General features: G+C 41.6%; 3 protein-coding genes and 1 long non-coding RNA gene across 13 annotated transcripts in view; 1 reads left to right on the top strand and 3 right to left on the bottom strand.

Moving 5' to 3' along the window:
• Positions 1–3,648: 3,648 nt before the first annotated feature.
• LOC117185684 (aldehyde dehydrogenase, dimeric NADP-preferring-like) lies at positions 3,649–33,767 on the bottom strand. 9 transcript variants are annotated; one of them, XM_033397109.1, is made up of 14 exons: positions 33,745–33,767; positions 33,576–33,667; positions 33,481–33,519; positions 11,505–11,599; positions 11,156–11,214; positions 7,201–7,381; positions 6,902–7,123; positions 6,676–6,839; positions 6,382–6,612; positions 6,120–6,317; positions 5,847–5,962; positions 4,573–4,708; positions 4,359–4,509; positions 3,649–3,805 (listed from the first exon to the last, which is right to left on the bottom strand). In XM_033397109.1, exons 1-14 carry the CDS (start codon positions 33,750–33,752, stop codon positions 3,788–3,790), a joined length of 1,710 nt encoding a protein of 569 aa, XP_033253000.1. In that variant the 5' UTR covers positions 33,753–33,767; the 3' UTR covers positions 3,649–3,787. The 9 variants fall into 9 exon arrangements, with proteins under 9 accessions (XP_033253000.1, XP_033253001.1, XP_033252996.1 ...); XM_033397110.1 differs by lacking the exon at positions 5,847–5,962 and adding an exon at positions 5,193–5,308; XM_033397105.1 differs by lacking the exon at positions 3,649–3,805 and adding an exon at positions 3,813–4,149 and having other exon boundaries at positions 4,350–4,509.
• Positions 26,570–27,310, top strand: LOC117192436. The gene is made up of 2 exons (XM_033397114.1): positions 26,570–26,694; positions 26,751–27,310. Exon 2 carries the CDS (start codon positions 26,887–26,889, stop codon positions 27,232–27,234), a length of 348 nt encoding a protein of 115 aa, XP_033253005.1. The 5' UTR covers positions 26,570–26,694; positions 26,751–26,886; the 3' UTR covers positions 27,235–27,310.
• LOC117192437 lies at positions 27,246–28,482 on the bottom strand. The gene is made up of 2 exons (XR_004474342.1): positions 28,304–28,482; positions 27,246–28,250 (listed from the first exon to the last, which is right to left on the bottom strand). It is a non-coding gene; the product is annotated as an uncharacterized LOC117192437 (long non-coding RNA).
• Positions 33,768–59,097: 25,330 nt separating the features above from the next.
• Positions 59,098–60,948, bottom strand: part of LOC108158097 (protein wech) — a 5,959-nt gene continuing 4,108 nt past the window's right edge. For both annotated transcript variants that reach the window (XM_017290263.2, XM_033397125.1), the window contains 3 exons: positions 60,526–60,948; positions 60,308–60,460; positions 59,098–60,218 (listed from right to left, as the gene is read on the bottom strand). The exon at positions 60,526–60,948 is cut by the window's right edge and continues 1,597 nt beyond it. In XM_017290263.2, coding sequence (XP_017145752.2) covers positions 60,048–60,218; positions 60,308–60,460; positions 60,526–60,948 — 747 coding nt within the window. In that variant the 3' untranslated portion in view covers positions 59,098–60,047. The remainder of the gene's footprint in view (positions 60,219–60,307; positions 60,461–60,525) is intronic.

Genomic DNA, 60,948 nt, shown 5'->3' with positions numbered 1-60,948 from the left:
AGGCGCACCTCGACTTCCGCGGCGGTCAGCTTATCGATTTTATTCCCCGCGAAGGATTCGCCAAGCCTGTGCAATCGATCGTATAATGACTGACTTTTACGCTTATACAGATTCAGTCTGGAATCAGCCACCACAATATTTCCGCCCGCGCCTGTATTCGGATCGTTGTCCATGTTAACCGTTGTGCAATTCGACACAACAACGGAAAATGAAATACCGCTTAAGCGACGGTGTATAGACGCGAGAGCGAGAATGCAAGACACGAAAAGTCAAGAACCGTGGCTGCAGCTGCGCAGATAATGAGAGATTCGACGCTTAAAGTACCGGAATTTGTCTATAAATATTCCAGCCGCACTCTCACTGAATTTGCACTTTAAACTGTTTTTCAACGTGCACCCAAATGTAGTTAAACTACCCAACAACAAAATATTGTATAAATAATAAGTGTTTTAACGGAACGCGATTAAGCAATGGTTTTATATCACGTCGGGGGGTCACCAGTGTTTGAGATGCCAAGCTTTTTTGGCACCTATGTGTTTCAAAAATGAAAAGAGATTTCGGGTTAAACTTTATAATTCGTATTTAATCTTGGTGGCTTAGCGGAAGCCGATTGCTTGCTATTGCCAGATAAACCTTATGCGAGATCGATATGCAACCAATGCGCAGAGGGGTTAGCATAGAACTAAACTATAGACGACGGCATTAGATCAAAGTGATTGCCGAAGTGGCGGCAGCAGATCAAAGTAGTTGCCGAAGTGGCGGCGGCAGAGAGCCCCTTTAGCGGGAGAGCGCAGCAGCTCTGCAGAAAGTCAACGTTTTACAACATAGGCGGCTCTCTCTGCTCATACAATAATAATGCTTAAAGTTACGGTTATTCTTCAGCGGCTGGCCCGAACAGGGGGTGTGGCGAAATTTTGAAACAAACTCGTCTCGGTCCGATATATTAGGAGTGTGGATACCAAATTTGGTTGCTCTAGCTTTTGTAGTCTCTGAGATCTAGGCGCTAATGTTTTACTCTAAGCAAATCCGCCTATGCTACGTGTGTGTTAGAGAGAGACAGGGGGAGAAAAAATGAAATTGTTTTCTTGATGCTGGCTATAATAATAATACGATCCAATTCAGATTCCGCAGTCTTAAAGATATGGTCATTTTCTACAACTCTACGTTTTTGGTTTTCTCATATCTTTAAAATTGTGGATGCCACAGATTTTCGTCCTTTGTGGGGGCGGAAGTGGGCGGGGCGAAGTTTTGAAATATTTTTGTATCAGTGACATATCACAGAAGTCTGGATCCAAAACATCGTTGCTCTAGCTCTTATAGTCTTTGAGCACTAGGCGCTGAAGGGGACGGACAGACGGACAGACACAGACGGACGGACGGACAGACAGACAGGGCTCAATCGACTCGGCTATTGATGCTGATCAAGAATATATATACTTTATGGGGTCGGAAACGATTCCTTCTGGACGTTACACACATCCACTTTTACCACAAATCTAATATACCCCAATACTCATTTTGAGTATCGGGTATAAAAACGAGGGGGAACGTTGTGAGTTGCTGCGGACACCGCAACTCTACAGTTATACCCGATACTAAGTCAGTATGGCTCTCCTCCGGCGGACGCCGCTAATCTTAAACGACACGACAAAGAGTGCGTGCGAGAGAGACAGAAAATCAGTCTGAGCGTGACGTCGGGCGCTGCGTAGCCAGTGTAGTCTCTGAGATCTAGGCGCTAATGTCTTACTCTAAGCAAAGCCGGCTATACTACGTGTGGGTTAGAGAGAGACAGGGCGAGAAAAAATGAAATTGTTTTCTTGATGCTGGCTCTAATAATAATACGATCCAATTCAGATTCTGTAGTCTAAAAGATATAGTCATTCTCTACGATTCTGCGTTTTTGTTTTTCTCGTATCGTTAAAATTGTGGATGCCACAGATTTTCGTCTTTTGTGGGGGCGGAAGTGGGCGGGGCGAAGTTTTGAAATATTTTTGTAGCAGTGACATATCACAGAAGTCTGGGTCCAAAACAACGTTGCTCTAGCTCTTATAGTCCTTGAGCACTAAGCGCTGAAGGGGACGGACGGACGGACGGACGGACGGACAGACAGACAGGGCTCAATCGACTCGGCTATTGATGCTGATCAAGAATATATATATTTTATGGGGTCGGAAACGATTCCTTCTGGACGTTACACACATCCACTTTTACCACAAATCTAATATACCCCAATACTCATTTTGAGTATCGGGTATAAAAAACAAACTCTTTAAACAAAACAAATCAAAACAAAACACAAAGAAAGTGAAACTACCAGCTAAACCAGAGAAGGAAGACCCCCAGAAGACCCAGTTAAACAACAAAGAAATTTACGAAGGAAGACCCGTTCGAAGAATTGTCAGCCAAACCTAGAAGGAAGAGCCTAAGAAGGACGACCCCTACCGGATAGTTAGTGAGCGAAAGTTGTAGTACTAAATATATAAGTTCAATTAGGTTTAAGCCCAGCGGTGGTCAAGAATATAAAAACAAACATATAAGAAAAATTTAAGGTGGATCAACTAACTTTAGACTTTGGAAAACTAAACGAGGGGGAACGTTGTGAGTTGCTGCGGACACCGCAACTCTACGGTTATACCCGATACTAAGTCAGTATGGCTCTCCTCCGGCAGACGCCGCTAATATTAAACGACACGACAAAGAGTGCGTGCGAGAGAGACAGAAAATCAGTCTGAGCGTGACGTCGGGCGCTGCGTAGCCACTGCAAATTGATTTGTTCCTATTGGCTATAAAAATGATCTAATCTGATAGATATGGTCATTATCTATGATTCTGCGTTTTTAGTTTTCTCGAATGTGCAATATTGTGGATGCAACAGATTTTCGTCCTTTGTGTGGGCGGAAGGGGGTGGGGCGAATCGTAGAGAATGACCATATCTTTGAGACTGCAGAATCTGAATTGGATCGTATTATTATTATTGCCAGCATCAAGAAAACAATTTCATTTTTTCTCGCCCTGTCTCTCTCTAACACACACGTAGCATAGCCGGCTTTGCTTAGAGTAAAACATTAGCGCCTAGATCTCAGAGACTATAAAAGCAAGAGCAACCAAATTTGGTATCCACACTCCTAATATATCGGACCGAGACGAGTTTGTTTCAAAATTTCGCCACACCCCCTTCCGCCCCCGCAAAGGACGAAAATCTGGGGATATTCAAAAATCTCAGAGACTATTAAGGCTAGAGTAACCAAATTTGGTATCCGCACTCCTGTTAGATCTCACTATAAAACGTATATCTCAATTTCGCCCCACCCCCTTCCGCCCCCACAAAGGACGAAAGTCTGTTGCATTCACAATATTGAGGATAGGAGAAAACTAAAAACGCAGAATCATAGATAAAGACCATATCTATCCCGTTGCTGAATCTGGATCAGATCGGATTATTTTTATAGCCAAAAGGAACAAATCAATTTGCAGTGGCTAAGCAGCGCCCGACGTCACGCTCAGACTGATTTTCTGTCTCTCTCGCACGCACTCTTTGTCGTGTCGTTCAATATTAGCGGCGTCTGCCGGAGGAGAGCCATACTGACTAAGTATCGGGTATAAATGTAGAGTTGCGGTGTACGCAGCAACTCACAACGTTCCCCCTCGTTTGACATATATTTTAGTAAGCATTCACATTTGTATAAAATAGCAACTAAATAACAATAACTAATATGTGTAACACGAAGTATCCAAAGCTAGACATGACCCACCGATATGCGTATAAAAAGTATAAAAGTATAGATCTTTATTCAGTTGAATTTTTCTGAAAATAAAAATGTGAGTACGGGATAAATAATGCTCAGTTGGGCAAGTGCTTCCAATCCGTAAAAACACATATAAGAGTACAGTTTTTTGTTGCAATTTAGAGTTTCGTGGATCCAAACAAACACAAAAACGCCGCTCAATATTCTGTCAGTAAGGTAAAGTACGTGTGTGTGGTGGTTGTAGTTAGTATCAGCATAGCATGAAACCCAGTAACGAAACTAATCTATGAGTATACATTTATTTCAAACCGATCCACATCTAAACGGTTGGGTCCACTGGTTCGGCTTACGGCGTGAAGGTCTCTCGGATCCGCCCTCGATCCTAACGCGACAACAGCTTACCCTAGATACGGCGGACAATAGCAGTGTATGAATTGTGAAGAATGAGAGTGAAGGGTGTAGTTGTTGTTGTGGTGCAGGTTCGAGTGTTGTCCCAATAATGTTGTGTGTTCGAGAGTAGGCATGGTAGAGATGTGCATGGAAGATAATCATATTTTTAATATACACAGATTCATGTTGAGCGTGAGGATCAAGCATAAATACCTTTCTTACCTGTAGGTAATAGTTGGCCAGCACTGTCAGACCTACGCCCAGGCCGATGGCCAGCACATGCGTCAGATAGAAATTGGGCAGAGGTCGGCGCTTGTGCAGCAGGAACGACAGAAACGATCCCTTGCGATCTGAGTACGGGGGATAGCGAGCTCTGCAACAAAAACTTGTATATTACACACTGTGCACCAATTAGCAATGGAAATTGTAAACTTACGAGGCCAACTTCTCACCAAACGCCGACAGATCTTTGCCCAGACACGACTTCTTGTGCGTAAAAGTGTCAAAGCCGTACTTTCCGTGGTAGGAGCCCATGCCGCTCATGCCAACGCCCCCGAAGGGCAGCACATCAACTGTTGATTTGAGCAGAAGCCATATGAGCACTTGTATTTATAAATACCTATTTAGAGCTACCACCAAAGTTATGATTAGTTATCTTAGTTACTCTTACGATTCGATTCGTATCTACACCCAAGCATTAAGTTGTTAAGCAAATTCCAGCCAAAACCAATTTCATTAAACCCAAAGTTAAGCCGAAAACCAAACGCAAACAAAGAGCTTTAGTTCAAATTAACAGAAAAAGAGTGCCGCTGGGTGCTTGTCTTACTGGGTTGTGCTGTTTGTAGCTGTGGTGCTCTTGGTGTTCGTTGTCTACAGTCGAGTGTCAGAAGTGCATAATTTGCAATTCAAAAACTGATTGATTGAGTGGTGCCGCAGACCCCTTTAAATAGAACACAAGTGTCGGGTGTAACTTCCAGCATGGATATACTACTTTACTACCACTAAGATCTCTTATCTATATATATAAATATATATGTACAGTAGCATAGCAAATACCTCCACAATGCATAATAGTTTCGTTGCTGCAGAATCCGCCGCTTGTGGTATTGCTCTTGAACTCTTTAACTAGCTTGTTTGAGTTTGAGAACACGTAAATTACAAGAGTTTTCTCTCTAATTACGGGGAGTAAGGAAGGAGAAGGGAGTAATTGTTAAACAGATTAAGTGACAGTTTTTATAAACATAAGAGTGCAGTTGACGTGTCGACTTCTTCGAGCATCAACCGGGGCTAAAAAAAGAGTAACACATAAAAGACAAACCAAGAAACATTCGCAGTTCTGTTCGAAAGTTTTCTGTCCCCATCTACAGATCTGCGAACAACATCAATGATATGAATACAAAACGAAATGCGGAAAGTTGGATGAAAAGTGTAAGGGGAGCAACGTGTTGGATCGTTAGAGATACTCCTAGCTGCCCGGGCACATCTATCGCCGGGTGGGTTGGGATTGGGTACAACAAAACACGGCAGGGAGCATACAACGAGGGAGCTAAGTATATACAAAAAATATTTATCACCGCCACCAGAGGGAAATAAATTTAAAATACAAATTAAACAAACTCTCAAATACATTTTGAAGCTGGAAATTTTTTGGAAAAAAAATAGGAGACCAAAACCGTAGAGGGAAAGTAAGACCTTGTTGCGGTCTCTTACCGGCATAATGCATTATCGTGTCATTCACGCACATTCCGCCCGATTGTGTGCCGTTTACGAACAGATTTTTAACCTCTGTTTCCGATGTGAAAATATACAGGACAAGTGGACTCTCTCTAAGAGAAAAACATTTCGAACCGGACATTGGTATTGTGATATTGGTGTGTTTTTGTTGTTGTTGGTGTATTGTGGTATTGTGGGAGATGCGAAAGACAAATGAATAGACAGGGACAAGGGACAGTCAGTCCTGACGTGGGACACAGACGGACATACCTGGCATTGATGAACTTGATCGCATCGTAGGCACTCTCCACGGTATAGATGGGCAAGATGGGGCCGAAGATCTCCTCCTCCATAATGGGGTCGTTGGGCTTGACATCGACCAGGATTGTGGGCTCAATGTAACGCTCGCTGGCATCGTACTTACCGCCTACAGCGACGCGTCCCGACTTAATTAGCCCAAGCAGGCGCCTGAAAGGCAACAAGTAGTATCTCAATCAGTCATATTTCGTGTACCATTCTGCTTTCTTCTCACTGGAAATTGCCGCTGTTGATGACACGGCTCAGGTCGGGGCTGCTCTGAATGTTCTCGCCGTACCACTCTTTGAGCACGTCCTTGGCTTCGGCCACGAACTTGTCCTGCATCTCCTTCGAGCAGAGGATGTAGTCGGGGGCAATGCAGGTTTGGCCGCAGTTTATTAGCTTGCCCCACAGGATACGCTTGACAGCTGTGCGCAGCTCCACCGACTTGTCAATGTAGCAAGGACTGGAAGAAGAACAACACGCATGAATCACCCGCCATCCGATGCTGTCCGCGCTGCATGCTCACCTCTTGCCGCCTAGCTCCAGGGTGGTGGGCGTCAGGTGCTGGTTGGCCGCCGCATGAATGATTTTGCCGACGCGGGTGGAGCCCGTGTAGAAGATGTAGTCGAAGCGCTGTTTGAGCAGCTCAGCCGTTTCGCTGGGTCCACCGCAGACCACTGGATAGCAATCCTGAAGCGACGTTGATTAGTATTAGTAAATTAAGTTGGTGTTTGGAATGCTTTGGAACTCACATTGTCGAGATATTTTGGAATGACTTCGGCAATAAACTTGGCGCAGTTGGCGGCGATCTCGCTGGGCTTGATCACCACGCAGTTACCGGCGGCAATGGCAGAGGCCACGGGGACAAGCAGCAACTGCAACGGATAATTCCAAGCACCAATCACTAGCACAACGCCAAAGGGATCGTTATAGATCTGCACATCGTCCATCACATTAATGATCGACTTAGAGGGCTAAAAAGGGGCGAGAGAAATGGTAGAACGATCTAGTAATTCAGAGGCCCTAAGGTCTTAAGTGGATTGGTGCTCACCTTCTCTGCCTTGACCCAATTACTTAGATTGTATAGAATGTGCTTGATGTCGTTCTTCATGAATTCGGTCTCCACGATCAGACTCTCCTGCTTGGGGCGACGCAGATCTGCCTCCAAGGCACTAATAATGTCGCACTCGTTCTCCTCATAGCAACGCAGCAGATTCTCCAGCTGCTTGCGACTGTGAATGCGAAAAGAAGCCATAGCCAAATCCAAAGCCAAAGCCACAAATAATTAGTAGATAAATAAATGATGATGATGTTCCGCGGCAAAATAGCGAAACAAAGACCAAAACAAAATCAATACTCAATCACGATGCACGAGAGGCTCTTGGGAAAGGTCAATGCTGGTTTTAAGGAATGTGCCGAAAAGAAACTGCACACTTTGTTTTTCTTATAACTTCGATGTTTTCGTTCCGATTTCAATTTTAATTTTTTTTAATTTTAGAGAAAAACATTAACTTTCAATTTTGTTAATAAATTTAAAAAAATGTCTAGCCTCTTATTTTTGATCGAACTTTTTGCTTAACACCGCTCATTAAGTTCTGCACACACTCTTTGGTAATCCTACGGGTCGCACGCATCCAGTTCTTATACCCGATACTCAAAATGAGTATTGGGGTATATTAGATTTGTGGTAAAAGTGGATGTGTGTAACGTCCAGAAGGAATCGTTTCCGACCCCATAAAGTATATATATTCTTGATCAGCATCAATAGCCGAGTCGATTGAGCCCTGTATGTCTGTCCGTCTGTCCGTCCGTCCGTCCGTCCGTCCGTCCGTCCGTCCGTCCGTCCGTCCGTCCGTCCCCTTCAGCGCCTAGTGCTCAAAGACTATAAGATCTAGAGCAACGATGTTTTGGATCCAGACTTCTGTGATATGTCACTGCTACAAAAATATTTCAAAACTTAGCCCCGCCCACTTCCGCCCCCACAAAGGACGAAAATCTGTGGCATCCACATTTTTAAAGATACGATAAAACCAAAAACGCAGAATCGTAGAGGATGACTATATGTTCTAGAGTGTAAAATCTCAACTACATCGTATAATTATTATAGCCAGAATCAAGAAAACAATTTCATTCTTTCTCGCTCTGTGTCTCTCTAACACACAGGTTTCATGGTCGGCTTTGCCAATTGCAAAATATGAGTTCAAGGATCTCAGAACCTATAAGAGCCAGAGCAACCAAATTTGGTATCCACACTCCTGTGATATCGGACCGTGATCGTTTCGTGTCCAAATTTTGCCACACCCCTTTCCGCCCCCGGAAAGGACGAAAATCTGGGGCATCCACAAATCTCAGAGACTATTAAGGCTAGAGTAACCAAATTTGGTATCCGCACTTCTGTTAGATCTCACTATAAAACGTATATCTCAGAATTTCGCCCCACCTTTTTCCGCCCCCACAAAGAACGAAAATCTGTTGCATCCACAATATTGCAATTTCGAGAAAACTAAAAACGCAGAATCATAGATAATGACCATATCTATCAGATTGCTGAATCTGGATCAGATCAGATCATTTTTATAGCCAAAAGGAACAAATCAATTTGCACTGGCTACGCAGCACCCGACGTCACGCTCAGACTGATTTTCTGTCTCTCTCGCACGCACTCCTTGTCGTGTCGTTTAATATTAGCGGCGTCTGCCGGAGGAGAGCCATACTGACTTAGTATCGGGTATAACTGTAGAGTTGCGCTCTCCGCAGCAACTCACAACGTTCCCCCTCGTTTTTCATATCTTCCATGTTTTCGGAGAGACTACCATCCTTCTTTAAATTTCTTTTAACTAATGCCCAATATCGCTCAATTGGCCGGAGCTCTGGGCAATTTGGTGGGTTCTCCTCTTTTGACACGAAATTGATGCCTTTTGAGTCAAGTAGCGCTAAAGTTGAGCGGGCATAGTGCGCGGACGCCAGATCTGGACAAAATATTCTTGACACATTGTGTTTTTCATAAAAAGGTATAAGACGCTTTTTCAAACACTCCTTCATGTACACATCGGCGTTGATTGTCCCTTTTGTGAAAAAAGCACTGGTTCTTAGGCCACAGGTGCAAATGGCCTGCCATATTAGCACTTTCTCCCCAAATTTATCGACTTGAATTGTTGACACCGACTCGTCAACAGTTCCACCAATTCGAGTCCAATTTGACATAAGTTTCGTCGTCCATAATAACGCATTGAACTGCATCATTGAGCAAGCGATCATAAAGCTTTCGCACTCTCGTTTTGCCGACTTCTACTTGTCGCAGACTTTTTTTCGGAACTTTTTGTTTTTTGTATGTCTTTAAATTATGGCGTTGCTTTATTCTTTGAACCATACTCATACTTGTTCGCGCTTTTTTTGCCAATTCTCGAACGGACATCGTGTTATGTTTGTGGATTAAGGCTAATACTTTTTCATCAATATTTTGATCCCTTGGACCCTTTTTTCTCCCAGTTTTTGGTAAATATTTTAAAGAACATGTCTCTCCAAACTTAATTATAATATTTTTAACACTATTAACACTAACTTTGTAGCGTTTAGCTAATTGTCTGTAAGACACACCTTTTTCTGTGCAATAATTGTGCACAATTTTTTTGCGAACTTGCTCTTCAATTCGAGGTATCGTTGAAACTGATAAGCGAATAGTGAAAAAGGAACATGCAAACAACGCAGAATTTCTCAGCTTTCTAACGGTGCATCGAACGGCATGATCGAAAGCTCGCACTGAGAGAAATTGACGATTGTAAGTGTGCAGTTTCTTTTCGGCACATTCCTTATTGGCAGTTATGAAATATTCTACGCTAGCCAGTGAGTCAACCCAAATGGAAGGAAATGTGGGACCGGACGGGACTGAGGTGTGCAGCGATTAGAACTGTAAAACCGGCTTGAGAACCAGACTCAAACCCGATCCAATTGAACAGGTACCTAACCATTTGGTTATGACAAACATAAAGCCATAGTCGGATATCCAAAACAATATGTTCGAGCCATCGCCGTGAATATAAATAAAGCAATTAGCGGAGCGCACTGATGTGATCGGTGCTCGACTGGGCTCGGGACGACTGATGACCAGTCTAGTGTTTCGTTTTGGAATTATGAAGAAAATGTACATATTTAAATATAATCAAAGCAAGAGTAGAGAATCAAAGCCGAAGTAGAAGTTGAGTTGCCAAAGGCGAAAACGTTCATAGAACGTGTTCATTTGTTCGGAGCGGAGCTTCGGAAAGATCATGAAATTAAATGGCCAGGCCAGCAGCCTTGGGCGCAGATTCTTCCGCACTTCCGTTTCACACTTGGCAATTCAAAACTATAGGCATATCGCCTGTTCTTCGTGTGTCTTTTGCTTCTTATATTTTGCTCGTTTATTAACATATCCATAAATGTGTGTGTTTTGCCTGTCTGTGTGTGCGTATGTTCGTGTGACTATTGTGGACCGAACTGCTCGCGAACTGTACATATATTAGTAATTATTCCAGTTACAAGCCCAGCCAGATAGAAAAACAAGTTCAGGGTTACCTAATTGCATTCAAAGTACAGCCCACACCATCCAACCACTTTCCGAAGTCAAAGTTCGAATTAAACAGTCCGAGGAGTCGTGGGGGACATTAATATTAATGCATATCAGAAAGTACAAGTCTGTAGACTTTGCTCGCGTTTCAGAATATAACTATACTATCTATCTACACTTCTTATCAGCCAAAGAATGGGTGGGGTGGGGGTGGTGCGTCCCAAAGTTCAGAGCTCTCCTTTCTCGGCGGATCAGTTCAGTATACATGTACATAGATACCCAGCTTGCACAGCTAAGAAACCATCCGTACTAAAAAGCATAGCAATTACTGCGTTGCTGAAACCGAATATCTGTAACGTAATAGCAATAATAACAGCCCCAGCTGGTGGTGTAAACATAAACAGCTTCAGCTTGGACGCCAGGTTTTCCTTCAGCTTCGGCTACAGATTCCGATTCAACTTACCGAAAGCTTACGTTCCTGGTCTTGCCGCTGGCGAATGCGAGGCGGGCGCGTTGCAACGTCTGGTCGTAGTTGTTGTTGTTCATCGTAGTTGGTGTTTTGTGTGGAATGGGGATTGGATTGGATTCGGCGGCGGCGTTGTTGGTTTTTCACATTCGTAATAACCGAGTGTTGAGAGCATGCAACACGCATACAGAGGGGAGATAACGACGACGACGACGAAAACAAAAAATTCAAAATAAAAATAAAATCAAACACAATGGGGAATAATGTTTGTTACGTGCACAATGTTCGTTTGTGTGTTAATAATTGTTATATATTTTTCTTATTCGCTGTGCACTGGAACACTCACATCGTCGAAATTGGCCATTATGTCGGACTCGGACTGAAACAGTGATGTAGATGCGGGTGTGGGGACGCTGGGGGATTCGCTTTCAGTTTCTGGTTCTGCGAGGTGGAAGAGAGGGAGACACACAAAAACATAAGCAACACTTTGTTTGATTTTTGCACATTCACTCCACTCCGACTGTTTAGTTTTTTTTTTTTATTTGCTGCTACAGTTTAGACTTTTCACGAAAACATGCACGCCGAATAATCACGGAGTGTCCACACTAGCTAGCTGTGTTTACTGTTGTTAACGCTTCGCAAGTTTGGGCCCCAATAATACAGTAATAAGTTTAAAAAAGCTTAGTAAAAGCTGAAGGCGGTCCGATAAGTTATCGAATTAACGCAGGGCTGCATAGCGCACAGCTGTTATAGCTGTATGACATGCAGCTGGTCTTAAACGATGAAGCTGTACCACTATACACTATACCACTATACTGTATACAGTATACTGTATGCCTAGTGTCCCAGCATAACTGGAAAAACAAGCTGCCACATATATCTCCTGATTCTCGCTGCATATTTTTCCCATATGGCTGGCTCTGTGCTTCTAGTTAATCAGTGAGCTATTTCAATCGAATGATTCGATAGACGCTTTTCCAACGGTTGTAATTTAATTTACATAGGGTTCAAAAAATGAATGGAATGCCTTTCTACATTCTTACCCGAATATTCGATTGTGAGACGGTTGCTATTTTCAGAACTCATTATTTGTTTTGTTTAGACAGTTTTTCTGTTCAAATTGACTTTGGACCTGCGTTGCTTACACGTCTACTTAAACATATTTCGCTCGCAAAAACGGCTGAAACGTTACTATCGCAGTCGGAAGGGAACATCTTTGCACTGTTTTCTGAAAACACTTGTTTATATCACTGTTTAATTATCGGTCAATCTAGAAACACACCTTTCCAAAAGAAATGCCGGCAGCTACTGAATGTACTGTTCTTCTAAAGTTCATAAATATACTCGACAACAGACTTTTATCAGCAAATACTTTTCATGTATGTATGTGTGTACTTTTTTTGTCGGATTTTGAGCTGATAACAACTAATCGGTCTGTATGTACTACTAAACATGTTCAAAAAATTAAAACTTTATTCTGGGTCATAATTAGATCCATCTACTATGTGGTATGGGGATTAAGGCGATTAAGAACAGACCTGTTAGATTGTTTAGTATTGTTAGATTGTTTAGTATTATAACTCTACAATTTGTTACACTTGGCTTGTTTCCCAGAGGGCAATGCCGGCTAGCTGTCGACCCCAGGGCTGGGTAGTTCCCCTTGCCCGCCAAATGTAGACAAAAAAGGAGACATACTACTTCTCGGGACATCAAAACTAACAACAACCTAACAACAACAAAGAAAATCATAAACAGACGGCTATCAAGTGGGTGAAGCTTGGGTGTTATCACTTCGCGCGCCCGCCCTACCTGTGACCAAACACAACGTTCATTTTGGCCACCCTCTGCTGGAACGGTAACGGCTGGCCTAATCCATGGCTTACGCCCCGCGTCCTCCCTCTATTTTAAATTTAATGCATCATGCTTCAATATATATCCAAGCTTTAATAATCGTAAATTGACAATTTCATCTTTCTCATTAATAAATAGCTATACTCAAAATTATCACTAACCACTAAGAAACACCAAAACGTTCGACACACAGGCAAACAAGGGAATAACTGCTGAAATTTCGTTCAACCAACAGGGATACCCTCACCCATACGTAATGGAATATGTGTAGATGAGTGGATCCAGTTTTACGGGAGTTAATTTAACTCGGGCCCCTACGGAGACTTAACCTACCAAGAGCTCTTGTTAAGGGTCCCCGGGACATAAGCAATAAACAATATTTTTCCACAAATCGCTCGACCAAATACGGTGGACTGATGGGACCCCCGCGTCACCCACTAAGGGTTAATCTTCTGGCACTGAACAGCTGATCGCAGATTTAGGTTCGTGAAAGGTGTTGGTGTTTTTACATATTTTTTTTCAATGTACGTTAAACGGTTTAAGCTAATACTAATTACTAAATAAAGGACAACACACGGAACAAAATAACATTTAATGTGGAACGTTGTTTGGAGTGCGGATTATGTTTTTTTTCTTTAAGTTCAAACGACATGGGCGATCGCTGGCCGTGGCCGGTCAGCCCTAAATTTATATAGGTCCGTGTATACGTGTGCGCGTGTGTGTGTGTGTGAATAGGGTTTCGGGGTTGTTACTTGGTGAATGAGACCAAACGTGTGGCACGCACTGGAAGGCGATGCAACGATCGTGCGGTGTGGCTAGAAACGCCCCGGGAGCTAAATCGTTCTCTTTCACCCCCCCCCCTCCCACCTCCCGCGCTACTTGGCTCACACACGCGCAACTGGAACGAACTCACTCAGGTTCCGTTGGGCAGTCTTCTTCTCTGCAGTCGACTTTCTCGAACTCCAGTGTCCCTCTCCAGGAAACCTTCTGGCCCGGTTCTGGTGGCTATATTCCTTGCCGGTTCAAACTTTCTGTTTTAAGCACAAAATTTCCAATTTCGACGTTACTCCGTCCACGCTCCACGATTTCTATAATCCAATCCACGTTTTCTAATATTTTCACTCCTATTTATCCCTTTTTCCCTTACTAATACATATAACTAATCCTATTCTCTTCCTTATATCCCCAGTGACGGCTCCAGCTCCCCCCGATGTCCCAATACACCATCGAGCCTCCCTGGACTTCCGCTAGATGGCGCGTCGCCCTCAGGTGGGACTGGAACACCACCACGAGTATGTCGTCAGTCCCAGGAGGGACAACATACGCGTGGGCATGCCCGTCTTCCAGATACGCCCGAATCGCGCTGAGTACTGTGCGATTCACGCGTTCGGCTGCGTTACTCTGCGGAGAATACACTGGCGTCCTCATATGAGTGACTGCGAATGCATCGGTCATCTCCTTAAAAGTTTTCGAGACGAACTGAGCCCCATTGTCCGAGTGAATCATCTCCGGCACTCCAAACTTGTAAAACACCTCGTGAAGGAGGAATCTTACAACTTCCTTTGCTGTGGCCTTGGTCATGGTCTTTAGGAATGTGAACTTAGAGAACTGGTCAACTACAATAAATATCCACGCCTGACCGTTCTTTGACCGCGGATACTTGCCCAAAAAATCAATATAAAGTTTTTGGAACGGGCGCTCAGTGACCACTTCTTGCCCCATCCCGACCTGCATCCGATAATTCGGCGCTTTCGACTCCTTGCACACGGTGCACCGTCGTATATAATCCCGCACCTCTATCGCCATGTTCGTCCAGTAAAACTGCCTACGCAATAAGTGCAAGGTTTTCGCGATTCCTCCGTGCGCTGTCTTCTCTTCCGAATGTGCTTTGTCTCGAACTCGGAACCCACAATTTCCAGACGGCGCTTGAATATCATGCCGTCAACAATCTGGAGATCAGGTAAGCGGTCTTGGTTCTCTGTTATTTCCTTCCTTAACTCCTGATATTCTCCAGATTCAAACTCCACCGTTTCAAAACCCAGGATACTACTCGGATCCACTTCCAGCTCTTCAATACTGCGTGACAATGTATCTGCCACTACATTGTCCGCTCCTTTCCGGTGTTCTATGCCGAAATCGAAGGCCTGCAGTTGAAGGGACCAACGAGCTAAGCGACCATCCAGGTTCTTCATGGTCATGAGCCATTTGAGACTGGCGTGGTCAGTTATGACTGTAAACGGCATAAGCTCTACGTACGGACGGAACTTAAGGATCGCCATGAGGGCTGCCAGACACTCTTTCTCTGTCACCGAGTAATTTTTTTGGTGGCAATTCAGTTTGGCAGAGAAAAACGCTATGGGCCTCTCGTTCTGCTCGTCATCCCTTTGGAAGAGTACGGCTCCTACTCCATAATGTGAGGCGTCGCACTGTATGTAGAAGTGCCGCTTGAAATCCGCGTGTACCAGGACTGGTGCCGAGGTGAGTGCAGCTTTTAGCTCCCCCATGGCTCGTTTTGCCTCCTCCGTCAATTTAAACTTTCCATTTCCCGACTTTTTCAGGGAGTCTGTGAGCGGACCGGCCATCTCAGCATAGTTTTTCATAAAGCGCCGGTACCAGCCCGCAGTTCCCAGGAAACTACGCAATTCTCGAACAGATCGCGGCTCGGGAATGCGCAAAATGGCCGACACACGATCCGGATCCATCTTCAGCACTCCTCCTCCCACTATAAATCCCAGGTATTTAATGTTTTTATAGCAAAAATGAGATTTGCTCAGCCCTATCGTTAAATTTGCTTCTCGTAGAAGCTCGGCAACCTGTCGCAGAATCTTCACGTGCGTTTGGAAGTCCTCAGCAAGCCGTCGAGATACGCATAGACGTTTGAACGCATCTCAACCGGAATCACCTTATCGACCAGTCTACATAGGCGTTGTGCGGCGTTGCAGAGGCCAAAGGGCATCATACGGAACTGGTACAGAGGCCGTCCCGGCACCGTGAACGCCGTATTTGGTCGACTCTGCTCGTCCAGCTCGATTTGCCAAAAAGCGAATTTTAAGTCGACGCTGGAGATATATATCGTCTGATCGAGACGCGACAAAATCCCCTCGATGCTAGGAAGTGGGTAAGCGTCCTTGATGGTTACTTTGTTGAGCTTTCGGGCATCGAGGCAGAAACGATTTTTGCCCGGCCTTCGCACTACGGTGGTACGGTTGCTCCACGGACTATCACTGTACTCGATGACTCCCAAAGCCAACATTTTGTCCACCTCACCACACACCACTTCCTGCATCGCTGGCGACAGCGGGTAATGTCGATCCTTCACAGGCTCGGCCTTCTCCACCAACTGAATTTTGTGAGTCTCGCTCGACGTCCTCCCCAGGCTTCGAAAGTCAGAAACTCTGCCTTCACCTGATCCAAGGCTGCCCTTTGCTCCTCTGACAACTCCCATTCTTCCTGCACTATCTCCTTCTCCGGGCCTTCCACATAGTGAGCGACTTGATCAGCCAGCACTTCTTCCACTAATCTGTGAGATGCCCCTACTGGACCTTCTCCCATCACCTCAGGAGCCAATGAGAATACCCGCCAAAAGTCTACCCCCAAGTAAATTTCCTGTTCCAAGAAAGGGCATACGAAAAACGTTAATCTTTTTACCTCTCCCTTGTATTTCACCGGTAATTCTACTCGGCCAACGATTGCGCGATTTTCCCCATTCGCTACCTTCCCTATAGAAGAATATCGACGAGCCTCCACGCCCAGCTTCTCCAGGAATTCCTGACCATTACACCCTAGCATGCTGTGTGTAGCGCCTGAATCCAACAGGCCTCGCACGGACTCGCCCATTATAGAGATTTCTGCGAAAACTCTCGGGTCTTTCTTGCACCAACGCTTTACTGAAGCAATCACCTGCCTCCTCATAGCTCGCCTTTGCTTAAAACGGGATCTCGCCTTTCTCACCCGCACCGACAGTGCTCGCATACCATCCACTCGTAGTTCAGAAAATATTCTATTTCTGGTTTCTAAATAATTTCTTAAGCGCTCTTCATATGATAAGTTCCTTAACCTAACATGCAATTTACGTCTATCTAATTCATTTTTATTTTCTTCTACTTTCTCTGCGCAGGCCCCTTCTGTGAGCGTGATTCGCCTGCTTGGATCGCACCCCTCTTCACGTTTCCCGCGCAATTCGGACAGGTTGGACAATATGCATCGGGATTTCCACAACGGAAGCGGAAGATTCGCCTCTCCGATGCCATACAGTCCCTAAAGCCATGATCGGTCTGCCCGCAGTTCCAGCAAATCAACTTCTGTGGAACACGCTGTGTCACTTGCGCTTCCTCAATGACCTCTGCCTCTTCATCGCCAATCGACCGATCCTGCGCGACCTCGCTGACGTTCGCATTCGGCCCGCGACCATAGTTTGTGGCTTTGGGTGCTCCTCGCCACGAAGATCGAGCCTTCCTCTTCAGATGTGCCTCTATTTCCACGCACTCATCCCGCAGTTGGTCTAAGGAATAAACCCGTAAGCCGTAGACGAAACTCGCTATCTCATCTGTGAGTGCCTTTTTGACGATTTTTACCATCTCCTTTTCAGGTGGTGGCATCTCCAACCTCGACGCGAGCTTTCTCATGACATGGAAAAAGTCTTCCACACTCTCGTTTGACCGCTGCATTCTTTCTCGCAGTTCTCTCATGCGGTCGAACTCGGACGCCGTGCCTCGGAAACGAGCAATTAAGTCGCCCCTTAGTTCCTGCCAAACACCACCGCCATGATCACGGATGTACTGTCAGTACCATTCCCGCGCGTTTCCTGTAACCAGGTGATGAAATCCCTTTAGAACTTCATCCCACGGACAGCGGCATTCAATTCGGAACACAAAATCCTCGACTGTCATTTTGTTGCTGTCTCCGTCGAACGTCACGTCCCATTTTTCGACTCGGCCCCACCGTGGCCAAGGTCTATAACCCGGGGGATTTGGATGAGGATCTTCTCGAGGCATCCCACCAGCTCTCCTACCCTCGCCCTCGGGTTTCGCCAATTTCGCGCTTGATGCCCACCCCGTTGATGCTGCTCACTGGATGCGGTCGGTCCTACTCCTGAAGACGGTTCCGGACCAATACCACCTCGCCCCGAGCGAGCCAAAAATGGTTTTGGTGGCGGAATCGGCGCATCAGTCGTGCTAGACGGCTTCCTTTTCGGGATTGCTCCTCGATACTCCTGCTCGTGGTGAACCTCCTCCCGCTGCGGTTCCTTCTGCTGCTGCAGCTGTCTAACCGGCTGGAGTACCTCGTTGAGTTGGTGCATCATCTCGATAAACCCCTTACGCAACTCCTCCTGCAACACCCGACTAATCGAGTCAGTGTTCGCTGCCCTGTGTGTCGCATGAGCCTGAGCCAACGATACGTTGACTGCTGATGCCAGTTCGGAAGTAAGCGTGGGTGTAGGATCGGACATTGGCCATTCTTCTGACCTGGCCTGGACCGGTGTTCTTGGCAACCCACCCACCGCTCCAAGTTCCTCCCGATCTTGATCAAACATCGCCCCTGACACTTCTCCTATCTGGTCCACTGTTTTGTTTACGCGTGATCGCGTATGATACTGTCGACTACCCCCTTCTTGTGGCATCTGCACCGAGCAACACCAATATTACAAAAAAAAAGGGAAACTCCTAAACTAAGATAATATATATAAATAAAGAAATAAAGACCCAAAGAAATAACTAGTAAGAATAAATAACACCACGCTTCGGACCAATAGATACTCCGATAAATAAATAAATAAATACCGATATAAATATTGCGCCAACTAGCGCCGTTAACGAGATATATGCAATTAAATATTTGAATAAATAAATAATAACATACATGTATATTCGATCGACACCTAAGACACTCAAACTTCAAACACATTCAACACAACACAAAACCTAACAACAAAAATTCCTAACAGTTCTTCTTCTTCTTACCAGATTCATTAAGAGGGGGACACGTGACTAGCCGGGACCAGCAACCGCTCCAGTTTCTGCGCTCCACTTGACAGTCGCCCTACGGATATCCTACAATTACGAACACCACCTTTGTGTGGCCTGTCATCTACTCTAGTCATCGCTCTAAGCGATGGCCGATAAACGAGAAGCCTCACGGTGCATGAGCTCACTTTGCTTGTGATTTGTTCCTGTCATCCATCATACCGATCTGCCATGACAACAGATGCATCGCGGGTTGTCTTTACGACTCCCGGCCCACCTACTTCTCACCACCTCTCGGCAGACAGACAACAGGTTCAAAAACACGAAAGCGGCTTTGTTTTAAACAAACAGGTGCGAAACTACAATGAACATTTACCTACATGACTTACTCTAACTTATTCCAATATCACATTCCATCACAGATTTATTCGATATCACAGTCCACCAGGCAATGTGTCCGTGCCAACTCCCTGTCCATTTTTTTGTTGAACGGCAGTGACTTACGTTCACTTGCGACATCGAATAGCGACAAAATGTTCAACTGTAATTCGTAAGTCCCTATCACATATTTTATATATCCGTTAACTGCCTCCGTCTATCCATCCCTAGCATCAATCACCCCGCGCCATTAAGGACCAGCTTTACGCTCACCTTAAGCCTGCAGCAGCGACTTCTGCCGGGACAGCTAAACTGCACTTCGCGAGCTGTCGTCTTCTCCACAACATTTTTATTTTTTTTTTTCATTCCCCGCATCTGCCTTTACCAGCCCGAGTGACATTTGTTGTAATACCACCCGAACCTGCGTCAGTCCAGATGCATGCGAATTCGAAAATAAATTGGGCGCCATTTGTTACACTTGGCTTGTTTCCCAGAGGGCAATGCCGGCTAGCTGTCGACCCCAGGGCTGGGTAGTTCCCCTTGCCCGCCAAATGTAGACAAAAAAGGAGACATACTACTTCTCGGGACATCAAAACTAACAACAACCTAACAACAACAAAGAAAATCATAAACAGACGGCTATCAAGTGGGTGAAGCTTGGGTGTTATCACTTCGCGCGCCCGCCCTACCTGTGACCAAACACAACGTTCATTTTGGCCACCCTCTGCTGGAACGGTAACGGCTGGCCTAATCCATGGCTTACGCCACGCGTCCTCCCTCTATTTTAAATTTAATGCATCATGCTTCAATATATATCCAAGCTTTAATAATCGTAAATTGACAATTTCATCTTTCTCATTAATAAATAGCTATACTCAAAATTATCACTAACCACTAAGAAACACCAAAACGTTCGACACACAGGCAAACAAGGGAATAACTGCTGAAATTTCGTTCAACCAACAGGGATACCCTCACCCATACGTAATGGAATATGTGTAGATGAGTGGATACAGTTTTACGGGAGTTAATTTAACTCGGGCCCCTACGGAGACTTAACCTACCAAGAGCTCTTGTTAAGGAACCCCGGGACATAAACAATAAACAATATTTTTCCACAAATCGCTCGACCAAATACGGTGGACTGATGGGACCCCCGCGTCACCCACTAAGGGTTAATCTTCTGGCACTGAACAGCTGATCGCAGATTTAGGTTCGTGAAAGGGGGTGGTGTTTTTACATATTTTTTTTCAATGTACGTTAAACGGTTTAAGCTAATACTAATTACTAAATAAAGGACAACACACGGAACAAAATAACATTTAATGTGGAACGGTGTTTGGAGTGCGGATTATGTTTTTTTTCTTTAAGTTCAAACGACATGGGCGATCGCTGGCCGTGGCCGGTCAGCCCTAAATTTATATAGGTCCGTGTATACGTGTGCGCGTGTGTGTGTGTGTGAATAGGGTTTCGGGGTTGTTACTTGGTGAATGAGACCAAACGTGTGGCACGCACTGGAAGGCGATGCAACGATCGTGCGGTGTGGAACGAACTCACTCAGGTTCCGTTGGGCAGTCTTCTTCTCTGCAGTCGACTTTCTCGAAATACAGTGTCCCTCTCCAGGAAACCTTCTGGCCCGGTTCTGGTGGCTATATTCCTTGCCAGTTCAAACTTTCTGTTTTAAGCACAAAATTTCCAATTTCGACGTTACTCCGTCCACTCTCCACGATTTCTATAATCCAATCCACGTTTTCTAATATTTTCACTCCTATTTATCCCTTTTTCCCTTACTAATACATATAACTAATCCTATTCTCTTCCTTATATCCCCAGTGACGGCTCCAGCTCCCCCCGATGTCCCAATACACCATCGAGCCTCCCTGGACTTCCGCTAGATGGCGCGTCGCCCTCAGCCCTGGCCACCTATCGTTCAGGTGGGACTGGAACAAATTGTATTTACTATTAACGTTGTACGAAATATCGTAAGTATCGATATGAATTATCATCCGATAGTTCTAGTTCTGCGAACTATAACCATGAGAGAACGAGTGATCGGAGCTGGGGTTCAATGAACACTTTTGGCGGTATCGACAAGACGAGGAGGTTGAAAAGAATTAAGTAAATAAAATTAAAATAAAATCATAAAAAGCACGAAACATCCGTGGACCTTTTGCGCCAATAACTTCAGAAGTGGGATCGTAGCCCTTTAAAGTATCTGCCTACATAAGTATTTGTCTACTGGCATCCCCGACAACGAGTATTTTCCACATTTTATAAATGGCCGAGGAAACCATGGCAAACATTGACAAGAAAAAATTGTAGAGTGGTTGCTGGAGAAGGAGATCATTGTTCCAGCCAGCGCAACACTAAGGCAACTTCGTAAGCTTGCCATAAGTGGTGGAATGGACGAAGTTTCTGAAAGTCCGGTGAATAAATCGGATATTGAATCGGATGGAAAAGTGTCTGAAAATGAGCAGATCGACGATATGAAAGAAGAAGAATTACTTGACGCCGCAATAAGGGTGGCTGAGAAAAAGAAGAAACTGGCTGCTTTAATGGTAATGGACAACTATATGACCGATGACATCCGAATGGTCAAGCAACTTATTGCCCCTTTTTCTGCCAGTGAAAATGATGAAGCCTCTGAATGGGTCTTGAATTTTGAACGGATTTGCGGAGGCGTGAACGAAAGCAACAATTTTAAGCTTCGTTGTGTGCGCATGTTGATGAAGGCGGGAACAGAGGCGGACTTGTTCATGCGTGTCGACAAATCAAAGACTTACGACGAGTTTAAGGGAAACTTCCTAAAAACTTTTGGCCGCAGCAATTCAACTGCCGACGTGGTACTTCTGTTGAAGGAAACCTTTTTCAACCCGGAGAAAAACTCCGTAATGGGATATATTCTTCGCATGGAAGAAATTGCTATGCGTGCCGACATCGAAGAGAAATTGACAGTGCAGTTCATCGTTGATGGTTTTCGTGATCGATCTTCCAGTATCGCCTTATTGTATTCAGCGTCGACCATCGGAAAACTTAAGGAGCTAGCTCGACAATACGATGCTTTGAGGAAGAGTACCCAGACGAATTTTAAGCGCACTGGGATGACCGCTTCTGGAAATGACCGGAGCCAGGTGCGCTGCTATAATTGTTCAGCACATGGCCATTATGCTTCATCGTGTCCCGCACCTAAGCGGGAGAAGGGATCGTGTTTCCAGTGTGGATCCATGCAGCACCAGGTGAAGGATTGCCAACAGAAGCCTATGCCAACCCAGCGATCCGTGGGTACAGCCAGCAACCCGCCAATGGACGACAGAGAGGAGAACAATATTTTTGTTCCTATTGTTAATCAGGTAGGGGTATATTTTTACACTGATATAAAACGCAGGTATCAAATTAAATTTCTTTCTGGCATGTTGGACACCGGTAGCGCTATTAATTTGATGCAGCGCTCGGCGATACCTTATGAAAATTTTGATGGTGTACTAAGACCGACAGAGTATTTTGGAGTTAACGGTTCGAGAATAAGCATTTTTGGAAAAATAATTGTCAATTTAGTTTTTCATAACATTGAAAAAGAACTTATATTTTTCGTTGTACCAAACAACTATATTTCGTGTAATGTCCTTCTGGGGCGCAGTTTCCTTGAAAATTATGGAATAAAATTAATTTTTGAAAATGAAATTGAAAATGTAAAGCGAGTTACGCAAAGCAATATGGTCTCAATTGAAAATAGAGTATTAGTAAACAGTGACTTAGATGAAAATAGGGTATTAGTGAACAGTGACTTAGATGAAAATAGAGTATTAGTGAACAGTGACTTAGATGAAAATAGAGTATTAGTGAACAGTGACTTAGATGAAAATAGAGTATTAGTGAACAGTGACTTAGATGAAAATAGAGTATTAGTGAACAGTGACTTAGATAAAAATAGAGTATTAGTGAACGTTGAGAGTGACCAAATTGAAAATGTAGTATTGACAAATAGAGATAGTGAGATGATGTTATCAGATATCAATAAGAATGGATTATTAAAGGATGAAAATTATGAGAATAAGATTAGTGACCAATTGAATTGTAATAACATTGACCTTTTATTGAAAGATAACGAGCAAAAGCATATGGCAAGTGAATCATTAGAAAGAACCGACATAGATATACCGTATATATATAGTATTGAAATAACAAAAGAAGACGACAGCTATAATATCGACCCAAAGCGAACTGATAAAGACCGTAGTAAATTCATGGAATTGATAAAACTTAACTATTCAGACTTAACTAACATTCCAGCAATTCAACATAACTACGAAATGAATCTCAAACTTAAATCAGAAGAACCTGTACGCACTGTTCCGAGAAGACTTTCATATCAGGAGAAAAAAGAAGTAGATACCCAAATAGATGAACTATTGAAAAAAGGCTTTATAAGAGAAAGTAAATCGCCTTACAGCTCTGCAATAGTATTAGTTAAGAAAAAATCAGGGGAAAAAAGAATGTGTGTAGATTACAAACAGCTTAATAAGATTTGCATTCGTGATGGATATCCATTGCCAGTAATAGACGACTACTTAGAGACATTAGAAGGGAACACAATTTTTACACTTTTAGATTTGAAACACAGTTATCACCAAGTAAAAGTAGCAGAGAGTTCGGTGCAGTATACAGCATTTGTCATACCTAGCGGACAATATGAATACACAAGAATGCCTTTTGGACTTATGAATGCACCAGCAGTATTTATGAGATTTATTAATTTCATTTTACAACCATTAATTCGCGAGGGTAATGTAGTAGTTTATATGGACGATATCGCTATAGGTTCCAAGTCGTTGAACGAACATCTTATAACAGTAGGTAGAGTTTTAAGAATTCTCGCAGAATATCGACTAGAAATTAAGGTTAGTAAATGTCAATTTGGTTATGAAAGTATTGAGTTCTTGGGATATACCCTTTCTGGTAGGGGAATAAGCCCAAACTGTGAACACACAGCAACCATTAAGCATCTGCCATTGCCAAAAGATCGCCATGAAATGCAAAAGGTTTTGGGATTATTCTCTTATTTTAGGCGTTTCATCCCTGCTTACTCAAAAATAGCAAAACCATTACAAGAACTTACAAAACCTGGAACTAAGTTTGAGCTTCAAGACAAATGCATACAAATTTTTGAATATCTTCGAGAAAAACTGATTTCGTCACCAGTATTAGCTCTGTATAATCCAAATCGAGAAACAGAATTGCATTGTGATGCAAGTAGTGAAGGCTTTGGTGGAATTTTGTTGCAGAAACAAGATGACAATAAGTTTCACTCAACAGCATATTTTTCACAGAGAACGACAAACTGGAAACGTTAGCTGTGATCTATTCATTGAGGAAATTTCGAATTTATTTAGAAGGGATTCCGTTTAGAATTATAACAGATTGTAACTCAGTAGTTTTATGTTTAGGAAAGGGACGTCTTCATTCAAATATCGCCAGATGGGCCATAGAGCTAGCAAATTATAATTACACTTTAAAACATCGTAGTGGAAAATATATGTCCCATGTGGACACCTTAATTAGATATCCTTCAGCGCTTAATTAAGATTTTGAATATGAACCAATAGTGACAATTCATGAAAGTGATAACAAAGACCGAATAGTTTCCGTGATTGAGTGCGACGACATTAATCTTCAGCTTCAGATAACACAAAACAGGGACAACCATATAGGAAAATTAAAAGAACAATTGGAGCATGGACCTGTTAAGAAATTTTCATTGAGCGACGGAATTGTTTATAAAATAGGTGAGAACGACGTTGAGCTGTTTTATGTCCCATCTGAAATGGAAACGCAAATAATCAGAAGAGTTCACGAAAACTTATGTCACTTAGGAACCGAGAAATGTATGAAAGAAATCTTAAGACATTATTGGTTCCCGAATATGAGATCTAAAATCGATTTGTTTATAGGAAATTGTTTAAATTGTATCATGTTTTCAGTCCCCACACATGCGAATAATCGAACACTTCACAATATTCCTAAGCGACCAATCCCATTCGACACCTTACACGTAGACCATTTTGGACCACTTCCCGCTGTTATATCAAAGAAGAAGCATGTATTAGTTATCATTGACGCCTTTACGAAATTTGTAAAATTGTTTTCTGTAAATACGACAAGCACTAAAGAAGTCAACACATGTTTTTCAAAGTATTTTCAATTTTATAGTCGTCCACGTAGAATTATCAGCGATAGAGGAACGTGTTTTACATCATTAGAATTTAGTAAATTTTTGCTAGAAAATAATATAGAACACGTGAAAGTGGCAACTGCTTCACCCCAAGCGAATGGTCAGGTAGAACGGGTTAACAGAACTATGAAAGCTATGCTCGCCAAAATAACTGAGCCAATAAATCACGAAGATTGGAGCAAACTTTTAATAAAGGCTGAATATGCAATTAATAACTCAGTCCATTCGACCACGAAAGAATTGCCTTCAGTGTTGTTATTATTAGCAATTTAGAATCAGTACGTAAGAAATCTTTGGATAAAATCGAGCATTGTCAGCAGAAGAGTGAAGAGTATTTTGAAAGGAATCACAAAAATCATATTCAGCCAGGCTCCGTTTTTCACTTTCACAAAAGTTTTCCGATTTACTTTTGAAATCACATAAATTGGGGCTCTCTTTTTCCCATTCCGCAAGATTTCTTCGTTTTCAAAACGAAAACATTTTCGTTGACGAAATGAAAAGTAAACGGCTTTTTATACAACAAAACGAACCCTAATTGCAAAAGGAAAAAAATAGATGACTTATTGATGCATTAACATAAACTTGATACCTATATCAGGGTAATTTAACTTGTGCTTTTTTTATAAATAATTTTATTTTAGCCCAACCTCAAATTTGGTTCGGACAAAATTGGCCACAGCAACAACAAATTTCGTTTTGGTGTAAGCAGCTGACGCATTCCGATTTGGTTATCGGAACGTTGGCAAGTAATAAATTTTTGCGTATAACAGCACAAATGTGCATGTAACAGCTCAGACTGTGCTTGTAACATGCGCTTAACAGAACATCTGGGTGAGCACAGCTGTTTCCCGCCCAATTTAATTCGGACTTCAAAATGTAAGTGCAGCAAATTAATTTTTTATTTCAAAATTACCGCTTTGTTCTTTATATCCAGGGGAAAGCATAAATCATCTCTTCCAGATAAAATCCTGGTGGGTTTTATGCAAGACAACCCGGACTTGGCAAAAGGATTTGTGAAGGGCGACCGAGTTGTTGTCGATGCCAAGTGGGCAGAGCTTTGCGGCGCTCTCAATGCTGTTGGGCCGCCAATCAAGGACGCATTGGGTTGGAAAAAGGTATGTGTTGCACAACAAAAGGTAGCACACTTCTATATTCAATTCTACAATTTCAGGTTTGGGCAGATTGGAAAACAAACATCCGCAAGAAGATGGCGAAAAACAAATCAGAAACTCGAGCTACAGGTGGAGGGCCCTTCGCTCAGCAATCGCTTGGGGAATTGGAGGAGATAGCTATGTGGCCTCTACGAAATGGTGGAAGGAGTAGGTGGGCCAGCGTATGGACTTCCCCCCCGTACGACCAAGGAGGCCGACACTGGGGTTAAGTGCGTGATGGAAGACCCCATTGAGGAGGAACCCTCAGAGAAGGACGAACCCTCAGAGAAGGAGGAGCCCATGCCGAAGCGCCGTCCAACTAGACCAGCGCAGACCATGGACCTCAACGATCTCTGCGCTGCTCAGCTGGATGAAATGTCGGCAATTTCCAAGAAAATTTCGGAACATTTCGAACGAATGGAATCGTTAGAGAAGGAGAAGCTCGAGGTCCAAAAGGCGCTTGTAGACAAATTTAGCCAAATTTTGGACAAATTTGCGAAATAATTAGTTTCCTATTAGTTTTTTTGTGAAACTTAGCTTTATTAGTTATAAAGAATATCGAATGACATAAAGAAGAAAACATGAAAAATTTTGCATTTTAATAAGGAATGGCCTGAGCTATTTCATCGCGTATGGATGATCCATTATTTTCAGTGTCGTCGAATTCATTTTCAGTGTCTAAAGGGTCGTCAAATCGAACATCCTCCTCGATTAAGACATTACGTCTTCTACAAATATTGTGCAGGGCACAGCATACATTTATAATTTGGCAACAAAATATTGGTGGGTAATTTAAAGTGCGTTGCAAGCAACGGAAACGGCTTTTAAGGACTCCAATGGTGCGTTCTATAATATTTCGTGCTCCAGTATGCTTTATGTTGAATCTGTGCTGATAGGTGGCTATCTCCGCGCTCCTATAAGGAGTCAGAACAAAACTCTCTAGAGCGTAGCCCGAATCAGCCAAAACAAACCCATTAATGGTCGTGGATAAATATTCCCTAGCAGGGGAGTGATTCCAAATGATGAAGTCATGGCAGGAACCAGGGTGCGTGGCATCAATAGCAATTATCTCCATGTTGTAGTTACACACCACCATGGCATTCATGCTATAAAATCATTTCCTATTATAGAACACGGAGTGGTTTTGTACAGGCTTTAGTATTCTGATATGAGTTCCATCCACACAGGCACCAATTCTAGGCAATTTAAAGTTCCGATAGAAATATTCATATGATTGTTGCAATTGATGATTATTCATCTACAACGAAATGAACTCAATACATAACAGCCTGTCCATCAACGGAATAAGTTTGTGAAGAATCTTTCCAAATGTACTGCGTCCAATGTTTATATGGTGGTCTTTGGCAACTGCCCACTGGTAGCAGCCAGTGGCGAGATATCACATTACTGAAGCCAATTGCGTAGAGGGAGATAACTTCCTGGTAACACCTTAATGGGGTTGAACTTTCTCCAAAATCATTTTGAAAGTTTTTTTGTCGATCCGAAATGACTTCACAAATCTGAAAGCTTTACCATTAGCAATTTAATTTTCAATACGCATGCTGTTACTCACAGTTCGTCAGACATGTTAAATACACAAATGTTGCATCTAAGATGTCTAGATCTTCTTAGATCACGTAATTTCTGCAATCGTTTTGCTTCAAAACAAGCAATTGAAAAAATAAAAGGCATTTTAATCACGCTGTATTTTTACAAAGCAGCCTGGTCAGCTGTTTTTGTTTGCCAGAAACGATGAAAAAAGAAACATATCGATAAAAAAAATATGTGAAAACTGGAGCACCTTAAAACGAAAACGAAACGTTTTGGCTGAAAACGTAATCCGCAAAAGTAAATGAAAAACGGAGCCTGCCTGATTGAGTTCTTGGAAGGCGATTTCGTTGTAATGAGAAACATTGACACCACAATAGGTACAAATAAAAAATTTGTTCCGAAGTACAGGGGTCCGTACATCATCAAAAAGGTATTGCCGAACGACATATATGTGTTAAATGACATTGAAAACTGCGAAATATGTCAAATCCCGTATGAGGGCATTATAGAGGCATGCCGATTAAGGAAATGGGCAGATTGGCGTAATCAGTGTGAAAGTGACTCCTACTTAAATAGTTAACAATTTATATATATACACATTAAATTAAAATTACTCTTAATTACATATTTACGATCGAGGGCGATCTAATTGTCAGGAAGGCCGAGCTGTTAGATTGTTTAGTATTGTTAGATTGTTTAGTATTATAACTCTACAATTGTATTTACTATTAACGTTGTACGAAATATCGTAAGTATCGATATGAATTATCATCCGATAGTTCTAGTTCTGCGAACTAGAACTATGAGAGAACGAGTGATCGGAGCTGGGGTTCAATGAACACTTTTGGCGGTATCGACAAGACGAGGAGGTTGAAAAGAATTAACTAAATAAAATTAAAATAAAATCATAAAAAGCACGAAACATCCGTGGACCTTTTGCGCCAATAGACCTATATTATATTCTGACTTTATTTGTATACCCGATACTCAAAATGAGTATTGGGCTATATTAGATTTGTGGTAAAAGTGGATGTGTGTAACGTCCAGAAGGAATCGTTTCCGACCCCATAAAGTATATATATTCTTGATCAGCATCAATAGCCGAGTCGATTGAGCCCTGTCTGTCTGTCCGTCTGTACGTCCCCTTCAGCGCCTAGTGCTCAAAGACTATAAGAGCTAGAGCAACGATGTTTTGGACCCAGACTTCTGTGATATGTCACTGCTACAAAAATATTTCAAAACTTCGCCCCGCCCACTTCCGCCCCCACAAAGGAAGAAAATCTGTGGCATCCACAATTTTAAAGATATGAGAAAACCAAAAACGTAGAATTGTAGATAATGACCATATCTTTAAGACTGCGGAATCGTAGAATGCGGAATTGGATCGTATTATTATTATAGCCAGCATCAAGAAAACAATTTCATTTTTTCTCGCCCTGTCTCTCTCTAACACCCACGTAGCATAGCCGGCTTTGCTTAGAGTAAAACATTACCGCCTAGATCTCAGAGACTACAAAAGCTAGAGCAACCAAATTTGGTATCCACACTCCTAATATATCGGACCGAGACGAGTTTGTTTCAAAATTTCGCCACACCCCCTTCCGACCCCGCAAAGGACGAAAATCTGGGGATATTCAAAAATCTCAGAGACTATTAAGGCTAGAGTAACCAAATTTGGTATCCGCGTTCCTGTTAGATCTTAATATAAAACGTGTATCTCAAAATTTCACCCCACCCCCTTCCGCCCACACAAAGGACGAAAATCTGTTGCATCCACAATATTGCACATTCGAGAAAACTAAAAACTCAGAATCATAGATAATGACCATATCTATCAGATTGCTGAATCTGGATCAGATCAGATCATTTTTGTAGCCAAAAGCAAGAAATCAATTTTCAGTGGCTACGCAGCGCCCGACGTCACGCTCAGACTGATTTTCTGTTTCTCTCTCACGCACTCTTTGTCGTGTCGTTTAATATTAGCGTCTGCCGCAGGAGAGCCATACTGACTTAGTATCGGGTATAACTGTAGAGTTGCGGTGTCCGCAGCAACTCACAACGTTCCACCTCGTTTTTTTCTTGTTTAGTGCAATTCTTTTTTTTTTACACAATTTCTAAACTGTGGCTTTTAGAAAACGGCGCTCATTTGTAATGATATAAGTATTTGTTCTTTAGTATTTGTTTTAGTAAACCTCACACAAATAGTATAAAATATGGCATTCTCAAACGTCTCGCTAGACGCTATACTATATGCATGGTATATATGATATATATACTATATACATATATCTATGTACATATGTAGGTGTGGTCTGGCGTGAGTTGTTGTTTGTGGTGTGAGTGGTTTGAATGATTCGATCTGGATCACAAGAAATGAACGGCGCGTCAAGGTATGTACGATTGAATAAAATGAGGTGAGGTTGTGTCATGTAATGTTATGGCAATTTCGTGTGGGACTCGAGGCTCGAGGACCGAGGATCGAGGGGGCTGCCTAAGCTAAGGTGTAAAAAAATTACGATTTCTATTCTATATAGCTCTATATAATAGGTTTCCCTTTGTTCTGTCGTGTATACATGTATTGTATATGTATAAATATTGTATAAGTATATGTTTTTGTTGCCTGTGCTCTCGTAAAGCAAGTGTGGCATTTTTGCATCATTTTTATATTTTAAGTGTATTTTTAGAGATTTTTATACCCGATACTCAAAATGAGTATTGGGGTATATTAGATTTGTGGTAAAAGTGGATATGTGTAACGTCCAGAAGGAATCGTTTCCGACCCCATAAAGTATATATATTCTTGATCAGCATCAATAGCCGAGTCGATTGAGCCCTGTCTGTCTGTCTGTCTGTCCGTCCGTCCGTCCGTCCGTCCGTCCGTCCGTCCGTCCGTCCGTCGGTCCGTCCGTCCGTCCGTCCGTCCCCTTCAGCGCCTAGTGCTCAAAGACTATAGGAGCTAGAGCAACGATGTTTTGGATCCAGACTTCTGTGATATGTCACTGCTACAAGAATATTTCAAAAATTCGCCCCGCCCACTTCCGCCCCCACAAAGAACGAAAATCTGTGGCATCCACATTTTTAAAGATACGATAAAACCAAAAACGCAGAATCGGTGAGGATGACCATATCTTCTACAGCGCAAAATCTGAGCCAGATCGTATAATGATTATAGCCAGAAGCAAGAAAACAATTTCATTCTCTCTCGCTCTGTCTCTCTCTAACAAACAGGTTTCATTGTCGGTTTTGTCAATTGCAAAATATGAGTTCAAGGATCTCAGAACCTATAAGAGCCAGAGCAACCAAATTTGGTATCCACACTCCTGTGATATCGGACCTTGACCGTTTCTTGTCCAAATTTCGCCACACCCCCTTCCGCCCCCGCAAAGGACGAAAATCTGGGGCATCCACAAATCTCAGAGACTATTAATGCTAGAGTAACCAAATTTGATATCCGCACTTCTGTTAGATCTCACTATAAAACGTATATCTCAGAATATCGCCCCACCCCCTTCCGCCCCCACAAAAGACGAAAATCTGTTGCATCCACAATATTGCACATTCGAGAAAACTAAAAACGCAGAATCATAGATAATTACCATATCTATCAGATTGCTGAATCTGGATCAGATCGGATCATTTTTGTAGCCAAAAGCAAGAAATCAATTTTCAGTGGCTACGCAGCGCCCGACGTCACGCTCAGACTGATTTTCTGTCTCTCTCGCACGCACTCTTTGTCGTGTGGTTCAATATTAGCGGCGTCTGCCGCAGGAGAGCCATACTGACTTAGTATCGGGTATAACTGTAGAGTTGCGGTGTCCGCAGCAACTCACAACGTTCCACCTCGTTTAAAATATTTTTGTTTAAGGGGTTTCTCTTGCTTGTTTTTTTTTGCGCATTTTATGCAATGTTGCTTTATACGTGGAAGGAGTGTTAGCTATATATCTCTCCCTTGCACACATTCTGGTACTATCTCTTTCACTCTCTCTCTCTCGCTCTCTGTCTCTCTCTTTCGCTCTGGTTTGATCAGGTTCTGAATCCGGGTTGAAACACAAATACATATAATAGAATAGAACATAAAAATAAACTAAGTAACTAAGTTGGCTAATACATTTTAAGCGCCTTTCTAATCACGCATTGCAACTAATGCTAGGTGCGGTGCCGGGTATAGATCCAGGCCCACCCAGGATCGGTTCTAGTCGGTTCTATGTGTGTACTATATATTTGCTATTAAAATCATCTCATCTCTCTTCGACACAAAATTCAGCTAATCCATGCATTTACCTTCTGTTCTGGCTGCCCTTTTCTTAAGCTTTCATTAAGTATCATTATACCCGATACTCAAAATGAGTATTGGGGTATATTAGATTTGTGGTAAAAGTGGATGTGTGTAACGTCCAGAAGGAATCGTTTCCGACCCCATAAAGTATATATATTCTTGATCAGCATCAATAGCCGAGTCGATTGAGCCATGTCTGTCTGTCCGTCTGTCCGTCCGTCCGTCTGTCCGTCCGTCCGTCTGTCCGTCTGTCCGTCCCTATTAGCGCCTAGTGCTCAAAGACTATAAGAGCTAGAGCAACGATGTTTTGGATCCAGACTTCTGTGATATGTCACTGCTACAAAAATATTTCAAAACTTCGCCCCGCCCACTGGCTACGCAGTGCCCGACGTCACGCTCAGGCTGATTTTCTGTCTCTCTCGCACGCACTCTTTGTCGTGTCGTTCAATATTAGCGGCGTCTGCCGGAGGAGAGCCATACTGACTTAGTATCGGGTATAACTGTAGAGTTGCGGTGTCCGCTACAACTCACAACGTTCCCCCTCGTTAGGTCTATGTACATGTACCCGGCCAACATATTTTGACTTCAATTTGGCGCATAAGTGATTTGATGTACTATGCGGCTAGACCAAACAGTGTAGAATTTAACTTATCCTTCCTGATTTGGTCTCGAAATAATCTTACAAAATGTTCTCTAGCTCGTAAATATCATAAAGCTGCCCATATCATGATCTGTTTGACTTAAACGGAATTCGTTGTTTCTCGTCGATTTTACCAACTTGAATTTTGGTATTGTTTAAGTTTGGCCACCATACCCAGATTCTATCAGATAACAAAACTGACTTTTTCTTATATTTTTAGAAATATATAAAATAAAATGTAACCTTACAGTGCTATTCTAAACCAATCAGTCATCAGTCTTACCAATATCAATCACCGTCGATGTCGTCCGATCTTTAGCAACTATAATGGGAAATCAATATGAATCGAAAATTTCCTTGAAGAGTATAATTGCTTACCATTAGAATGGTCGCTGTCGCTGTCGGATGGCTTTGTCATATTGTCCCCCATTATTGTTGATTTACGCACAATTGTGTCACAGTTATTGAATCTGAAAATGTTGTTATTCCCATGCAAAAAGAGAACCAAAGAACAAAAGAGTAACATTGGCAAATATTGAATAATTACCTTAGCATTTAAGCTCAATTCTCGACCACTGACGTCAATGGGAAAATCAATTAAAGGGGCATATGTTGCAAGACACATGTCAAGTTATTGAAGGACCGCGCATCAGGGTTAGGCCCTAGTTACCGCGTAAGTTTTGACTCGGTTCCCTTGCTCGTGTTTCAAGATGTTCCAAGTGCACTGTGTATATTCTCTAATATATAGCAAAATCTCGTGGCTTGGTGTTTCTGCTTCTGTTCCTCCCAAACGGCAACACCGATTTTTATGACTATAGGTTTTTAACTATTTTTCACCTTCCAAACGCTCCAACCGATTTTTATGACTATAGGTTTTTAACAATTTTTCACGTTCCTAACACCATCCACCGTTCTCAAATCGGGATTTTATGTTAGTGTTTTTGGATGAACAATATAAAATTGTTGATTGGTGCTATGGACAAATATGAGTCAGATGGCATATATTGCGTATCAGGAAAAGTGCAACAGCTGAAACTGAGACACGATTATAACCATTGAACGGCTTTTTCATCAGCACGGATCCAGATTCAAACCTATTTCTCAAGTTCATTCTAACATTGCATTAATTCTTCCAAATGAGGCAAATAGTTTGCAGGTCGGATAGTACATGTTAAATATATTACATGCTATAGTATTAGACCCTTTAATCAATTTCAAGTTCAAACATGGCACACTCCGAGTCGTTTCGTTTGGCCATACTATTGCTCAATAGACAGTAAATAGTCGGCACTGCACGCATTTAGCTCTACTACAGCCCCCTTTCATCGAGTCTTGGATCACGTTTCTGTGTGACAACATACATATCCATATGTACAAAGATTGTATAGTACGTTACGTATACGTATATACTAGTTTCAGCTTAAGTTTTAGTTCCAGTTTCACTTTCGTTGCAGCATCTCGGGCCACTTAGTTGTCAACTCTGTGTGTTGGCTAATAGCCAGCGCTGCCACGCCCTGTCAAGTCAAGCTACCAAGAAGATTAAATAAGTAATATGCGTCCGGTACTTGTGAATCGGCTTAATATGTTCAAATCTGCGCGCACGATAACAGCCAAAGCAAAGGCCACTCATAAACTGATTCCTCACTCCCAGCTAAGTGTCCGCAGACCCCTGGACAGAGGTGGTACCGTACCGGACCATTGCACTCGCCAACTGCTGTTCGGCTTCGGGTGGCGTTGGCTTACATAGAGCGTGCTTTAATTACAGTCTGGCTACCCGTTCCCATTTCCTATTTGTATGCGCAACCTGTCGCCTGCGTGGCCCACGCTGACGCCCGCAACTGGAAAACAAAAGTGGTTCGAAAGCGTATTGAAATCTTGGAAGCACGCACCAGGCCAGGCGATGAGAGACGCGCAATCGGATTCGAATACTCATAGATTCACTTGACGCGGCCACGCTCGAAACACGTATGGGCCTGGTCGGCTCTGGCGTGAGTCGAGAGACCAGCTAATGATCCAATCCAACCCGTACTCTGTGCACAGTGGCTTTCTCAGAGTAAGCTACGAGTCCGAGTGCGAATGCGAGTCCGAGTATACGGTGGCTTTTCCAGTTTTCTTTCTTTGGATCTTGTTTTCTCAAGAGATCACAGCTTTGATTTTATTGCGATTCTGGTTAGGGCACAGCTAATTAAATAACGAAAGTGATGATGATTGATGCGAATACAAATAATAAGACAGACGAAGCCTTGAAGCCAAGGCTTAAGGTGGGGTGGGCTAAAGATCATCCATCCCTTCGATAACCATTTGTTTAATCTCCCAGTAACAGCAAACCAGTGAATAGTAAAACCAACAAATAACCGGTTACGGATAATAGTTTATTTCTATTTGAGTGCTACGAGTGTTAGGTATCGGTATCGGGCAGCAAGCCCTGACCATGAAAGCCGGAGTCTGAGGCCATCTGCCTCTGCCCGACATTAAGCTATAGGTGGAGCATATTAGCGTTTTCCGTTCGAAACGGAAAAGTGAATTGAAGTGTTTCCAAATGAAGCCCCACCAAATTTGAAGTCACGCAATGATCAAAGCTCAAATGGAACTGCAGCACAGCACAGCACTCCCTCACTGCTCACCTTTTTCTCCCAGTGCAGATATACATAATTGACTCGAACATCATTCGGGCTACGGCTTCATACAAATCTCATTATGCACGAGTGCTTAGCGCATTCCTTTTGATATTCTAATGGCCTTTCGACTCAGGTCATATTTGAAAATGGCAGCATCTTATTTTTGCGACGCATGTGAATAGTACAATGAAATGTATCCAGCCTTGACCTACGCTCTGGGTGTACTTTATGGAATTTCCCCAATTTTGACGAGAACTCATAGTACGAGTACATAAAAATACACACATACTATAAAGCGAAGCTTAAAAATGGATTGGTATTGTTGCAAATAGTTGTTAGATACGTTAATGACATGATGGATTACTTGACGTCTAAACGTCTAAAATAAGGAATCTACAGCTGATTTCATGGGTATTTGTTGAAGTTCACAAAAAGTATTGGAATTTCTTCCCCAAAACTCCCAAAAGGCATTCCGTTCAATATTCAATCTAAAACATCCAGTCAAAGAAAACAGGAAATGTCCACAATTATTAGTGTATAATTTATTATTAAATATGTTATAAAATTTGTTTATCGTATAAAATATATTCTTACTCTCGTTTTACCCCCATCTATGTATCTATATATACATATATTTAGGTATATAAATATGTATGTGTATGCGTGTATATAGAAAAATTACAATCCACGATGGTATATATGGTATTGTTGTTTCCGTATTCGCTTTTCACTATTAGACAATTACAATTTTTAACTGCAACTCTTTATTTTATTACAATCTGTCGTTTGATTTTGGTAGATTTTTCTAATCTGCTTATAATGTATACATATATATATATATATATACATACATTTATGTATGTACACACTTGATCATAATAATAGGTACACACATCTACGTAAACTTTAACATAACAGAAAACGGTTTTATGCAATATATTAAACTTAAAATTAGTTCGCAATTATTACTTAAGTATTTGTTTTTAATCAAGTAAACTTGTTTAAATTATAAGATAATGTTATAAAAGAAAATAGATCCATTTGTACTTCAAAGTCAATGTCAGGCTGCTCAAAATAATAGGTACACTTCAAGTATTGTTATGAAAAAAGTTTGTTAACTGATTATTATTATTTTTTTGTTGCCTAAATGGGATTTAATAGTTAATATCCGATGCATCCACCTTTATTTTTTTTCACCTTTATAATTATTTTTGGCGTACTTTTAATAAGCGTCTGGCAGGTGTCGCATACCACAATTTTGGGACGCCCTCGCATAGTTTTTGATTATTTGAAAATGAAAACTTAGCTAATTTTGTTTCGTAAATCTCCCCACAAGTTTTCGATTGGATTTAAGTCGGAAAATTTAAGAAGCCACTTTAAAACGACTATTGTTATGTCCTCAAAAAATTTGGTCAAAAGCTTGGATGTGTGCCTTGGGTCGTTATATTACTTAAATACCCAATGGAAACTCATGTTTTCTTCAGCATAAGGTAGCATAACTGTCTCCAATCTGGGTTTGTATTGCTCAGCGTCCATTCTGTTCGTTGTCAGGAAAAATGGACCTACGCCGTACCAGGATGAGCAGCCCCATATCTTTAACTGGCACCTCCATGTTTGACAATTTTTTTTGGTGAAACATGTATCAAAATTCTCAAATGGGTCCTTATTCCTCAGAGAAAAGTATGTAGTGGTCAAGTGTTATGGTTGTTTTCTGTGGCTTTCCGCGAGCTTCCTGACTAGGTTTTATTTTTAAAGCATTTCAACAAAATTATGAGACCTTTTCATTAATTTGGCAATGGCCCGAAGAGATTGGCCTTCTCTTTTCAGACTAAGAGCCAATTGGGCTGTACAATAAGACTTTCGGCCTATTCTTGTAAGAAAAAAAATAATTATTTGTTTATATTTAGACTGTAGTTAAATGAAATGGATGTTTAATTGCCAAAAAGCCAAGAATTTCCAAATTATTCACTTGATATTCAAAATTTACTGACACTGTACCTATTATTTTGATCAGCCAAAATGTGATGTCAACTCGCAATTTCGCTTAAAGCTCTGTTATTCGGCGGTTTCCCTGTTTCATTTTTTTTTGTCACGGAACTGCAATACATTGACAAATAAAACATACCAAAAAAATTTGTTTTTCAACACTTAAAGTACGATAAAACTAATTATTAATGAAAAGCTTCAACGTGTACCTATTATTATGATCAAGTGTGTATGTACCTATTACACATTTATATTTATGTATGCATGCTATGTGTGAGAATGTATGAGAAAATGTTTCTCTATCGCGAAGCAAAATCATATTTAAAAGGTTTAAGGAGGGATTTTTGGTAATCGTTTTCTCGTTTGCTCTAGATTTAGTTTATTCGGTTTAGTGTATGTTTAAGTAACTATGTAAGTATTTAATGCATATGTATGTATGTATGTGGTTAGTATGTTCATGCTTAGCTATCGCATCGATTTTGGTGTAGATCTTCTGTGAAAAGAAGATTTTCCGTCTTGATCCTGATTCTGACCCTATCTACTATCTAGTACCCTTCCTAACATATATACTCGCATCTATATGTTCATTTAGTATTTCGTATGCCAAACCAGTATCTGGCTTATCTTTTATTTCTTGTTCGATTCTGTTCGTTCCTGTGTGCATTTCTGTTTTCTTCTGTTCAGTTTTGTTCTGTTTTTTATTTTAATGATTAATGTTTATAATAAAGTTAAACTGTGACATTGTCCCGTCTCGTCTTGACTTGTCACCGTTCACGTTGTCGTATTGTCTAGTCTCGTCTGATCTGGCTTAAAGTTTAAATTTGTACTCGTTTTGTACTCAATTGCTCCATAATTATAACATATGTTAGTATTTATGTGTGTATGTATGTATATTCGAATTTTGGAGGTGTCCAAAAAATATCTTTTAGTAAAGGTAAATCAATATGTATTGCCAAATAAGAAATGTTTTCGATTTTAAATACAATAATGTTGACTTTTGTTTTTGTTTTTGTTTTTTTTTTTTGCATGTTCGAAGTTTGTTACAAACTTAATTGCTAAATGATCTTGACAAAATATATGTATGTATGCACGCATGTACGATATACGATATTTATGTATATGTATGTATTGTATTTAGTATAAGTATGTTATAGATCTTTCTATAGTTATGAAATCATTTCTCTGCGCTATCCGAGAATTGCATTGTCATTAAAAAATTTGACTCAAAATTGTATTTTGATATAAGAGTTCATTTCTTGTTGCTTTAGCATCGATTTCTCAATCGAATTGTTATAAAAAGATTCTTTATAAATATGTTTTCGTTTTGAATTCGTCTGCTTCTTATTCTTCTTTTGTGCACCTCATTACTTTTGTTTTTTGTTTTTTTATACCCGATACTCAAAATGAGTATTGGGGTATATTAGATTTGTGGTAAAAGTGGATGTGTGTAACGTCCAGAAGGAATCGTTTCCGACCCCATAAAGTATATATAATCTCGATCAGCATCAATAGCCGAGTCGATTGAGCCCTGTCTGTCTGTCCGTCCGTCCGTCCGTCCGTCTGTCCGTCTGTCCGTCCCCTTCAGCGCCTAGTGCTCAAAGACTATAAGAGCTAGAGCAACGATGTTTTGGATCCAGACTTCTGTGATATGTCACTGCTACAAAAATATTTCAAAACTTCGCCCCGCCCACTTCCGCCCCCACAAAGGACGAAAATCTGTGGCATCCACAATTTTAAAGATATGAGAAAACCAAAAACGTAGAATTGTAGAGAATGACCATATCTTTAAGACTGCGGAATCTGAATTGGATCGTATTATTATTATAGCCAGCATCAAGAAAACAATTTCATTTTTTCTCGCCCTGTCTCTCTCTAACACACACGTAGCATAGGCGGCTTTGCTTAGAGTAAAACATTAGCGCCTAGATCTCAGAGACTACAAAAGCTAGAGCAACCAAATTTGGTATCCACACCCCTAATATATCGGACCCAGACGAGTTTGTTTCAAAATTTCGCCACACCCCCTTCCGCCCCCGCAAAGGACGAAAATCTGGGGATATTCACAAATCTCAGATACTATTAAGGCTAGAGTAACCAAATTTGGTATCCGCACTCCTGTTAGATCTAACTATAAAACGTGTATCTCAAAATTTCGCCCCTCCCCCTTCCGCCCTCACAAAGGACGAAAATCTGTTGCATCCACAATATTGCAGATTCGAGAAAACTAAAAACGCAGAATCATAGATAATGATCATATATATCAGATTGCTGAATCTGGATCAGATCAGATCATTTTTATAGCCAAAAGGAACAAATCAATTTGCACTGGCTACGCAGCACCCGACGTCACGCTCAGACTGATTTTCTGTCTCTCTCGCACGCACTCCTTGTCGTGTCGTTTAATATTAGCGGCGTCTGCCGGAGGAGCGCCATACTGACTTAGTATCGGCTATAACTGTAGAGTTGCGGTGTCCGCAGCAACTCACAACGTTCCCCCTCGTTAGTATAGTATACATGTATTATACTTTAGTTAGTAGCTACTATTATTTGTTTGTTTTTATACCCGATACTCAAAATAAGTATTGGGGTATATTAGATTTGTGGTAAAAGTGGATGTGTGTAACGTCCAAAAGGAATCGTTTCCGACCCCATAAAGTATATATATTCTTGATCAGCATCAATAGCCGAGTCGATTGAGCCATGTCTGTCTGTCCGTCTGTCCGTCTGTCCGTCCGTCCGTCTGTCCGTCCCCTTCAGCGCCTAGTGCTCAAAGACTATAAGAGCTAGAGCAACGATGTTTTGGATCCAGACTTCTGTGATATGTCACTGCTACAAGAATATTTCAAAACTTTGCCCCGCCCACTTCCGCCCCCACAAAGGGCGAAAATCTGTGGCATCCACAATTTCGACGATACGAGAAAACTAAAAACGCAGAATCGTAGAAGATGACTATATCTTCTAGAGTTCAAAATCTGAACCAGATCGTATAATTATTATAGCCAGCATCAAGAAAACAATTTCATTTTTTCTCGCCCTGTCTCTCTCTAACACACACGTAGCATAGGCGGCTTTGCTTAGAGTAAAACATTAGCGCCTAGATCTCAGAGACTACAAAAGCTAGAGCAACCAAATTTGGTATCCACACTCCTAATATATCGGACCGAGAGAAGTTTGTTTCAAATTTTCGCCACACCCCCTTCCGCCCCCGCAAAGGATGACAATCTGGGGATATTCACAAATCTCAGAGACTATTAAGGCTAGAGTAACCAAATTTGGTATCCGCACTCCTGTTAGATCTCACTATAAAACGTATATCTCAAAATTTCGCGCCACCCCCTTCCGCCCCCACAAAGGACGAAAATCTGTTGCATCCACAATATTGAGGATACGAAAAAACTAAAAACGCAGAATCATAGATAATGATCATATATATCAGATTGCTGAATCTGGATCAGATCAGATCATTTTTATAGCCAAAAGGAACAAATCAATTTGCACTGGCTACGCAGCACCCGACGTCACGCTCAGACTGATTTTCTGTCTCTCTCGCACGCACTCCTTGTCGTGTCGTTTAATATTAGCGGCGTCTGCCGGAGGAGCGCCATACTGACTGAGTATCGGGTATAACTGTAGAGTTGCGGTGTCCGCAGCAACTCACAACGTTCCCCCTCGTTAGTATAGTATACATGTATTATACTTTAGTTAGTAGCTACTATTATTTGTTTGTTTTTATACCCGATACTCAAAATGAGTATTGGGGTATATTAGATTTGTGGTAAAAGTGGATGTGTGTAACGTCCAGAAGGAATCGTTTCCGACCCCATAAAGTATATATGTTCTTGATCAGCATCAATAGCCGAGTCGATTGAGCCATGTCTGTCTCTCCGTCTCTCCGTCCGTCCGTCTGTCCGTCTGTCCGTCCACTTCAGCGCCTAGTGCTCAAAGACTATAAGAGCGAGAGCAACGATGTTTTGGATCCAGACTTCTGTGATATGTCACTGCTACAAGAATATTTCAAAACTTTGCCCCGCCCACTTCCGCCCCCACAAAGGGCGAAAATCTGTGGCATCCACAATTTCGACGATACGAGAAAACTTAAAACGCAGAATCGTAGAAGATGACTATATCTTCTAGAGTGCAAAATCTGAACCAGATCGTATAATTATTATAGCCAGCATCAAGAAAACAATTTCTTTTTTTCTCGCCCTGCCTCTCTCTAACACACACGTAGCATAGCCGGCTTTGCTTAGAGTAAAACATTAGCGCCTAGATCTCAGAGACTACAAAAGCTAGAGCAACCAAATTTGGTATCCACACTCCTAATATATCGGACCGAGACGAGTTTGTTTCAAAATTTCGCCACACCCCCTTCCGCCCCCGCAAAGGACGAAAATCTGGGGATATTAAAAAATCTCAGAGACTATTAAGGCTAGAGTAACCAAATTTGGTATCCGCACTCCTGTTAGATCTTACTATAAAACGTGTATCTCAAAATTTCACCCCACCCCCTTCCGACCACACAAAGGACGAAAATCTGTTGCATCCACAATATTGCAGATTCGAGAAAACTAAAAACGCAGAATCATAGATACTGACCATATCTATCAGATTGCTGAATCTGGATCAGATCAGATCATTTTTATAGCCAATAGGAACAAATCAATTTGCAGTGGCTACGCAGCGCCCGACGTCACGCTCAGACTGATTTTCTGTCTCTCTCGCACGCACTCTTTGTCGTGTCGCTTAATATTAGCGGCGTCTGCCGGAGGAGAGCCATACTGACTTAGTATCGGGTATAACTGTAGAGTTGCGGTGTCCGCAGCAACTCACAACGTTCCCCCTCGTTTTTTTTTTTGAATATGGCGTTTATTTGAAAAAAATACCTGATTGCAAGTTTAATGTAGTATTTTTGGTATGGTATGGTATGTATTTATGTTGTAAAAATTTTAATAAACTATTTATGCGTAGGCTCTTGTTTTGTGTATTTATGTGTATGTGTGTTAGTGTATAGTGTCTTTATGTATGTATGCATTATTTGTTACGCTCTTTCGTTTTGATTCTTAAGCCTTTGGCAAATTGTTCAGTATTCTCATGACTTTTAGTATTCCCATCGTGTTCTGTTTAACATACTTTAGTACTGTACTATATAGATCTATAGTATATATGTATAGTATATGTTTAAATGCTTTTTATTTTAAATTATGGCATTCTGTATTTTCTTACATCTCAATAATTGGATTCCGTACTCGGTTCGTTTGTTTTTTATACCCGATACTCAAAATGAGTATTGGGGTATATTAGATTTGTGGTAAAAGTGGATGTGTGTTACGTTCAGAAGGAATCGTTTCCGACCCCATAAAGTATATATATTCTTGATCAGCATCAATAGCCGAGTCGATTGTGCCCTGTCTGTCTGTCCGTCTGTCCGTCCGTCCGTCCGTCCGTCCCCTTCAGCGCCTAGTGCTCAAAGACTATAAGAGCTAGAGCAACGATGTTTTGGATCCAGACTTCTGTGATATGTCACTGCTACAAGAATATTTCAAAACTTCGCCCCGCCCACTTCCGCCCCCACAAAGGACGAAAAATCTGTGGCATCCACATTTTTAAAGATACGATAAAAGCAAAAACGCAGAATCGGTGAGGATGACCATATCTTCTACAGTGCAAAATCTAAACCAGATCGTATAATGATTATAGCCAGAATCAAGAAAACAATTTCATTCTTTCTCGCTCTGTCTCTCTCTAACACACAGGTTTCATGGTCGGTTTTGTCAATTGCAAAATATGAGTTCAAGGATCTCAGAACCTATAAGAGCCAGAGCAACCAAATTTGGTATCCACACTCCTGTGATATCGGACCTTGACCGTTTCGTGTCCAAATTTCGCCACACCCCCTTCCGCCCCCGCAAAGGACGAAAATCTGGGGCATCCACAAATCTCAGAGACTATTAAGGCTAGAGTAACCAAATTTGGTATCCGAACTTCTGTTGGATCTCACTATAAAACGTATATCTCAGAATTTCGCCCCACCCCCTTCCGCCCCCACAAAAGACGAAAATCTGTTGCATCCACAATATTGCACCTTCGAGAAAACTAAAAACGCAGAATCATAGATAATGACCATATCTATCAGATTGCTGAATCTGGATCAGATCGGATCATTTTTGTAGCCAAAAGCAAGAAATCAATTTTCAGTGGCTACGCAGCGCCCGACGTCACGCTCAGACTGATTTTCTGTCTCTCTCGCACGCACTCTTTGTCGTGTGGTTCAATATTAGCGTCTGCCGCAGGAGAGCAATACTGACTTAGTATCGGGTATAACTGTAGAGTTGCGGTGTCCGCAGCAACTCACAACGTTCCACCTCGTTATACCCGATACTCAAAATGAGTATTGGGGTATATTAGATTTGTGGTAAAAGTGGATGTGTGTAACGTCCAGAAGGAATCGTTTCCGACCCCATAAAATATATATATTCTTGATCAGCATCAATAGCCGAGTCGATTGAGCCCTGTCTGTCTGTCCGTCTGTCCGTCCGTCCGTCCGTCCGTCCGTCCGTCCGTCCGTCCGTCCGTCCGTCCCCTTCAGCGCCTAGTGCTCAAAGACTATAAGAGCTAGAGCAACGATGTTTTGGATCCAGACTTCTGTGATATGTCACTGCTACAAGAATATTTCAAAACTTTGCCCCGCCCACTTCCGCCCCACAAAGGGCGAAAATCTGTGGCATCCACAATTTCGACGATACGAGAAAACTAAAAACGCAGAATCGTAGAAGATGACTATATCTTCTAGAGTTCAAAATCTGAACCAGATCGTATAATTATTATAGCCAGCATCAAGAAAACAATTTCTTTTTTTCTCGCCCTGTCTCTCTCTAACACACACGTAGCATAGGCGGCTTTGCTTAGAGTAAAACATTAGCGCCTAGATCTCAGAGACTACAAAAGCTAGAGCAACCAAATTTGGTATCCACACTCCTAATATATCGGACCGAGACGAGTTTGTTTCAAAATTTCGCCACACCCCCTTCCGACCCCGCAAAGGACGAAAATCTGGGGATATTCACAAATCTCAGATACTATTAAGGCTAGAGTAACCAAATTTGGTATCCGCACTCCTGTTAGATCTCACTATAAAACGTGTATCTCAAAATTTCGCCCCTCCCCCTTCCGCCTCCACAAAGGACGAAAATCTGTTGCATCCACAATAATGCAGATTCGAGAAAACTAAAAACGCAGAATCATAGATAATGACCATATCTATCAGATTGCTGAATCTGGATCAGATCGGATCATTTTTGTAGCCAAAAGCAAGAAATCAATTTTCAGTGGCTACGCAGCGCCCGACGTCACGCTCAGACTGATTTTCTGTCTCTCTCTCACGCACTCTTTGTCGTGTCGTTTAATATTAGCGGCGTCTGCCGGAGGAGAGCCATACTGACTTAGTATCGGGTATAACCGTAGAGTTGCGGTGTCCGCAGCAACTCACAACGTTCCCCCTCGTTTTTTTCTTGTTTAGTGCAATTCTTTTTTTTTACACAATTTCTAAACTGTGGCTTTTAGAAAACGGCGCTCATTTGTAATGATATAAGTATTTGTTCTTTAGTATTTGTTTTAGTAAACCTCACACAAATAGTATAAAATATGGCATTCTCAAGCGTCTCGCTAGACGCTATACTATATGCATGGTATATATGATATATATACTATATACATATATCTATGTACATATGTAGGTGTGGTCTGGCGGGAGTTGTTGTTTGTGGTGTGAGTGGTTTGAATGATTCGATCTGGATCACAAGAAATGAACGGCGCGTCAAGGTATGTACGATTGAATAAAATGAGGTGAGGTTGTGTCATGTAATGTTATGGCAATTTCGTGTGGGACTCGAGGCTCGAGGACCGAGGATCGAGGGGGCTGCCTAAGCTAAGGTGCAAAAAAATTACCATTTCTATTCTATATAGCTCTATATAATAGGTTTCCCTTTGTTCTGTCGTGTATACATGTATTGTATATGTATAAATATTGTATAAGTATATGTTTTTGTTGCCTGTGCTCTCGTAAAGCAAGTGTGGCATTTTTGCATCATTTTTATATTTTAAGTGTATTTTTAGAGATTTTTTAAAATATTTTTGTTTAAGGGGTTTCTCTTGCTTGTTTTTTTTTTGCGCATTTTATGCAATGTTGCTTTATACGTGGAAGGAGTGTTAGCTATATATCTCTCCCTTGCACACATTCTGGTACTATCTCTTTCACTCTCTCTCTCTCGCTCTCTGTCTCTCTCTTTCGCTCTGGTTTGATCAGGTTCTGAATCCGGGTTGAAACACAAATACATATAATAGAATAGAACATAAAAATAAACTAAGTAACTAAGTTGGCTAATACATTTTAAGCGCCTTTCTAATCACGCATTGCAACTAATGCTAGGTGCGGTGCCGGGTATAGATCCAGGCCCACCCAGGATCGGTTCTAGTCGGTTCTATGTGTGTACTATATATTTGCTATTAAAATCATCTCATCTCTCTTCGACACAAAATTCAGCTAATCCATGCATTTACCTTCTGTTCTGGCTGCCCTTTTCTTAAGCTTTCATTAAGTATCATTATACCCGATACTCAAAATGAGTATTGGGGTATATTAGATTTGTGGTAAAAGTGGATGTGTGTAACGTCCAGAAGGAATCGTTTCCGACCCCATAAAGTATATATGTTCTTGATCAGCATCAATAGCCGAGTCGATTGAGCCATGTCTGTCTGTCCGTCTGTCCGTCTGTCCGTCCGTCCTCGTCCGTCCCCTTCAGCGCCTAGTGCTCAAAGACTATAAGAGCGAGAGCAACGATGTTTTGGATCCAGACTTCTGTGATATGTCACTGCTACAAGAATATTTCAAAACTTTGCCCCGCCCACTTCCGCCCCACAAAGGGCGAAAATCTGTGGCATCCACAATTTCGACGATACGAGAAAACTTAAAACGCAGAATCGTAGAAGATGACTATATCTTCTAGAGTGCAAAATCTGAACCAGATCGTATAATGATTATAGCCAGAATCAAGAAAACAATTTCATTCTTTCTCGCTCTGTCTCTCTCTAACACACAGGTTTCATGGTCGGTTTTGTCAATTGTAAAATATGAGTTCATGGATCTCAGAACCTATAAGAGCCAGAGCAACCAAATTTGGTATCCACACTCCTGTGATATCCGACCTTGACCGTTTCGTGTCCAAATTTCGACCACACCCCCTTCCGTCCCCCGCAAAGGACGAAAATCTGGGGCATCCACAAATCTCAGAGACTATTAAGGCTAGAGTAACCAAATTTGGTATCCGCACTTCTGTTAGATCTCACTATAAAACGTATATCTCAGAATTTCGCCCCACCCCTTTCCGCCCCCACAAAAGACGAAAATCTGTTGCATCCACAATATTGCACATTCGAGAAAACTAAAAACGCAGAATCATAGATAATGACCATATCTATCAGATTGCTGAATCTGGATCAGATCGGATCATTTTTGTAGCCAAAAGGCAAGAAATCAATTTTCAGTGGCTACGCAGCGCCCGACGTCACGCTCAGACTGATTTTCTGTCTCTCTCGCACGCACTCTTTGTCGTGTCGGTTCAATATTAGCGGCGTCTGCCGCAGGAGAGCCATACTGACTTAGTATCGGGTATAACTGTAGAGTTGCGGTGTCCGCAGCAACTCACAACGTTCCACCTCGTTTTTTTCTTGTTTAGTGCAATTCTTTTTTTTTTACACAATTTCTAAACTGTGGCTTTTAGAAAACGGCGCTCATTTGTAATGATATAAGTATTTGTTCTTTAGTATTTGTTTTAGTAAACCTCACACAAATAGTATAAAATATGGCATTCTCAAACGTCTCGCTAGACGCTATACTATATGCATGGTATATATGATATATATACTATATACATATATCTATGTACATATGTAGGTGTGGTCTGGCGTGAGTTGTTGTTTGTGGTGTGAGTGGTTTGAATGTTTCGATCTGGATCACAAGAAATGAACGGCGCGTCAAGGTATGTACGATTGAATAAAATGAGGTGAGGTTGTGTCATGTAATGTTATGGCAATTTCGTGTGGGACTCGAGGCTCGAGGACCGAGGATCGAGGGGGCTGCCTAAGCTAAGGTGTAAAAAAATTACGATTTCTATTCTATATAGCTCTATATAATAGGTTTCCCTTTGTTCTGTCGTGTATACATGTATTGTATATGTATAAATATTGTATAAGTATATGTTTTTGTTGCCTGTGCTCTCGTAAAGCAAGTGTGGCATTTTTGCATCATTTTTATATTTTAAGTGTATTTTTAAAAATTTTTAAAATATTTTTGTTTAAGGGGTTTCTCTTGCTTGTTTTTTTTTTGCGCATTTTATGCAATGTTGTTTTATACGTGGAAGGAGTGTTAGCTATATATCTCTCCCTTGCACACATTCTGGTACTATCTCTTTCACTCTCTCTCTCTCGCTCTCTGTCTCTCTCTTTCGCTCTGGTTTGATCAGGTTCTGAATCCGGGTTGAAACACAAATACATATAATAGAATAGAACATAAAAATAAAGTAAGTAACTAAGTTGGCTAATACATTTTAAGCGTCTTTCTAATCACGCATTGCAACTAATGCTAGGTGCGGTGCCGGGTATAGATCCAGGCCCACCCAGGATCGGTTCTAGTTGGTTCTATGTGTGTACTATATATTTGCTATTAAAATCATCTCATCTCTCTTCGACACAAAATTCAGCTAATCCACGCATTTACTTTCTGTTCTGGCTGCCCTTTTCTTAAGCTTTCATTAAGTATCATTATACCCGATACTCAAAATGAGTATTGGGGTAAAAGTGGATGTGTGTAACGTCCAGAAGGAATCGTTTCCGACCCCATAAAATATATATATTCTTGATCAGCATCAATAGCCGAGTCGATTGAGCCCTGTCTGTCTGTCCGTCTGTCCGTCCGTCCGTCCGTCCGTCCGTCCGTCCGTCCGTCCCCTTCAGCGCCTAGTGCTCAAAGACTATAAGAGCTAGAGCAACGATGTTTTGGATCCAGACTTCTGTGATATGTCACTGCTACAAGAATATTTCAAAACTTTGCCCCGCCCACTTCCGCCCCCACAAAGGGCGAAAATCTGTGGCATCCACAATTTCGACGATACGAGAAAACTAAAAACGCAGAATCGTAGAAGATGACTATATCTTCTAGAGTGCAAAATCTGAACCAGATCGTATAATTATTATAGCCAGCATCAAGAAAACAATTTCATTTTTTCTCGCCCTGTCTCTCTCTAACACACACGTAGCATAGGCGGCTTTGCTTAGAGTAAAACATTAGCGCCTAGATCTCAGAGACTACAAAAGCTAGAGCAACCAAATTTGGTATCCACACTCCTAATATATCGGACCGAGACGAGTTTGTTTCAAAATTTCGCCACACCCCCTTCCGCCCCCGCAAAGGACGAAAATCTGGGGATATTCACAAATCTCAGATACTATTAAGGCTAGAGTAACCAAATTTGGTATCCGCACTCCTGTTAGATCTCACTATAAAACGTGTATCTCAAAATTTCGCCCCTCCCCCTTCCGCCTCCACAAAGGACGAAAATCTGTTGCATCCACAATATTGCAGATTCGAGAAAACTGAAAACGCAGAATCATAGATAATGACCATATCTATCAGATTGCTGAATCTGGATCAGATCGGATCATTTTTGTAGCCAAAAGCAAGAAATCAATTTTCAGTGGCTACGCAGCGCCCGACGTCACGCTCAGACTGATTTTCTGTCTCTCTCTCACGCACTCTTTGTCGTGTCGTTTAATATTAGCGGCGTCTGCCGGAGGAGAGCCATACTGACTTAGTATCGGGTATAACCGTAGAGTTGCGGTGTCCGCAGCAACTCACAACGTTCCCCCTCGTTGTTTTTGGAATCGTTCAGTTCAGCTCAGCGGTGTTTTGCTTGGCCGCACATCTCGAAGGATCTTTAGTCATTGAGTCAATTGTCTTGAGTTTCGCTGTTCTTAATTGCTAAATATGTACGTAATACCAAAAAAATGAATACCTGATTTAAGTTTTGGATTCGTTTTTATACCCGATACTCAAAATGAGTATTGGGGTATATTAGATTTGTGGTAAAAGTGGATGTGTGTAACGTCCAAAAGGAATCGTTTCCGACCCCATAAAATATATATATTCTTGATCAGCATCAATAGCCGAGTCGATTGAGCCATGTCTGTCTGTCCGTCTGTCCGTCTGTCCGTCCGTCCGTCTGTCCGTCCCCTTCAGCGCCTAGTGCTCAAAGACTATAAGAGCGAGAGCAACGATGTTTTGGATCCAGACTTCTGTGATATGTCACTGCTACAAGAATATTTCAAAACTTTGCCCCGCCCACTTCCGCCCCCACAAAGGTCGAAAATCTGTGGCATCCACAATTTCGACGATACGAGAAAACTAAAAACGCAGAATCGTAGAAGATGACTATATCTTCTAGAGTGCAAAATCTGAACCAGATCGTATAATTATTATAGCCACCATCAAGAAAACAATTTCATTTTTCCTCGCCCTGTCTCTCTCTAACACACACGTAGCATAGGCGGCTTTGCTTAGAGTAAAACATTAGCGCCTAGATCTCAGAGACTACAAAAGCTAGAGCAACCAAATTTGGTATCCACACTCCTAATATATCGGACCGAGACGAGTTTGTTTCAAAATTTCGCCACACCCCCTTCCGCCCCCGCAAAGGATGAAAATCTGGGGATATTCACAAATCTCAGAGACTATTAAGGCTAGAGTAACCAAATTTGGTATCCGCACTCCTGTTAGATCTCACTATAAAACGTATATCTCAAAATTTCGCCCCACCCCCTTCCGCCCCCACAAAGGACGAAAATCTGTTGCATCCACAATATTGAGGATACGAGAAAACTAAAAACGCAGAATCATAGATAATGATCATATATATCAGATTGCTGAATCTGGATCAGATCGGATCATTTTTGTAGCCAAAAGCAAGAAATCAATTTTCAGTGGCTACGCAGCGCCCGACGTCACGCTCAGACTGATTTTCTGTCTCTCTCTCACGCACTCTTTGTCGTGTCGTTTAATATTAGCGGCGTCTGCCGGAGGAGAGCCATACTGACTTAGTATCGGGTATAACCGTAGAGTTGCGGTGTCCGCAGCAACTCACAACGTTCCCCCTCGTTGTTTTTGGAATCGTTCAGTTCAGCTCAGCGGTGTTTTGCTTGGCCGCACATCTCGAAGGATCTTTAGTCATTGAGTCAATTGTCTTGAGTTTCGCTGTTCTTAATTGCTAAATATGTACGTAATACCAAAAAAATGAATACCTGATTTAAGTTTTGGATTCGTTTTTATACCCGATACTCAAAATGAGTATTGGGGTATATTAGATTTGTGGTAAAAGTGGATGTGTGTAACGTCCAAAAGGAATCGTTTCCGACCCCATAAAATATATATATTCTTGATCAGCATCAATAGCCGAGTCGATTGAGCCATGTCTGTCTGTCCGTCTGTCCGTCCGTCCGTCTGTCCGTCCCCTTCAGCGCCTAGTGCTCAAAGACTATAAGAGCGAGAGCAACGATGTTTTGGATCCAGACTTCTGTGATATGTCACTGCTACAAGAATATTTCAAAACTTTGCCCCGCCCACTTCCGCCCCCACAAAGGGCGAAAATCTGTGGCATCCACAATTTCGACGATACGAGAAAACTAAAAACGCAGAATCGTGGAAGATGACTATATCTTCTAGAGTGCAAAATCTGAACCAGATCGTATAATTATTATAGCCAGCATCAAGAAAACAATTTCTTTTTTTCTCGCCCTGTCTCTCTCTAACACACACGTAGCATAGGCGGCTTTGCTTAGAGTAAAACATTAGCGCCTAGATCTCAGAGACTACAAAAGCTAGAGCAACCAAATTTGGTATCCACACTCCTAATATATCGGACCGAGACGAGTTTGTTTCAAAATTTCGCCACACCCCCTTCCGCCCCCGCAAAGGGTGAAAATCTGGGGATATTTACAAATCTCAGAGACTATTAAGGCTAGAGTAACCAAATTTGGTATCCGCACTCCTGTTAGATCTCACTATAAAACGTATATCTCAAAATTTCGCCCCACCCCCTTCCGCCCCCACAAAGGACGAAAATCTGTTGCATCCACAATATTGAGGATACGAGAAAACTAAAAACGCAGAATCATAGATAATGATCATATATATCAGATTGCTGAATCTGGATCAGATCAGATCATTTTTATAGCCAAAAGGAACAAATCAATTTGCACTGGCTACGCAGCACCCGACGTCACGCTCAGACTGATTTTCTGTCTCTCTCGCACGCACTCCTTGTCGTGTCGTTTAATATTAGCGGCGTCTGCCGGAGGAGAGCCATACTGACTTAGTATCGGGTATAACTGTAGAGTTGCGGTGTCCCCAGCCACTCACAACGTTCCCCCTCGTTTTTTTTTTGGAATATGGCGTTTATTTGAAAAAAATACCTGATTGCAAGTTTAATGTAGTATTTTTGGTATGGTATGGTATGTATTTATGTTGTAAAAATTTTAATAAACTATTTATGCGTAGGCTCTTGTTTTGTGTATGTATGTGTATGTGTGTTAGTGTATAGTGTCTTTATGTATGTATGCATTATTTGTTACGCTCTTTCGTTTTGATTCTTAAGCCTTTGGCAAATTGTTCAGTATTCTCATGACTTTTAGTATTCCCATCGTGTTCTGTTTAACATACTTTAGTACTGTACTATATAGATCTATAGTATATATGTATAGTATATGTTTAAATGCTTTTTATTTTAAATTATGGCATTCTGTATTTTCTTACATCTCAATAATTGGATTCCGTACTCGGTTCGCTTGTTTTTTATACCCGATACTCAAAATGAGTATTGGGGTATATTAGATTTGTGGTAAAAGTGGATGTGTGTAACGTCCAGAAGGAATCGTTTCCGACCCCATAAAGTATATATATTCTTGATCAGCATCAATAGCCGAGTCGATTGAGCCCTGTCTGTCTGTCCGTCTGTCCGTCCGTCCGTCCCCTTCAGCGCCTAGTGCTCAAAGACTATAAGAGCTAGAGCAACGATGTTTTGGATCCAGACTTCTGTGATATGTCACTGCTACAAAAATATTTCAAAACTTCGCCCCGCCCACTTCCGCCCCCACAAAGGACGAAAATCTGTGGCATCCACATTTTTAAAGATACGATAAAACCAACAACGCAGAATCGGTGAGGATGACCATATCTTCTACAGTGCAAAATCTGAACCAGATCGTATAATGATTATAGCCAGAATCAAGAAAACAATTTCATTCTTTCTCGCTCTGTCTCTCTCTAACACACAGGTTTCATGGTCGGTTTTGTCAATTGCAAAATATGAGTTCAAGGATCTCAGAACCTATAAGAGCCAGAGCAACCAAATTTGGTATCCACACTCCTGTGATATCGGACCTTGACCGTTTCGTGTCCAAATTTCGCCACACCCCCTTCCGCCCCCGCAAAGGACGAAAATCTGGGGCATCCACAAATCTCAGAGACTATTAAGGCTAGAGTAACCAAATTTGGTATCCGCACTTCTGTTAGATCTCACTATAAAACGTATATCTCAGAATTTCGCCCCACCCCCTTCCGCCCCCACAAAAGACGAAAATCTGTTGCATCCACAATATTGCACATTCGAGAAAACTAAAAACGCAGAATCATAGATAATGACCATATCTATCAGATTGCTGAATCTGGATCAGATCGGATCATTTTTGTAGCCAAAAGCAAGAAATCAATTTTCAGTGGCTACGCAGCGCCCGACGTCACGCTCAGACTGATTTTCTGTCTCTCTCGCACGCACTCTTTGTCGTGTGGTTCAATATTAGCGACTGCCGCAGGAGAGCCATACTGACTTAGTATCGGGTATAACTGTAGAGTTGCGGTGTCCGCAGCAACTCACAACGTTCCACCTCGTTTTTTTCTTGTTTAGTGCAATTCTTTTTTTTTACACAATTTCTAAACTGTGGCTTTTAGAAAACGGCGCTCATTTGTAATGATATAAGTATTTGTTCTTTAGTATTTGTTTTAGTAAACCTCACACAAATAGTATAAAATATGGCATTCTCAAACGTCTCGCTAGACGCTATACTATATGCATGGTATATATGATATATATACTATATACATATATCTATGTACATATGTAGGTGTGGTCTGGCGTGAGTTGTTGTTTGTGGTGTGAGTGGTTTGAATGATTCGATCTGGATCACAAGAAATGAACGGCGCGTCAAGGTATGTACGATTGAATAAAATGAGGTGAGGTTGTGTCATGTAATGTTATGGCAATTTCGTGTGGGACTCGAGGCTCGAGGACCGAGGATCGAGGGGGCTGCCTAAGCTAAGGTGTAAAAAAATTACGATTTCTATTCTATATAGCTCTATATAATAGGTTTCCCTTTGTTCTGTCGTGTATACATGTATTGTATATGTATAAATATTGTATAAGTATATGTTTTTGTTGCCTGTGCTCTCGTAAAGCAAGTGTGGCATTTTTGCATCATTTTTATATTTTAAGTGTATTTTTAAAAATTTTTTAAAATATTTTTGTTTAAGGGGTTTCTCTTGCTTGTTTTTTTTTTGCGCATTTTATGCAATGTTGTTTTATACGTGGAAGGAGTGTTAGCTATATATCTCTCCCTTGCACACATTCTGGTACTATCTCTTTCACTCTCTCTCTCTCGCTCTCTGTCTCTCTCTTTCGCTCTGGTTTGATCAGGTTCTGAATCCGGGTTGAAACACAAATACATATAATAGAATAGAACATAAAAATAAACTAAGTAACTAAGTTGGCTAATACATTTTAAGCGTCTTTCTAATCACGCATTGCAACTAATGCTAGGTGCGGTGCCGGGTATAGATCCAGGCCCACCCAGGATCGGTTCTAGTCGGTTCTATGTGTGTACTATATATTTGCTATTAAAATCATCTCATCTCTCTTCGACACAAAATTCAGCTAATCCACGCATTTACTTTCTGTTCTGGCTGCCCTTTTCTTAAGCTTTCATTAAGTATCATTATACCCGATACTCAAAATGAGTATTGGGGTATATTAGATTTGTGGTAAAAGTGGATGTGTGTAACGTCCAGAAGGAATCGTTTCCGACCCCATAAAATATATATATTCTTGATCAGCATCAATAGCCGAGTCGATTGAGCCATGTCTGTCTGTCCGTCTGTCCGTCCGTCCGTCTGTCCGTCTGTCCGTCCGTCCGTCTGTCCGTCTTTCCTTCCCCTTCAGCGCCTAGTGCTCAAAGACTATAAGAGCTAGAGCAACGATGTTTTGGATCCAGACTTCTGTGATATGTCACTGCTACAAGAAAATTTCAAAACTTTGCCCCGCCCCCACAAAGGGCGAAAATCTGTGGCATCCACAATTTCGACGATACGAGAAAACCAAAAACGCAGAATCGTAGAAGATGACTCTATATTCTAGAGTGCAAAATCTGAACCAGATCGTATAATTGTTATAGCCAGAATTAAGAAAACAATTTCATTCTTTCTCGCTCTGTCTCTCTCTAACACACAGGTTTCATGGTCGGTTTTGCCAATTGCAAAATATGAGTTCAAGGATCTCAGAACCTATAAGAGCCAGAGCAACCAAATTTGGTATCCACACTCCTGTGATATCGGACCTTGACTGTTTTGTGTCAAAATTTCGCCACACCCCCTTCCGCCCCCGCAAAGGACGAAAATCTGGGGCATCCACAAATCTCAGAGACTATTAACGCTAGAATAACCAAATTTAGTATCCGCACTCCTGTTAGATCTCACTATAAAACGTGTATCTCAAAATTTCGCCCCTCCCCCTTCCGCCCACACAAAGGACGAAAATCTGTTGCATCCACAATATTGCAGATTCGAGAAAACTAAAAACGCAGAATCATAGATAATGACCATATCTATCAGATTGCTGAATCTGGATCAGATCGGATCATTTTTGTAGCCAAAAGCAAGAAATCAATTTTCAGTGGCTACGCAGCGCCCGACGTCACGCTCAGACTGATTTTCTGTCTCTCTCGCACGCACTCTTTGTCGTGTCGTTTAATATTAGCGGCGTCTGCCGGAGGAAAGCCATACTGACTTAGTATCGGGTATAACTGTAGAGTTGCGGTTTCCGCAGCAACTCACAACGTTCCCCCTCGTTTTTTTTTTTTTGAAATATGGCGTTTATTTGAAAAAAATACCTGATTGCAAGTTTAATGTAGTATTTTTGGTATGGTATGGTATGTATTTATGTTGTAAAAATTTTAATAAACTATTTATGCGTAGGCTCTTGTTTTGTGTATGTATGTGTATGTGTGTTAGTGTATAGTGTCTTTATGTATGCATTATTTGTTACGCTCTTTCGTTTTGATTCTTAAGCCTTTGGCAAATTGTTCAGTATTCTCATGACTTTTAGTATTCCCATCGTGTTCTGTTTAACATACTTTAGTACTGTACTATATAGATCTATAGTATATATGTATAGTATATGTTTAAATGCTTTTTATTTTAAATTATGGCATTCTGTATTTTCTTACATCTCAATAATTGGATTCCGTACTCGGTTCGTTTGTTTTTTTTTTTCTTGTTTAGTGCAATTCTTTTTTTTTACACAATTTTTAAACTGTGGCTTTTAGAAAACGGCGCTCATTTGTAATGATATAAGTTCTTGTTCTTTAGTATTTGTTTTAGTAAACCTCACACAAATAGTATAAAATATGGCATTCTCAAACGTCTCGCTAGACGCTATACTATATGCATGGTATATATGATATATATACTATATATCTATGTACATATGTAGGTGTGGTCTGGCGTGAGTTGTTGTTTGTGGTGTGAGTGGTTTGAATGATTCGATCTGGATCACAAGAAATGAACGGTGCGTCAAGGTATGTACGATTGAATAAAATGAGGTGAGGTTGTGTCATGTAATGTTATGGCAATTTCGTGTGGGACTCGAGGCTCGAGGACCGAGGATCGAGGGGGCTGCCTAAGCTAAGGTGTAAAAAAATTACGATTTCTATTCTATATAGCTCTATATAATAGGTTTCCCTTTGTTCTGTCGTGTATACATGTATTGTATATGTATAAATATTGTATAAGTATATGTTTTTGTTGCCTGTGCTCTCGTAAAGCAAGTGTGGCATTTTTGCATCATTTTTATATTTTAAGTGTATTTTTAGAGATTTTTTAAAATATTTTTGTTTAAGGGGGTTCTCTTGCTTGTTTTTTTTTGCGCATTTTATGCAATGTTGCTTTATACGTGGAAGGAGTGTTAGCTATATATCTCTCCCTTGCACACATTCTGGTACTATCTCTTTCACTCTCTCTCTCTCGCTCTCTGTCTCTCTCTTTCGCTCTGGTTTGATCAGGTTCTGAATCCGGGTTGAAACACAAATACATATAATAGAATAGAACATAAAAATAAACTAAGTAACTAAGTTGGCTAATACATTTTAAGCGCCTTTCTAATCACGCATTGCAACTAATGCTAGGTGCGGTGCCGGGTATAGATCCAGGCCCACCCAGGATCGGTTCTAGGCGGTTCTTTGTTTGTACTATATATTTGCTATTAAAATCATCTCATCTCTCTTCGACACAAAATTCAGCTAATCCATGCATTTACCTTCTGTTCTGGCTGCCCTTTTCTTAAGCTTTCATTAAGTATCATTATACCCGATACTCAAAATGAGGATTGGGGTATATTAGATTTGTGGTAAAAGTGGATGTGTGTAACGTCCAGAAGGAATCGTTTCCGACCCCATAAAATATATATATTCTTGATCAGCATCAATAGCCGAGTCGATTGAGCCATGTCTGTCTGTCCGTCTGTCCGTCCGTCCGTCTGTCCGTCTGTCCGTCCGTCCGTCTGTCCGTCTGTCCGTCCCCTTCAGCGCCTAGTGCTCAAAGACTATAAGAGCTATAGCAACGATGTTTTGGATCCAGACTTCTGTGATATGTCACTGCTACAAGAATATTTCAAAACTTTGCCCCGCCCACTTCCGCCCCCACAAAGGGCGAAAATCTGTGGCATCCACAATTTCGACGATACGAGAAAACCAAAAACGCAGAATCGTAGAAGATGACTATATCTTCTAGAGTGCAAAATCTGAACCAGATCGTATAATTATTATAGCCAGAATCAAGAAAACAATTTCATTCTTTCTCGCTCTGTCTCTCTCTAACACACAGGTTTCATGGTCGGTTTTGCCAACTGCAAAATATGAGTTCAAGGATCTCAGAGCCCATAAGAGCTAGAGCAACCAAATTTGGTATCCACACTCCTGTGATATCGGACCTTGACCGTTTTGTGTCAAAATTTCGCCCCACCGCCTTCCGCCCACACAAAGGACGAAAATCTGTTGCATCCACAATATTGCAGATTCGAGAAAACTAAAAACGCAGAATCATAGATAGCGACCATATCTTTCAGATTGCTGAATCTGGATCAGATCAGATAATTTTTATAGCCAAAAGGAACAAATCAATTTTCAGTGGCTACGCAGCGCCAGACGTCACGCTCAGACTGATTTTCTGTCTCTCTCGCACTCACTCTTTGTCGTGTCGTTTAATATTAGCGGCGTCTGCCGGAGGAGAGCCATACTGACTTAGTATCGGGTATAACTGTAGAGTTGCGGTGTCCGCAGCAACTCACAACGATCCCCCTCGTTTTACTTGTTTTCTTGTTATTTTTTGTTTGCGAGGAACATGTCACCTAAATGTGTATTCAATACGCCCATATATTACTATGGATTTTTCATATGCCTGCCCTACGTCACGCTAAATCTACTAAATGCTAATGAACACATTGAGTCAAAAATTATGATAATTTTTTTCGTTTTTGTTTCCTTTGTTTGTTTTTGCGACCAACCCCTCCCCTCTGGTTTTATCATCATTCCTTTAGCTAACCCCTCTGCTATCAGCCCGCTCTGCTGCTGCTTCTGCTGCTGCTGTGAGTACCCTGTGGGGGGAATCATTACAATCCATTACAATCCGAAATCCCTGCGATGAAGATAGGATGAAATGAATATAGGTGAATGTCAGTTAAACTCGGTTTAGCTATGCCTATAACGATTCATGATGCGACCGTGACTGGATGTGGATCTCTATATATATATATATACGTTATCAATGTCATTGCAATTTGTCTGTGTTTGTGATTTTCATTTCACTTGTTTTTGGCCTCACCATATATGGTTCTTCAGTTGGCTCCTAAATTGCGGTTTAGTTAATCAGTCTTTGTTAAAAGTTCAACCAAAAGTCAGCGGGTTTCCTTAATATTTGTTCTTGTTTTTCTTTTCTTTCCTTTCCTTTATTTTCGTTTCGATTTGTTTTGTTTTGTTTTGCTTTGTTTCCTTTTACAAAGTTTCGTGTACTCACTTGCTCAGTCTCAATTATAAGAAATAATTAATAAAATAATCAAAAAAATATTTTAAAAACCTATGTATGTATAAATGAAAAAAAAATCTCTAAACGGAACTAAACAAATTAAGATAATAATACAAACATTAATACCATGACAAACAATTCGTCTGAAAATTATTTTGTAGTAACTCTTGTAGAAACAAAAATCTTATTTAGTAGTTCTTTCAGCTAAGCAACCCCCCATAAAACGCACTTCCCCGCTAATGGAAGAGTTTTCCATTCCACTCCATTCCTCTGCTCCTCCGGCTAGAAAACTGCTTTTCAGTCTAACTAACAGGTAGTAATATTTTCATCTAGTAATCCTTATTGTTATGTCCTGCTCTTTTGTTTTTGCTGCTTCTGTTGCTGTTGGTTTTCGCTTTAGACCTAATTGGTTGTGTTGGGTTGGGCTTTTTGTATATTCGCTAGATACATATTCGCATACAGATATATACAGATGTATAGATATCTGCATCTGTATCTATATCGGTACGGTATACATATGTGTAATTCGTATTGTATTGTAAATTACCAAATCGTAACCATAACTCTTAAGCATTATCGAGGTAATCGTTGTAGCACTTATGCTAAAAATTTTTTCTAATTTTCCATGCTCTCAATTCAGATTTACTCTTTTTGTTTTTTAGTGTTTCGTTCTGTTTTGTTTTTGTTTTTTTCTTTTTGGATTGGATGTCTATTACGCTAACGTTTAGCTCTTGTAAATGGTCTAAAAGATTGGTATTCGTATTCCCCTCCCAGTCCAGTTGACGGCTATAAGCTTATTTAGAATACGTGCACAAACCGCTTGTAAGGGTTAGACCCTTCTTTGGAGTCTGGCGACAGTTCTATGAGGAATACGATGCGACCGTCTGGCATCATGGCCACATCGCAGGTTCGATCCTTCTCGTCCAGCGTCGGTGGCATTAGCGGATTGATGGAGGGTCGCACTTCGATCTGCAAACAGGATATACATAAGTTATAATCCGTCGTTCAATCGTGTAATTGAAAAGAATGAAAGATGATTGTATTGGATAGGCACTTACATCCCACATAAAGTCAAGATTTTGATTAAAGACCAGGATGCGTTGATTCTTGGAATCGGCCACTATAATGCGGCCCTCGTCGTCACAGCATAGGCCCGAGGGCCTATTGAACTCATGGAAGCCCGAGCCCTCATGTCCCTTCACGGACAGAATCTGTAGAAGAACGTATACAAGTCATAAATATTCATTTCTATATGCGCTTGCTCAAGGGTACTCACGTCGTTAATGTCAGGATCGATTAGATAGAGGCAATGGTTGTCAAAGTCGGAGACAATGATGTTCCCCGTGGGTGTATAGCCGACACCGCGGGGCGAGGCGATGCCCTTCGTCTGGCCATGGTTGTCGAACACAATCTGGCGTATGAAGCGTCCCTCGGAATCGAACTGCTGGATGCGATGGTTGCGCGAATCGGTGACCACAATCTGGCGACGCGAGTTTACTGCCACATCCCACGGATACTGGAACTGGCCGTACTCCTTGCCATAGCTGCCGAACTTGAGCAGGAAGACGCCGCTGGCCGTGAAGATCTGCACGCGATGGTTGTCTTTGTCCACCACAATGATGCGATTGTCCACGTCAACACAGATGCCGGCTGGCAGATCGAACTCCCCGTTGCCCACGCCCTTGCGACCGAACTTAAA

This window comes from Drosophila miranda (assembly GCF_003369915.1).
Source record: "Drosophila miranda strain MSH22 chromosome Y unlocalized genomic scaffold, D.miranda_PacBio2.1 Contig_Y2_pilon, whole genome shotgun sequence".
Lineage (NCBI taxonomy): Eukaryota > Metazoa > Arthropoda > Insecta > Diptera > Drosophilidae > Drosophila > Drosophila miranda.
The sequence above is the reverse complement of the archived record's forward strand: the minus strand, read 5'-3'. Positions and strand labels throughout refer to the sequence as shown.

Bases quoted from the DNA above. Each gene is read 5' to 3' on its own strand.
- LOC117192436 (XM_033397114.1), top strand. From the start codon at position 26,887: ATGGTGGAAGGAGTAGGTGGGCCAGCGTATGGACTTCCCCCCCGTACG.
- LOC117185684 (XM_033397105.1), bottom strand. The intron at 11,600-33,480 runs GTAAGACTGATG...TCCACCTCGCAG, and splicing joins ATCGACGGTGATTGATATTG to AACCAGAAACTGAAAGCGAA. The intron at 6,318-6,381 runs GTGAGAAGAAAG...GTTGCCTTTCAG, and splicing joins ATCAACAGCGGCAATTTCCA to GCGCCTGCTTGGGCTAATTA.